This window comes from Mauremys mutica, chromosome 8 (genome assembly GCF_020497125.1).
Source record: "Mauremys mutica isolate MM-2020 ecotype Southern chromosome 8, ASM2049712v1, whole genome shotgun sequence".
Taxonomy (NCBI): domain Eukaryota; kingdom Metazoa; phylum Chordata; order Testudines; family Geoemydidae; genus Mauremys; species Mauremys mutica.
In genome coordinates, this window is record NC_059079.1 from 107,887,812 (window position 1) to 107,947,190 (window position 59,379).

General features: G+C 44.9%; 3 protein-coding genes and 1 pseudogene across 3 annotated transcripts; all 4 read right to left on the reverse strand.

Moving 5' to 3' along the window:
* Positions 1-1,682: 1,682 nt before the first annotated feature.
* LOC123376333 (hepatitis A virus cellular receptor 1 homolog) lies at positions 1,683-5,458 on the reverse strand. The gene is made up of 3 exons (XM_045028253.1): positions 5,401-5,458; positions 1,828-2,172; positions 1,683-1,726 (listed from the first exon to the last, which is right to left on the reverse strand). The coding sequence occupies exons 1-3, from the start codon at positions 5,447-5,449 to the stop codon at positions 1,683-1,685; spliced, it is 438 nt and encodes a 145-aa protein (XP_044884188.1). The 5' UTR covers positions 5,450-5,458.
* An 8,099-nt stretch (positions 5,459-13,557) lies between these two features.
* On the reverse strand, positions 13,558-20,565 carry LOC123376334 (annotated as a pseudogene).
* Positions 20,566-24,641: 4,076 nt separating this feature from the next.
* Positions 24,642-42,434, reverse strand: LOC123376305 (hepatitis A virus cellular receptor 1 homolog). The gene is made up of 5 exons (XM_045028233.1): positions 42,350-42,434; positions 37,156-37,500; positions 31,319-31,437; positions 30,751-30,830; positions 24,642-24,766 (listed from the first exon to the last, which is right to left on the reverse strand). Exons 1-5 carry the CDS (start codon positions 42,396-42,398, stop codon positions 24,763-24,765), a joined length of 597 nt encoding a protein of 198 aa, XP_044884168.1. The 5' UTR covers positions 42,399-42,434; the 3' UTR covers positions 24,642-24,762.
* A 2,303-nt stretch (positions 42,435-44,737) lies between these two features.
* On the reverse strand, positions 44,738-50,512 carry MED7 (mediator complex subunit 7). Its single transcript, XM_045028810.1, has 2 exons — positions 50,403-50,512; positions 44,738-47,780 (listed from the first exon to the last, which is right to left on the reverse strand). Exon 2 carries the CDS (start codon positions 47,760-47,762, stop codon positions 47,070-47,072), a length of 693 nt encoding a protein of 230 aa, XP_044884745.1. The 5' UTR covers positions 47,763-47,780; positions 50,403-50,512; the 3' UTR covers positions 44,738-47,069.
* Between the last annotated feature and the right edge of the window lie 8,867 nt (positions 50,513-59,379).

The following is a 59,379-nucleotide window of genomic DNA, read 5'->3' on the forward strand; positions in this document are numbered from 1 at the left end:
CCCTTTGCTTGGGGCTTATTGTTATTATTATTATTGTTAGATCACAGGGCTTCAGATTTTATAATATACAAGTCCAAGGGAATAATATTTTCAACACCAATGAAAATAGATCTTTAATATTAAAGCAAAGTTTTGCAATTTATGAGCAAAGCGACTGTGTGTGTTTGCAGAATGGGACCTTATTTCATAATTTTCAGTTAGTATTTACAGGCCCGGTTCTGATCTCACTAGCATGTCAGTTCAGCTACTATTTGTTATTTAGTTCCCCTTCTGGGATCCCATTACAAAGAGACTCACACACACCAGAGAGGTGGAATACTTGGCTAACCATTACCTGAGGTGTGTTCAGGTGTGTAAGGGTGAGGGCCTGCAGTGGAGGTCATAGCTGGTGTTAAAAACAAAACAAACAACAGCAGTCAGCAAGATGCGCCCAACAAACTGAAATAAATAAAATGTTTTAACAACAACATATCACCAGCAATAAAACCATATCTCATTATCCATCTCGTCTATTACAAGAAGAAAATTACTTTGTAACTTTTGTTTTCAGGACAATACAGTGCAGCAAAAGGAGAGAGAATGAAAATCACAGTTACACTATCGACATATCTGTCTTGGGGTTTATCTTGCCACCTGTCACCATCGCCTCTGAGCACCTCCCATGTAAAATCAATAATGAAAGGCCTAGCAGATTTTCTGGAGTGTCTGGACTTCTGCCTTTTCTGGGGAAAAAAAAATCAGCTTGGGGTAAAGTTTGAGGTTTTGATTTTGCTTGTTGCCACAACTGGAGTTGTACATTTTAAAATTTGTTATTTGCCAGACAACAGAGCAGTAGGGGAGCCCCTGTTGAGCTTAAACTTCCGTGTATAAAAATCAGTCATTACTTAAGGCTGGATTGTACAAACTTGACCTATGTTGATGAGCACTGGCTCCAACAGAAATACTTTCATGAGTGCTCCCCAAAGGCTGGAATTCACCTATATCTGGAGATCCCTGGCACCACTTTAGCCCTCTCTCTTGGCTGAGGAGGAGTTGATTCATACCCGGAGCAAGAGTACAACTCTGAGATCAATGGAGCTGCACCTGCTGATGCCAGGTCTGAATTTGGCCCCACAAGTTTGAAAGGAAACGCGGCTTGGTAGGGGAAGATACAGAGGTTCTGTGGTATGGCGAACAGACTACTCTAGATTTCTAAGGGCAGGAACAAAAGTCAGGCAGGGTCTGCACCAGGCAGGTTTCCCGGTACCAGGGTGAGGATTTATAACATTCTGATTCCTGGGATTCCAGAGGGCCAGGCTTTCTGAGGAGAACATGTCACCAAGGGCTTGGGAGCCCTGCAGAACTTTGTGATTTCTGTCACAGCAGGCACAATAGTATCATTTTATTTTCATGAATTAAGGTGTGACCCAGAGCCCATTAAGGTTGATGGAAACCTTCCATTCATTTTCATGGGTGCTGGATCTGCCTGAGGAGGAGGAACCTGAACACATGTACCCACAAGAAGGGATTATTGTGCCTAACTAATGAGAGAAGCATACTGTGCTGTCCACTCTCCTGGATGCTACATGCCGTATTGCTAAGACTGCTAGTAAGAGCGGTAAGCCATGGCACAAGGGAACAAAACCACCATTCCCATGCACTGGCTCTGCTGGGGTTACACTGATGGCAGAGGCTGCTTCCTTTCAGCAGTGGTAACAGTACAGCTTCAGCGCCATAATGGGTAACACTGCAGGACATTATTACGTTATTTCTGTCACAAGCTGAGAAAGTCAGCCAGACGGCAGGAGTTTTACCCTTCAAGGACACTCATACAAAAGCTCTGCTCACCTGTCTCAATCACAACTTCCAGATTGTTCAGCAGATCATTGAACCAACCAGGGATCTCCACTTTGCAGCAGTACATCCCTCCGTCTGCTTCTGCCGCATTCACGATGGTGAGGGACACATCCCCCTGAGCGAGATTCCCTTCTAACCGGTATCTGCTGGACTGACGCTCTGTTACCCTCCGTCCATCCGTCTGGAGAATTGTCTGAGAACACTGAGAAGAAGGACAGCTGCCCCGGCCCCAGCACATTGTTGTGATGTCATTTTGGTGATTAACTGGGTATTTACAGGGCAAAGTGACGTTCTGACCCACCACTCCTCTCACTGGAGAGCCTGACACTGTGAGACCTGCAGACAAAGATACAAGAGTAACTGAGACGGCGCTAGGATACAATGCACGGGCTAATGGGACCTGCCTGGCATCTCAGTCACAACACCGACTCTGTAAGCTCGCCACCTATCTCCACTGCAGGTGGGTCCACTTGTGTGTGTGTTTCCCCTCCTCCCCCCAACAGGGGCGGACACACAGCGCGGCTATGGTGCGTTTGCCCATGATGTGGTTCTGTCCAAGCCCAGGAAGCACTCATGTTTCCAGCTGCTGCACCGCCTCACCCTCCTGACCATGGGCAGGACGATGCAGGGAGAACAGTTCTTGAATCCGCCCCACCGACATATGGACAATAAGAGTGAACGAAGGCCACACCTAGTGTAACTCCACTGAAAGCAAGGACTGAGGATGGAAAGTTTGCTTACTTCAATTTTCCTAATATTCCTTTAAAAGCACCTGCGTGTGTGGCTCCCTGACCTTACGGGAGGTCAGTTGTCAGGACCCAGAACAGTTTGGGAATGGTGCAAAGGCACACACATCTGTCTTCATGTTGGTGTCTCTTGTTTTTGAGGGAAGCTATCCTGGCTTATCCTCTTGACAGTGGGTCATGACCCCTATTGTGTCCCTGGATGGTTCCCACAGGTAACTGTTACAGATCCCCTGACAGCGGTGACTATAAACACCTCAGCTATAATTCGGCTTTTGCGCGTATGCAGTTCTCCAGACCCCATCTTGACTCCTCACTCACAGGGGTTCAGGAGAGTATGAGCCTCACCAGGACCTGTGCAAGGCTTGTTCCTGCAGTACCTGGAACTGATAACTCAGACCCGGTAATTCTTAATGGGAGGATCTGGTTGGGTTTTACTCAGTGCACGATCCTCTCCTTCCTTTCCCTGTCCTTTCTGAGCCACAGCCCAGACACAGTGTGAGGTGCAAGCATGTTGCTGCTGCAGGGTCACAAGCCAGATTACTGTGTCTGTCTGCCTCTGGCTGCGGGGGTAATGAGTTTGGTCTAATGAGCCAACATAGGGCAGCTGGAAAGGGCTGGTCTCCTGGTGGAGGTAATACTAGGAGAAACTGGCGAGACAGACTTCAATGGCTGAATTCCACTTGCATGAAGATGCTGTGGTTTGAAAATTCCCTAGTGGGCACATATTCTGGGCTAGACTCTCAAGATAGCCCTTGGGGCATGTGAAATTCACCCCAATGCACAGATGCAGCACAAAGTAGATCTCTACCCCGATATAACGCTATCCTCTGGAGCCCAAAAATCATACCGCGTTATAGGTGAAACCGCGTTATATTGAACTCGCTTTGATCCACCGGAGTGCACAGCCCTTCCCCCTGGAGCACTGCTTTACTGCGTTCTATCCAAATTCATGTTATGTCAGGTCACGTTATATCAGGGTAGAGGTGTATATGCACCACTTGCATCCTGCTCACTTTGAATCACATCTCTCATGGAAGAGCAGACTCGTGTTGGTCCTCTGCACAGGGCCGATCTTCACCCTGGATCTTCAGTTCCACCTTCCTTGAAAAATGCTGGGCAGGTGAACTTGCATGTGCACCTGATATTGTGTTTGCAAGTAGACAGTTAAGTGGCAGAAACCCTTGGAAAATATCCTTTTAGTGAGCTAGCTTTCGCTCTTTTTCCTTGATAGTCTGTGTGTGCATGCACATGTTCAATGGCTCAATAGAATGACAAATAAAATACAGAGCTAACTTTAAAAATGCTGTGGAAATCCACCAAGCACCTTAAAACCCCTGTCTTCTTCGTTGGACACATGGCATCAGGCTGCATTTCCTTTTAGAATTACCATAAATCTAACATCCTCCCCACCAGATTACAAACTTCCCCATTCATATGAATAGGGATTTCAAAACGTTTCTGCCCTGCTTTTCAACTTCTATATTTAACTCACATACTCTGTGTATGAGAAGTTTTGTCTAGTCACATAATTTAGTAGTAAAAATCCCTTTGGTTTCCCTATAAATAGAATGTACTCAAAACCAGCACACAAGAGCTGTAGGAAGCAGCAGTATTTCTGTGCCAGCTAGACTGTTTCTCTCTCTAACAGTTCCAGAATACTGTGTATTTACTGCACCTCCAATGCATTAAATCTTTTGTGTTAAGGGTGTTAATCAAAGTCATTCCTGGTCGGTTGATCCAGATGTCAATCAAAGCCAGCCCTTAACTGAGCACACAAAAGGAGAACTCTGAATACTTATTCTAACTCCTCACATTTCAAAGGAAGCTCTGCTTTTGATAGAACAGGTATTATAAACTTCCTATCAAATGGACAAGTAGGGTACCAATAGCCTTAATTCCTCAATCAAGTAACTCCTAATGCTACCGGCGTAGAATGCTCTGCAGTGGGTCTTAATACTTTCCAATGCAATTTTTCCAAATGGGTCCAATATAAATGAGGGTTTGTATAGGAAAGGAGATCAATATTAGGAAGGGGTTAATTAAGCTAATCCTGACCTTTTCCCAGTGAAAACACAGTTGAACACCTTTAACCTTGATTTAGGTGGGCAAGGTTGATAAGGTTAGTTAATCAACCTCTTTTCTGAAAAAAGACAGACCTTTTCAGTAATAACTCTGCTTCCTACTGCAGCTTTGCCACAGTAACCTGTGAGAAACTCACCTCTGACAACATACTGTATTAGTGCTTAATAAAGAAACATTTTTGAATCCCACCTCTTATTTAAAAAAAAAAGTTTTAAAATAAAAAACGGAAGGAGACAGAGCGTGTAATCCCACTTTACAGCACATGGACCATATCCTGCCATTTTTTATTTTTTAATTTAAAGCAGATCTCCCTGTACTGACGGCATTACGTGGCCCATTATCTTCACAACTGTTTCCATCACAGTATAGAAAGACAAATAAATTTTATGCAAATGTAGTTTGCCAGTAGGTATTTCAGACCCGCTGCTCATGGTTCACATTTGGATGATTATTTCTGCAACCGTAATGCCCAGAAATTTCCTTTTTATAAAACAAAATGGAAGCTAGAGGAGCTCCACACCAGGCTATTGAGCAGCCCTGGCTTATTATTTACATTGCACAAATTGCAGAGTCTGTGGCAAACTACAGCACTGTGACACATCCCCAGCCTTCTTTAGGAGACATCAAGTTTAGCCCATATTTACTCTCTCTCCAGAAAAATTCAGTAACTATTATGCATGAATTGCCTGTCAAAGCCCCATCCACTATCAGTTAATCTCTTATTCACCTTAGTTACCTGTAAATAGGACCATTAGGATCCACTGCAAGATGAAATAAGGAGCCATGGTGATAACTGAAGAGAAGGCAGAGAACGGTCTTCTTTAAACTTCTCAAGCGCTTGAGGGAAAAAAAAATGTTCTTTTCCGACACAATCTTTTATTTTCACTTCCCTAGTGTCACAAATGATGTCATACGTAACACACTGAATATTGCTCATAGGCCTAATCAGGGTTGACTTTTCCTGTGGTTAGCCTTTTGCTCTCTTTCTCCGTGTCCACACTAGCAATTAGCTGTTGCTGCCAATGGGTGCACATGCTTTAACTGCAAGAGCAAACTGCTCAGAAGCATTTCAGAAGCCCTGGTTACAACCTGCGTGACCACAGTTTCTGAAATAGCATTGAGCTCAGATTGTCCTTACTGCCACTTGCAGTTAAACTCTGTTCAGCTGCACCTGTTTCTTACACCCAGACTGTGGTGAAGTACAGAATATTTTGATGTTTCTCCCTGCCCTCCATTGTCCCTCTTTGTGTAGCCACATTGCATAGACATAGCAAAAGAGTTCACATGACTGTGTACTGCAGAGAGACGGATGAAAAGGAGACACAGAGGAGGGAGCTCCTAGGAGAAACATTGGTATTAATGAATTCCCAAGTGTTTACAATTCAGACTACCCTAACACTTCTTCATTCTTTGGAATAATGTATTTCTGACTATTTCCATCTGGCTGGCTGATGTTGCAAAAATAGTCTTGACCATCCAGATTATTAACCACCCAGATAAGACTGTGGGACCCACCAACAAAAAATATTGGAAGACCCACTCTGTCCCACTGCTGTAGCCAACAGCGGATTGCAGCATGTTGTCATTTAAAACACTCCAGTGATGGGAAAAGATGACTGGCCTATTGGACGACTTCTCAGGACCACTGCTTGCCTACTTTGCCCTTCAGCCGGATACAGGGAGTGCACGATTCCCAGAAAACATCTTTAAAAGTGTCTTTGAGGCCAAGACTTTAACAGATTTCCCTTTCTCATTCTTTGGTGGGATCTTGGAGGCAGATGCTGCTTTTTTCTACTCTCTCTCCTCACAGGGTCAGTAATGGCATATAGAGTTGCTGTTACTGGATGATCAGTAGAGAAGCGTTATTGCATGATCTTAATAAAAAATATCTACATCTAGCACCTATTAGCTCCCCTCCCCCAATTTTCCAGTAATCGGTTAGACGACTGCAACAAATTGTGCATAATTAAATTAAACCCCGACCATGGATTTAAATGAACAAAAAACATATTTCTGAACCATCTCCCTCAACATTTCTGTAGCTGAGGTGTGAGAGTGGTGCAAAATTCTGCTATTTACAACCCACTTTGAAACCACTATGCAGGGAGGGGCTGTGAATCCCATCACTGGTATCAGGTATTGTGATAAATGAGCCAGTATGATTAGACACGGGCCATTTGGCTTTGAAGCTTAAATGTCAAAGATCAGGCTCTTGTTAGCTGTGACCACAAACCGTTGCAGATCTCTGTAATGAGGGTTAAAAACAGGGGTGAAAGTAATTTAAATGACTTACCGGTATATGGGACGGCTGGGGTCCTGAGCAAGGTTGGGGGGCGTCACCTCACGGAGAAGGGGCGGGGCTGCAGCCAGACTCCACCAGCCAGCCCTTCGGCGCTGCCCAGCCCGTGCCGCTCAGGACTCAGGCGGTGATTTAAAGGGCCCAGGACTCTGGTTACTGCCGGGAGTCCCGGGCCCTTTTGAATCGCCGGGCCCCGGGGCAGCTGCCTTGCCACCTCCCCCACCCCCCTACTCCCAACAGCAGCCCTGCCAGTACAGTCGGCTGTGTACCGGCAGCCAATTTCTTACCGGTAGACCGGCTCGGACCAGCTTACTTTCACCTATCCAGACATTCGTTTTCTACTAAAAGCACAAGTTAATAGATTCCCCAGTTAAGTGACCTTTATTTAATTCTGTTTGTTACCAGACATTGGCAACACACGAATTAAAACCTTTGTTTCACTTTAGCAGCTATTCACCACATAAAGATCACTATGGCGACTGACCACTCTACCGGCAGTGGCAGCAGAGGTGGGCACCGGCCTAGAAAGACTTAATTCTACAGCAGTCTATCAACCCGGAAGTTTTCTGAACCCACTAGAATTCACTTTAATATTTTAAATTATAAACAATGTCATTGAAATGATCCAAGTCCTTCAGTAAGCCCAAGATACAGTGGGTGACATTTTAAAAAATTGAGCATTGTTAGATTTTTCACAACAATTAAGTATTTAATCAGAGACAGGTCTCAAGGAGTCTTGAAGTCTGATATGTCTTTTCATCTGCTTGCAAATGTAAATTGTTGGATTTTGGAACCTTCCTGCGTCTCTTGGGTGCCTGGTAACGGAGGATAAATTGTTATGAGGTGGGTGGAGCACAGAGCAGAACCATGATGCTGGATGCTTCTCTAGTCTCAGCTGGGTAATAGCACTCAGGGCTGTTTCATTGAGAAGAGCCATAGGGATATTGCACTGAAGTTAATCCCTGAAAAATCTGTGATGCCTCAGAAATGTGAGAAAACTCATAGGGACACATACAGGTTCAAAGGCAGAGTCCAGTGGGTGCGAGGGAGAAAGGGACCCTGGGACATTCTGGGAAATAGCTGCAGAAAGGGTCTGTAGGTTTTGCTCAACAATTGTCACTGTCTGATAGGGTCTGATCCAACTCCCATTTACTTTGACAGGAATTAGATCAGACCCTTAGTCAAGAGAGCATAACAATCTTTGTGCACAAGTGTATTTGTTTTTTGTTGGCGTTGGGACTAATTAGTTAAAGTTCAGATGATGAAAAAGTGTTATGTAAATACTAGGTATTATTGCATTAAAGCCTGCGGTCCTTGCACACAGCTTGATTCTGTATCTAGGGAAAGAGCCATGTTGCCATCGGGAGGGATGCTGGAAACCCAGAGTCACTACGGAGATTCAGAGCTTCTGTGCAGATTGTCTCGACTTCTACAGGGCTCCCCATGGTTCTCTGTGGGGACACATGAGCATTGCGGCTTCCTCTTCTCAGCTTCTCAGTCACTGTGGCACTTGCTCTCAGTCAAAGAAAAGAAGGAAGCGTTTGCATGTGATAATAAAAATACTCTTGTGCTCCATGACTGAATGAACGAATTCTGAGAAAGATGGTTTGGTTTCTTACACTCAGAGCCTGGGCTAGACTGGTGGAGTTTTAGCCTAGAACACATAGTAGCTTGTAGCTTGACTAGAGGGGATACCTGTAACTATTTGGCAGTCAGTCAATTTCCCTAGCACAGGGAGCATCCCTCTTAATTTCGCTGCTTGATAGAACTAAGAATATGTATAAACAATGACTAACAGTGGTCAGTGGAACATACAGTTCAGGGAGCAGCATAAAATATGCTCTCTGTGTTGAGTGGCTAATAGTACAGTTTTTCAGCCAGGATGGCTCTCTGCGCTCACACCCTCTCTAGGGACAGTTTTCAGACTGCTGTGTTGGCCTCAGCCTTTGGATCCTGCACACTTCCATGCCCACTGGGTCTGAGCAGAGTCACGGCACAGTGTCTGGGTTTGGCTCGTCAGGCACCCACATCCTGGGATGTTGGATGCAGCTGTCGTAGGCCCCATGACCTCTGCTGAACCCCCCAAGTGTCCCTGGTAATTTATGCACACTACCGCAAATTCCACCCTTGTGGCACTCCAGTTTATGGTTTAACTCTTCAGAGACCATGTGACAGTTAAATCAAGGAACAATTTGCAAAGGAATTTCATATGTGCGCCTCTTATCCTGCACAAGAGATTTACAGAGCTACAGAAAAAACAAACACCTGCATGCAACGGCCCCACCTCGCAGATGATCTCTTCCTTCCCTTTGGGTCTGAGGTCTGCCTGGTCACGTGAGGTGGAGACTCCCTTGTCCCTCTTGCTGCTGGCGATGGGTGGCTCCCTCTACACAGAAACCCCCCTGTTTATATACACAAACTTGGTCTTGAACCCCAGTGTGACACCTCATGTCCCAGCCATGGTTCGGAGGGGCTGAAGCTGGTAAGAGTCATAAGCAAGTCAATAATTCTTTGCTGACATCCGGGTGATCCATCCTGTGTTAGTTCTGCGTAAGGTGAGAAACACCACCTCCTCGCTGATCACCAGCTCACCCCAGTCCAAACCTGCTCTCTGTCCAGGACACACTGTAGGATAATTCACGAAATGGAGGTTATAACCCAGAATGCAGGTTTACAACCACAAATGATAGTCACAAAACAAAATGAGGAGCATAAACTGACAGACACATTCCCAGAACAGTCACAGGCAGTATCTATCTATCCATCCTGTACTTATTTTCCTCTGCACTGATCCCAGCTTCCAGTGTGCTTCAGCTCCCTCCATGTTTTGTGCCAGAAAAGGAGATTGGGCTGGAGCAAGAGTAATAAACCCAGACCTTTAAACAACAGTGTCTTGGGAGTAACACAACAGGCTGGGTAGCGGAATCAATCAACTGACTAGGAAAATGGGAATCAGAGCCAAACAATACTTATAATTAATACGTGGGTATTTATAAAGAACTCCAAGCCTAAAGCTCTGCTTCTTAATACAATGCAAGGAAAATGACTTATGCTCAGATTTTGTTTACTGGTTAAAAACTAGGGCTGTCAATTAATAGCAGTTAACTCATGCGATTAACCCCAAGAAATTGATTGTGATTAATCGCATTCTTAAACAATAGAATACCAACTGAAATTTATTAAATATTTTGGCTGTTTTTCTTATTTTTAAATATATTGATTTCTATTACAACACAGAATGCAAAGTGTACCGTGAGAGCTTTATAATATTTTTATTAGAAATATTTGCACTGTAAAAATAATAAACAAAAGAAATATTATTTTTCAATTAACCTCATACAAGAAGCAGGCAGCATTATCTCCTGTAAATTCTAACCAAGTTTGCTTGTCTGAGCGATTGGCTGAAGTAGGACTGAGTGGACTTGTAGGATCTAAAGTTTTACATTGTTTTATTTTTCAGTGCAGTTATTTTTTGTACATAATTCTACATTTGTAAATTCAACTTTCACGATAAAGAGTTTGCACTACAATACTTGTATGAGGTGAATAGAAAAATACTATTTCTTTTGGTATTTACAGTGCAAATATTTGTAATAGAAAGTAAATATTAAGTGAGCACTGTACACTTGGTATTCTGTGTTGTAACTGAAATCAATATATTTGAATATGTAGAAAACATCCAAAATATTTAAATAAATGGTATTCTATGATTTTTTAACAACGTGATTAATCGCACGATTATTTGCGATTAATCATGATTAATTTTTTTAATCGCTTGACAGCCCTATTAACAACCAATACCAATGATCATGCCTCATTGAATGAAATTGCAGATGATAATGCAAGAAAGCTTATCTATCCTGATATGAAAAAGTGGGACTATCTGTTCTGAACAACCGTGTCCTAACAAAGGTATAGCAATACTGGCTTCTTATTATAGCTACAGAAGAGACAAAGTGAATAGCACTTACCTGGCCAAATTCTCCAGCTTCTATGTATTGTGCAAATACCCTGAGGATTATCCAAAATAAGGGGGGAAAGCACACAGTTATTAGAACAAAAGTTTTTAAAAAGCAGCAGAGACAAGGAAAAGAGCCAAGTGAGAGAAATTCAATAAGGGAGATTTAAACCCAGGTCTTCAAAGCATAAGGGGACAAATTCACCCAAGAGTGACTCCACTGTACACCCTGATGGGGAGCGACCCAGGGAAGGTAATGTCCGTAGCTACAGAAAGCAGCTGCAGCTCCCCTTATGACTGGGTTGGCCACACAGCACAGTGTGAAAAGTGGGCAGCAGTGACTGGGGAAGGGCCATTTCCGGGGCAGCATGGGGAAGAGCTGATTCAATGCATCCCCCGACAAGTCGCTGTTGGTTGAGTTAGAGAAATAAAACTATTAATGCCCTTGAGTTGGTCTTTCTCTGATTTACTTACATGTGAAGATTAACAGGGACAAAATTAGAAGGACTAGAAGTGACAGAATGACGCTGATTCTAATATACATCCCTGTCCTCCTGGATTCAGCCTCCAGTGGATGGACTGACGTAGGCACATTCAACTGAAACACAGACATGCAGGTATTAGTGGGTAATAATTATATACATGATTCAAAAGCCGTTTGGGCATCTTGGAAAAATCTGGTAGAGACGCACTTGAGGTGATGCACCCAACTGGAGATAATGTTCTACTTCCACTGAGTTGCTATATTAGGTTACATGAACCATGAATCAGAGTTATATATTTATTTTAATTTTAGATTTGAAATCTGAGATTTTTGCCTTTGTAAGGATGGAATAAGAACTGCAAGATTAGTCCCTTAGATTTGTTATTGGATTTGGTTTGTCTTGTGACAATTAAACCATCAGGACTATTTCCCAGGCAGCAAATGTTCAGACTATAGATGTGATTTGCAATGTGTTGTACCTGTGCTGGTCCCAGGATATTGGCGAGACAAGGTGGGTGAGGTAATATCGTTCATTGGACCAAGAGACAAATTTCAAGGTCTGGTGACTTGAAGAATAGCTCTGTGTAGCTCCAACGCCTGTTTCTTTCCCCAACAGAACTTGATCCAATAAAAGTAGGGTGACCAGATGTCCCAATTTTATTGTGACAGTCCTGATATTTGGGTTTTTGTCTTATATAGGTGCCTATTACCCCTCACCCACTGTCCCAATTTTTCACACTTGCTGTCTGATCACCCTAAATAAAAGACTACTTATGAAAATTTCTCTGTTACGATCAAAATAGAGCACTACAGATAGTGGCCCATAGGGAAGATATATGCACTATTTAATTGACAACAGAGACACTTACAGCCCAGGGGGCTTCTGGACTGGAAATCGATAGCCATCTTGGTGTGACAGAAGAGGATACCTGGGTGACATGTTCCGCAACTACACAAATTAAAAAATAAACATCACTCAATACAGAAGACAGTTCTTCCTTTGTTTGCAGTTAGTCATCCTCTACTTCCCTGAGCATCTAAAGCAAATGAACATCTCCTGATGATAAAGAGATTGACAACACAATTTAAATTATTTAAGCCTCATCCAACAACAATCTAAGTCAAAGGGGAGTCTGCCCAATGCCTTCAATGTGTTTTGGGTCAGACCCTTAAAAGAGTAAGCAGTGCAGTACTGTCCAGGGCAAGGGAGGCTGCATAATTTATGCAAGCAGGACGTCATACAGCCCAGAGCACATTTCTGTAACATTTAGGTAGGGCTCAGTGTGAAAAAACTTGCAAAAGTCACAGCTGCAGCATCTTGATCTCCAGTGCCTAGCCCTGGCTCAAGGCACCTCACAACATTTAATCTCTGGGGCTACAAAATGCAGTATCTTTAGTACAATGGTTGAATGGCTCTGCTATTTGATAATTGGATAACCCCACAAGAAATGAAACTAACCCCCTAATCTCAAGATTCAAAATGTGCTGCCCAAAGATCTACAACTAATGAAAATGGAGCCTCCTCCTGTGTAAATTAAGGGGATTCCAGGATCGGGTGCCTCCTCTGTTGCAACTGCGCCAATTTTCACTTCCTCTTCTGAAAGGGAAAGGTGTAAGTTGTGTGCCACGAAAACCACTGCAAGATACGCCCCACAAACTGAAGGAAATAAAATGTTTTAATAGCAGAAATGTATAAAAAGCAGCAAAAAAGTGTCCTATTAACCTGGAATATTTTCAAGTAAAAGAAAAATTCTAACATCTGTGTTTTCAAGAAAATACAATGCAAAGGAACAGAATGAAAATCACAGCTACAATATCTATCCACCCATCCATATTAGGGTTTTATCCTGCCAGAGCATCTGAGCAGCTTCCACAGAAAATCAGGAGCGATAGAAAAGTCTCTGCTGGGCTTCCTGGAGTATCTGGATTTCTGCCTTTTGGGATAAAGAAGCCGGGTGGGGTAGGGTTTTACTTTTCGATTTTACTGATTTCCATACCTGGGGTTGTGCCTTTTAGATCTGCAGCTTGTCAAAGAGAATTTTAAGGATTCTCCTACTGAGATTAAATTTTCAGCATGAAAATGTGTCATTACTTAAGGCCAGGTTGTGCAAATATGACTCCTATTGATGAGCCATGGCTCCAGCGGGACTATTTACACGAGTAAGCCGTCGCCATGGGGCGGAATTCGCCCCTGTGAAGAACCAGCGCCAGGCTCATGCATCACTTAAGTGCTCAGCCAAGACAGGGCTAAATTCAGACTTGGTGAAAGTGAGTGACACCCATCTGAGTTCAGTGGGGCTGCACCTATTTATGCAGGGTCTGAATTTGGCGCAGTGAGTTTGAAAGGAAATTCTGCTCGATAGGAGACGATACAGAGGTTCAGTGGAACAGAGCAGAGACTAAGCGAGGTTTCCAGGTGCCAGCAGGTAAGTCAAGCAGGTTTCCCAGGACCAGGGTAAGGATTTGTTATCTTTGATTCCTGGGATTCCAAGATGGGCAGGTTTTGCAAGGAGGACCTCTCTCTCAAATGGTTTAGGGGGCCAGGAGTCACGTCTTGTGACACGAGGCAGCATCTTTTTCATTTGTATGACTTAGGACCTGATCCAGAACCATTAAAGCCCATGGGAATCCTTCCATTGACTTTAATGGAGACTGGATCAGCCCTAGCGGTGTTACCTGGGATTCCCTAAACCCGAAGCTCTTGCTAACTTTACTCTCTGTGAGGCGGTATCAGGAAATAAACCCAGTGAGATGCAGCACCTTCATCCTGGGCACCAAACAGACAGACTCAATATAAATATTTTTCCTTTCCAACCAAAAGAGAGCATCATGGATAATGATCTGCAGAGACAATATAGTCACCATTCCGATCTGACCACTTACTATTGAAACAGTCTGAACGGCTTCTGAACTGAAAACCAGTGGCCATTGTGGTTACTATGGTGGAAGATGTGTCACTGGCATTCACAGGAGCTGAGCAGCAATAAGATAAACCAACATATCACTTAGCACAGCTAATAATTCTTTCCTTTTTCATAGCTACACAACGCCTACTTCTCTGACTGATATCTCCTGAGAATCGATGGGCTTTCGATGGCACTGTAGAGGGCAAGTGGTGTTGCATACAAGACTTCACAAAGCTGAGAGCACATTTATATAGCATTGAGGCTGGCCACAGCGTGACAAACTTGCAAAAGCCACAGCTAGAGCATCTTGATATGGTGCCTATTTCCCAGCTTAAGGCACCGTACAATGTTTAAAACACAGGGCTACAAAATGCAATATCTTTACTACAATGGTTAATGAATTTGTCATTTGATTACTGAATAACCCCACAAGCAGTAACACCAACCCACCAATCCCAAGACTGAAAAGGTGCTATCTGAGGATCTACAATTAGTGAAAACGGAGTCCCCTCCTGTTTAAATTAAGGGGACCCAGAGTCAACAGCCTCAAAGTGACACAACTGTCTGTCTCTTTTTGAGGCTCCTTCATGGATGTATCCAGTATACAAGTCTCTCTGCAGCTAGAGACACATCACATGCTGAGAAAGTTTCCACTTCCTCTTCTGAGAGGGCAACAGAACTATGTGGAAACATGTTAAGTTGCTGAACTCGCAAAATCCAGATGAATGAAGCTGGCATTTCTGGTTTCAAGTTCAAGCTGAACTCAGAAGTCTCAAAAGCAAAATATAAAGAACAAATATTAAAACAAAAAAACAGTTTTAGTGGACTGCAAGTTGTTTAAAAGACCCTGCAGATCTTCCCATCTTTGCCAGGGGCTTATTGTTAGATCACAGGAGATCAGATTTTATAATATACAAGTCCAAGGGAATAATATTTTCAACACCAATGAAAATAGATCTTTAATATTAAAATAAAGTTTTGCAACTTGTGAGCAAAGCGATGTGTGTGTGTGTGTGTGTGTGTGTGTGCGCGTGCGCACACAAGCGCACAGGATGGGACCTTATTTCATAATTTTCAGTTAGTATTTACAGGCCCAGTTCTGATCTCAGTAGCATGTCAGTTCAGCTACTATTTGTTATCTAGTTCCCCTTCTGGGATCCCATTACAAAGGGACTCACACACACCAGAGAGGTGGAATACTTGGCTAACCATTACCTGAGGTGTGTTCAGGTGTATAAGCGTGAGGGCTTGTAGTGGAGGTTCTAGCTGGTGTTAAAAACAAAACAAAAAACACACATATTACAACAGTCAGCAAGATGTGTCCAACAAACTGAAAGAAATAAAATGTTTTAGCAACATATCACCAGCAATAAAACCATATCCCATTATCCATCTGGTCTATTGCAAGAAGAAAATTACTTTGTAACTTTTATTTGCAAGACAATACAGTGCAGCAAAAGGAGAGAGAATGAAAATCACAGTTACGCTATCAACATATGTGTCTTGGGGTTTATCCTGCTACCTGTCACCATCCCCTCTGAGCACCTTCCATGTAAAATCAATAATGAAGGTCCTAGCAGACTTCCTGGAGTGTCTGGACTTCTACCTTTTCCAGGTAAAATAAATCAGCTTGGGGTAAGGTGTGAGGTTTTGATTTTACTGGTTGCCACAACTCTAGTTGTACATTTTAAATTTGTAATTTCTCAGACAATAGAGCTGTAGGGGAGCTCATGTTGAGATTAAACTTCCATGTATAAAAATCAGTCATTACTTAAGGCTGGATTGTACAAACTTGACCTATGTTGATGAGCACTGGCTCCAACAGAAGTACTTTCATGAGTGCTCCCCAAGGGCTAGAATTCACCTATATCTGGAGAGCCAGCGCCAGGCCTTGGAATCACCTAGCTCCTTCTCAGCCAAGAGAGAGGGCTAGATTCATACTGGGTGCAAGAGTACAACTCTGAGATCAATGGAGCTGCACCTGCTGATGCCAGGTCTGAATTTGGCCCCACAAGTTTGAAAGGAAATGCGGCTTGGAAGGGGAAGATATAGAGGTTCTGTGGTATGGCGAACAGACTACTCTAGGTTTCTAGGGGTAGGAACAAAAGTCAGGCAGGGTCTGCACCAGGCAGGTTTCCCGGTACCCCCAGGGTGAGGATTTATAACATTCTGATTCCTGAGATTCCAGAGGGCCAGGCTTTCTGAGGAGAACATGTCACCAAGGGCTTGGGAGCTCTGCAGAACTTTGTGATTTCTGTCACAGCAGGCACAATAGTATCCTTTTATTTTCATGAATTAAGGTGTGACCCAAAGCCCATTAAGGTTGCTGGAAACCTTCCATTCATTTTCATGGGTGCTGGATCTGCCTGAGAAGGAGGAATGTGAACACATGTACCCACCAGAGGGGATTATTGGGCCTAACTAACGAGAGAAGCATACTGTGCTGTCCACTCTCCTGGATGCTACATGCCGTACTGCTAAGACTGCTAGTAAGAGGGGTCTGCCATGGCACAGGGAACAAAACTACCATTCCCATGCACTGGCTCTGCTGGGGTTACACTGATGGCAGAGCAATGGTAACAGTACAGCTTCAGTGCCATAATGGGTAACACTGCAGGACATTATTACATTGTTTCTGTCACAAGCTGAGAAAGTCAGCCAGATGGCAGGAGTTTTACCCTTCAAGGACACTCATACAAAAGCTCTGCTCACCTGTCTCAATCACAACTTCCAGATTGTTCAGCAGATCATTGAACCAACCAGGGATCTCCACTTTGCAGCAGTACATCCCTCCGTCTGCTTCTGCCGCATTCACGATGGTGAGGGACACATCCCCCTGAGCGAGATTCCCTTCTAACCGGTATCTGCTGGACTGACGCTCTGTCACCCTCCGTCCATCTGTCCAGAGAATTGTCTGAGAACACTGAGAAGGAGGACAGCTGCCCCGGCCCCAGCACATTGTTGTGATGTCATTTTGGTGATTAACTTGGTATTTACAGGGCAAAGTGACGTTCTGACCCACCACTCCTCTCACTGGAGAGCCTGACACTGTGAGACCTGCAGACAAAGATACAACAGTAACTGAGACGGCGCTAGGATACAATGCACGGGCTAATGGGACCTGCCTGGCATCTCAGTCACAACTCCGACTCTGTAAGCTCACCACATATCTCCATTGCAGGTGGGTCCACTTGTGGGTGTGTTTCCCCTCCTCCCCCCAACAGGGGAGGATGACGGCAGGACAAACAGTGCGGCTATGGTGCGTTTGCCCATGATGTGGTTCTGTCCAAGCCCAGGAAGCACTGATGTGTCCAGCTGCTGCACTTCCTCACCCACCTGACCATGGCCAGGATGATGCAGGGAGAACAGTTCTTGGATCCGCCCCACCTACATATGGACAATTCCCTCAGCACCTGTGTGTGCGGCTCCCTGACCTTACGGGAGGTCAGTTGTCAGGACCCAGAACAGTTTGGGACCCGTGCAAAGGCACACAAGTCCGTCTTCATATTGGTGTCACTTGTTTTTGAGGGAAGCTATCCTGGCTTATCCTCTTGACAGTGGGTCATGACCCCTATTGTGTCCCTGGATGGTTCCCACAGGTAACTGTTACAGATCCCCTGGCAGCGGTGACTATAAACACCTCAGCTATAATTCGGCTTTTGCGCGTATGCAGTTCTCCAGATCCCCTCTTGACTCCTCACTCACAGGGGTTCAGGAGAGTATGAGCCTCACCGGGACCTGTGCAAGGCTTGTTCCTGCAGTACCTGGAACTGATAACTCAGACCTGGTAATTCTTAATGGGGGGATCTGGTTGGGTTTTACTCAGTGCACGATCCTCTCCTTCCTTTCCCTGTCCTTTCTGAGCCACAGCCCAGACACAGTGTGAGGTGGGAGCATGTTGCTGCTGCAGGGTCACAAGCCAGATTACTGTGTCTGTCTGCCTCTGGCTGCGGGGGTAACGAGTTTGGTCTAATGAGCCAGCATAGGGCAGCTGGAAAGGGCTGGTCTCCTGGTGGAGGCAATACTAGGAGAAACTGGTGAGACAGACTTCGACGGCTGAATTCCACTTGCACGAAGATGCTGTGGTTTGAAAATTCCCTAGTGGGCACATATTCTGGGCCAGACTCTCAAGATAGCCCTCGGGGCATGTGAAATTCACCCCAATGCACAGATGCAGCACAAAGTAGATCTCTACCCCGATATAACGCTGTCCTCTGGAGCCAAAAAATCATACCGCGTTATAGGTGAAACCGCGTTATATTGAACTCGCTTTGATCCACCGGAGTGCACAGCCCTCCCCCCTGGAGCACTGCTTTACTGCGTTCTATCCAAATTCATGTTATGTCAGGTCACGTTATATCAGGGTAGAGGTGTATATGCACCACTTGCATCCTGCTCACTTGGAATCGCATCTCTCATGGAAGAGCAGACTTGTGTTGGTCCTCTGCACAGGGCCGATCTTCACCCTGGATCTTCAGTTCCACCTTCCTTGAAAAATGCTGGGCAGGTGAACTTGCATGTGCACCTGATATTGTGTTTGCAAGTAGCCAGTTAAGCGGCAGAAACCCTTGGAAAATATCCTTTTAGTGAGCTAGCTTTCGCTCTTTTTCCTTGATAGTCTGTGTGCGCATGCACATGTTCAACGGCTCAATAGAATGACGAATAAAATACAGAGCTACCTTTAAAAATGCTGAGGAAATCCCCCATGCACCTTAAGACCCTGTCTTCCTCGTTGGACACATGGCATCAGGCTGCATTTCCTTTTAGAATTACCATAAATCTAACATCCTCCCCACCAGATTACAAACTTCCCCATTCATATGAATAGGGATTTCAAAACGTTTCTGCCCTGCTTTTCAACTTCTATATTTAATTCACATACTCTGTGTATGAGAAGTTTTGTCTAGTCACATAATTTAGTAGTAAAAATCCCTTTGGTTTCCCTATAAATCGAATGTACTCAAAACCAGCACACAAGAGCTGTAGGAAGCAGCAGTATTTCTGTGCCAGCTAGACTGTTTCTCTCTGTAACAGTTCCAGGATCCTATGTATTTACTGCACCTCCAATGCATTAAATCTTTTGTGTTAAGGGTGTTAATCAAAGTCATTCCTGGTCGGTTGATCCAGATGTCAATCAAAGCCAGCCCTTAACTGAGCACACAAAAGGAGAACTCTGAATACTTATTCTAACTCCTCACATTTCAAAGGAAGCTCTGCTTTTGATAGAACAGGTATTATAAACTTCCTATCAAATGGATAAGTAGGGTACCAATAGCCTTAATTCCTCAATCAAGTAACTCCTAATGCTACCGGGGTAGAATACTCTGCAGTGGGTCTTAATACTTTCCAATTCAATTTTTCCAAATGGGTCCAATATAAATGAGGGTTTGTATAGGAAAGGGGATCAATATTAGGAAGGGGTTAATTAAGCTAATCCTGACCTTTTCCCAGTGAAAACACAGTCGAACACCTTTAACCTTGATTTAGGTGGGCAAGGTTGATAACGTTAGTTAATCAACCTCTTTTCTGAAAAAAGACAGACCTTTTCAGTAATAACTCTGCTTCCTACTGCAGCTTTGCCACAGTAACCTGTGAGAAACTCACCTCTGACAACATACTGTATTAGTGCTTAATAAAGAAACATTTTTGAATCCCACCTCTTATTTTTTAAAAAAAAGTTTTAAAATAAAAAACGGAAGGAGACAGAGCGTGTAATCTCACTTTACAGCACATGGACCATATCCTGCCATTTTTTATTTTTTAATTTAAAGCAGATCTCCCTGTACTGACGGCATTACGTGGCCCATTATCTTCACAACTGTTTCCATCACAGTATAGAAAGACAAATAAATTTTATGCAACTGTAGTTTGCCAGTAGGTATTTCAGACCCGCTGCTCGTGGTTCACATTTGGATGATTATTTCTGCAACCGTAATGCCCAGAAATTTCCTTTTTATAAAACAAAATGGAAGCTAGAGGAGCTCCACAGCAGGCTATTGAGCAGCCCTGGCTTATTATTTACATTGCACAAATTGCAGAGTCTGTGGCAAACTACAGCACTGTGACACATCCCCAGCCTTCTTTAGGAGACACCAAGTTTAGCCCATATTTACTCTCTCTCCAGGAAAATTCAGTAACTATTATGCATGAATTGCCTGTCAAAGCCCCATCCTCTATCAGTTAATTTCTTATTCACCTTAGTTACCTGTAAATAGGACCATTAGGATCCACTGCAAGATGAAATAAGGAGCCATGGTGATAACTGAAGAGAAGGCAGAGAACAGTCTTCTTTAAACTTCTCAAGCACTTGAGGGAAAAAAAAAAGTTCTTTTCCGACACAATCTTTTATTTTCACTTCCCTAATGTCACAAATGATGTCACACTTAACACACTGAATATTGCTCATAGGCCTAATCAGGGTTGACTTTTCCTGTGGTTAGCCTTTTGCTCTCTTTCTCCGTGTCCACACTAGCAATTAGCTGTTGCTGTCAATGGGTGCACATGGTTTAACTGCAAGAGCAAACTGCTCAGAAGCATTTCAGAAGCCCTGGTTACAACCTGCGTGACCACAGTTTCTGAAATAGCATTGAGCTCAGATTGTCCTTACTGCCACTTGCAGTTAAACTCTGTTCAGCTGCACCTGTTTCTTACACCCAGACTGTGGTGAAGTACAGAATATTTTTGATGTTTCTCTCTGCCCCCCATTGTCCCTCTTTGTTTAGACACATTGCATAGACATAGCAAAAGAGTTCACATGAATGTGTACTGCAGAGAGACGGATGAAAAGGAGACACAGAGGAGGGAGCTCCTAGGAGAAACATTGGTATTAATGAATTCCCAAGTGTTTACAATTCAGACTACCCTAACACTTCTTCATTCTTTGGAATAATGTATTTCTGACTATTTCCATCTGGCTGGCTGATGTTGCAAAAATAGTCTTGACCATCCAGATTATTAACCACCCAGATAAGACTGTGGGACCCACCACCAAAAAATATTGGAAGACCCACGCTGTCCCACTGCTGTAGCCTACAGCGGATTGCAGCATGTTGTCATTAAAAACACTCCAGTGATGGGAAAAGATGACTGGCCTATTGGACGACTCCTCAGGACCACTGCTTGCCTACTTTGCCCTTCAGCTGGATACAGGGAGTGCACAATTCCCAGAAAACATCTTTAAAAGTGTCTTTGAGGCCAAGACTTTAACAGATTTCCCTTTCTCATTCTTCGGTGGGATCTTGGAGGCAGATGCTGCTTTTTTCTACTCTCTCTCCTCACAGGGTCAGTAATGGCATATAGAGTTGCTGTTACTGGATGATCAGTAGAGAAGCGTTATTGCATGATCTTAATTAAAAATATCTACATCTAGCACCTATTAGCTCCCCTCCCCCAATTTTCCAGTAATCGGTTAGATGGCTCTGCAACAAATTGCGTATAAGTAAATTAAACCCCGACCATGGATTTAAATGAACAAAAACCCCATATTTCTGAACCATCTCCCTCAACATTTCTGTAGCTGAGGTGTGAGAGTGGTGCAAAATTCTGCTATTTACAACCCACTTTGAAACCACTCTGCAGGGAGGGGCTGTGAATCCCATCACTGGTATCAGGCATTGTGATAAATGAGCCAGTATGATTAGACACGCGCCATTTGGTTTTGAAGCTTAAATGTCAAAGATCAGGCTCTAGTTATTCTTGTTAGCTGTGACCACAAACCGTTGCAGATCTCTGTAATGAGGGTTAAAAACAGGGGTGAAAGTAATTTAAGTGACTTACCGGTACACAGGACGGCTGCGGTCCTGAGCAAGGTTGGGGGGGTGGGATGGGTCTGGGCCCCTGGAAGGGGCGTGGCCTGTGGGAGAAGGGGTGGGGCTGCATCCAGACACCCCCAGCCAGCCCTTCGGCGCTGCCCGGCCCATGCCGCTCGGGACTCCAGCGGTGATTTAAAGGGCCCGGGACTCTGGCCGCTGCCGGGAGCCCCGGGCCCTTTTAAATCGCCGGGCCCTGGGGCAGCTGCCTTGCCACCTCCCTCACCCCCTCCACTCCCAACAGCAGTCCTGCCAGTACGGTCGGCTGTGTACCGGCAGCCAATTTCTTACCGGTACACCGGCTCGGACCAGCTTACTTTCACCTCTGGTTAAAAACCAAATAAAGGGCCTATCCAGACATTCATTTTCTACCAAAAGCGCAAGTTAATAGATTCCCCAGTTAAGTGGCCTTTATTTAATTCTGTTTGCTACCAGACATTGGCAACACACCAATTAAAACCTTTGTTTCACTTTAGCAGCTATTCACCACATAAAAGTCACTATGGCGACTGACCACTCTACCGGTAGTGACAGCAGAGGTGGGCACTGGCCTAGCATGCAACGGCCCCACCTCGCAGATGATCTCTTCCTTCCCTTTGGGTCTGAGGTCTGCCTGGTCACGTGAGGTGGAGATTCCCTTGTCCCTCTTGCTGCTGGCGATGGGTGGCTCCGTCTACACAGAAGCCCCCGTTTATATACACAAACTTGGTCTTGAACCCCAGTGTGACACCTCATGTCCCAGCCATGGTTCGGAGGGACTGAAGCTGGTAAGAGTCATAAGCAAGTCAATAATTCTTTGCTGACATCCGTGTGAGCCATTGTTTTATTTTTCAATCCATCCTGTGTTAGTTCTGCGTAAGGTGAGAAACACCACCTCCTCGCTGATCACCAGCTCACCCCAGTCCAAACCTGCTCTCTGTCCAGGACACACTGTAGGATAATTCACGAAATGGAGGTTATAACCCAGAATGCAGGTTTACAACCACAAATGATAGTCACAAAACAAAATGAGGAGCATAAACTGACAGACACATTCCCAGAACAGTCACAGGCAGTATCTATCTATCCATCCTGTACTTATTTTCCTCTGCACTGATCCCAGCTTCCAGTGTGCTTCAGCTCCCTCCATGTTTTGTGCCAGAAAAGGAGATTGGGCTGGAGCAAGAGTAATAAACCCAGACCTTTAAACAACAGTGTCTTGGGAGTAACACAACAGGCTGGGTAGCGGAATCAATCAACTCACTAGGAAAATGGGAATCAGAGCCAAACAATACTTATAATTAATACGTGGGTATTTATAAAGAACTCCAAGCCTAAAGCTCTGCTTCTTAATACAATGCAAGGAAAAAGTTATGCTCAGATTTTGTTTACTGGTTAACAACACATAGCAATGATCATGCCTCGTTGAATTAAATTTCAGATAACAATGCAAGAAATCTTATCTATCCTGATATGAAAAAGCCACTCAAGTTAAAAGAATGCACGTGTGAGAAGCCATTGTTTTATTTTTCAATGCAGTTATTTTTCATACATAATTCTACATTTGTAAATTCAAGTTTCATGATAAAGAGTTTGTGCTACAGTACTTGTATGGGGTGAATAGAAAAATACTATTTCTTTTGTTTTTTACAGTGCAAATATCTGTAATAAAAATAAATATAAAGTGAGCACTGTACACATTGTATTCTGTGTTGTAATTGAAATTAATATATTTGAAAATGTAGAAAAATCCAAAAATATTTAAATAAATGCTATTCCATGACTATTTAGCAACGCAATTAATCGTGCAATTAATTTTTTTATTCACACGATTAATCACAATTTTTTAATCACTTGACAGCCCTATTAACAACAAATAGCAGTGATTATGCCTCATTGAATGAAATTGCAGATAACAATGCAAGAAAGCTTATCTATCCTGATATGAAAAAGCCACTCAAATTAAACGAATGCACGTGAGAGAAGCCAGCATGCGTGTGGGACTAATTGTTCTGAACAACCGCGTCCTAACAAAGGTATAGCAATATTGGCTTCTTCTTATAGCTACAGAAGAGACAAAGTGAATAGCACTTACCTGGCCAAATTCTCTAGCTTTCATGTATTGTGCAAATACCCTGGCGGGGGGGGGGGAAGCACATGGTTATTAGAACAAAATTTTTAAAAAATCAGCAGGGACAAGGAAAAGAGCCAAGTGAGAGAAATTCAATAAGGGAGATTTAAACCCAGGTCTTCAAAGCATAAGGGGACAAATTCACCCAAGAGTGACTCCACTGTACACCCTGATGGGGAGCGTCCCAGGGAAGGTAGTGTCCGTAGCTACAGAAAGCAGCTGCAGCGCCCCTCATGACTGGGTTGGCCACGCAGCACGTGTGAAAAGTGGACAGCAGTGACCGGGGAAGGGCCATTTCCGGGGCAGCATGGGGAAGAGCTGATTCAATGCATCCCCCGACAAGTCGCTGTTGGTTGAGTTAGAGAAATAAAACTATTAATGCCCTTGAGTTGGTCTCTCTCTGATTTACTTACATGCGAAGATTAACAGGGACAAAATTAGGAGGACTAGAAGTGACAGAATGACGCCAATTTTAATATACATCCCTGTCCCCCTGGATCCAGCCTCCAGCGGATGGACTGATGTAGACACATTCAACTGAAACACAGACATGCGGGTATTAGTGGGTATTAATTATATACATGATTCAAAAGCCATTTGGGCATCTTGGGAAAAATATGGTAGAGACACGCTTGAGGTGATGCACCCAACTGGAGATAATGCTCTATTTCCATTGAGTTGCTATATTAGGTTATATCAACCATGAATCAGAGTTATATATTTATTTTAATCTTAGACTTGAAATCTGAGATTTTTGCCTTTGTAAGGATGGAATAAGAACTGCAGGATTAGTCCCTTAGATTTGTTATTGGAGTTGGTTTGTCTTGTGACAATCAAACTATCAGGACTATTTCCCAGGCAGCAGCTGTTCAGACTAAAGATGTGATTTGCAGCGTGTTGTACCTGTGTTGGTCCCAGGCTATTAGATAGATGAGGTGGGTGAGCTAATATCGTTCACTGGACCAAGAGACAAGCTTTCAAGGTCCGGTGACTTAAAGAACAGCTCTATGTGTTGAGAATATTTTGCTAGCTTGGCAGTTGGTAGTGTGGGAAGCTAAGATGTTTAGGTTTTTAGGATGGGTTAATTAGGCTTTGAGCTTTGTTTTGAGAAGTTGGCCTTGGCTAGTTCTATGAAGTTACAGCTGCGGGTGTGTTAAATTTGTTAACCAATTAGCAACTGCTTGCTTGCCTGCTTTAAGAGTATAAAGAGCATGCTGGAAATGAATAAAGTACTCTCTGCTTATGATCACATGGGTTGTCAGACTCTGTCCCTGCTCCTCTGCGATGCAACAAATGGTGACCCCGACGTGATTGAATGAGGACAGTGTTGGTGGCCTGAACTGAAAGGAGGAAAAGGAGGCGCACCTGAGTCTCAGTGTCGAGCGGCTAGGAGCCGCAGGGCGTCCGAAAAGAGGGGCGCACCTGAGCTCAGTGTTGAGCGGCGGCCGCAGAGCGTCCGAAAAGAAGGGCGCACCTGAGTTCAGTGTCGAGCGGCTAGGAGCCGCAGGGCGTCCGAAAAGAGGGGCGCACCTGAGCTCAGTGTCGAGCGGCAAGCCGCAGGGCGTCTGAAAAGGGAGGCACACCCCAGCCCAGAGGTGAGCAGCTAACATGGGAACCGCTGCATCAGCGGAAGAAAGGACGGTGCATGAATATTTGATGCGCATCGCGGAGCGGCAGGGAGAGAAGCTCCCCTCTGATAAGTTATCCCGTCTGCTGCGGTGGGGACGGAGAAGGGGACTTTCTGTTCAACCAAGTACAATTTTTGATAAAACTGTTTGGGAGCGGCTAGGCTCCGAGCTTTGGAAGTCGGTGGCTCGGGGCGATAAGGAGGCCTTCTCCCTGAGTCCAGTATGGAATAAGGCGAAGGAGATAGTAGAAACTCTCGCGGCCGAGGCAGGAGTGCAGGCGGCCCTTTCTGAGCTTTGCCGCCCAACGCCCGGAATGCCTTCTGTGTTGCCGGTTGGAGCCAGAGAGTTTTTCGGTGGTGAGGACACAGTGATACCTTTGGCTTCCAACCCCTACCCTATGGATGATGTTGCCCCTGCTACGGCCCCACTACCCTCCAATGTGGCTATCGGCCCCGACATGATTGATCCTGCTACGGTCCCGTTACCCCCCGATACGCCCGAGCCTATGGAGACAGCCTTGCCGTATGCACCCCCTCCAAAGCCATGCCGTGTCCACGGGGCCTGGGGGTGCCACGATTGCGGGGGGACAGAGGAGGCTCGGGTGGAACATGTGCCATCGAACCCATATCCCGATTTGACTACGTTTCCTCAGTTTACTCAGTCTGATGCCTTCTATAAGGAGATGGAGCGCCAGGGTCGACAGCTGCAGCATATATGTGACAAGTTGGACCAATTGGAAGGTCTTCCACTTGGATCATCGCGATCGCATCTTCACAAGTGCTTTCATTCAACTCGCCCCCCCGCCCCGCCTGGCCCCGGGGACCCTCCAACTGGAGACCCTCCGGATCCGGTACAGCGCTGGCATGGGGTTTTAAGAGAAGCCATCCTTGAAGGTCTAACACCCGAGGCCTTTCCGGTGATTACGCCAGACCCTCAACACCCTAATCATAGACGGTGGGCCCCTTTGGACTGGAAGTTGATCCGTGAGGCACAGAAATCGATCATGGCTTATGGACTAGATAATCCGTATGTACAGTCTATCATTGAACAGATATTTGTTGGCCAAGCAATGTGTCCGTACGATGCGATTAAGCTAGCTGACATGCTTCTTACACCTACACAGAAACTGTTGTGGAAAGATGATTGGGCTAAGAGAGTTGACTTGGCTCTTGTCCGCAATTTGGATTTACCGGATGATGATCCTCGGCGCCTGGCCACTGCTGATATGTTTTTGGGAGCCGGTCGCTTTGTTGACCCGCACTTGCAAGCTCGCCTTGAGCCCCGGATCCTGCAGCAATCACAGGAACTAGCTTTGGCTGCCTTTAAAGCGGTGCCCCAGATGGGAAAGCCGGTCCCTCCCTATGCTAAAATTACACAAGGCCCATCGGAACCGTATTCCACCTTTTTGGATCGCCTTCGAGAGGCTATTGATAGATCTCCCAATCTGACGCCAGAAGCCAGAACTGCAGTTGGACTTGATCTTGCCACCCAGAATGCAAATCCCACTTGCCGCCGTATATTAGCCACCTTGCCCAAGACTGCGACCCTGATGGAAATGATTGAGGCATGTGGTAGGGCCGCTATGCTTGAGGAGACGGATAAGGCGGCAATTCATGCTAAGGCACAGGCCTCTGCACTGGCCGTGGCGTTACAACCCCTGCTCGGGGGACAGCGGGGGGCTAGAAGACCGACCCGGCCAGCCGGCCCCTGTTTTGGTTGTGGAAAACCCGGGCATTTCCGGCGGGACTGCCCTATGCAAAATGGGCAGCAGGCCTCTGATGTGTCACCTGAAGCTGCAACTGGCGCTTGCACACGATGTGATAAGTTTGGACATCGCGCCGCCGACTGTTGGGCGCGTTACACGAAGGATGGAACACCGCTGCCGGGAAACGGATCACGGAGCGCCCCTTGGAGGAGCGCGACGACACAAGTGCCTCCACCCGCCAACCCGGCTGCCTGGAACACCTCACCGGAGCAACCCGTGGCAGTGCCGGAGTGGACTTGGCCACAGCGACAGATGTAGTTTTAGAGACTGACGAGGTTCAAGTTCTTCCTTCCAACATCGATGGTCCATTAGGATTTGGACTGAGTGCCCTTTTGATTGGCCGTTCGTCGACATCGAAACAAGGTATTTTTGTTTTGCCTGGCCTTATTGATGCCGACTATACGGGGAATATTGGGATAATGGTACGCGCCCTTTGTCCCCCTGTGACTATAACTGCTGGTACACGTCTTGCTCAGTTAATACCTTTCAAGGGATGTGTGCCCCGACCGACCCCGATTGACCGCGGGTCTCGAGGGTTTGGATCCACTGGCCCTCCCCAAACTGCCTTTGCTATGGACATTACTTTGTGCAGGCCCACCCGAACTGCTCGGCTTCAGGGATCCGATGGGCGGCAAATCACTCAGGAAGCTTTTATTGGGGATGCAATGCAGAGTGGGGTAACTGAGGCACCTGGGACGACAGAGGTAGCAGATACTGTGTTTACCTTGGAATCAGAGCACACTGAAGCGGTTGCAGCTGAGGCCCCCATGCAGAATGATGTAGGAGATGCGCCATCTAACCTAGTATCAGAATGCCCAGGGGCAGTTGTAAATGGGGCCCCTCTACAGAGCGACATGTGTCCTCAAGAACTGCCTGTGTGTGGAAAGGGAGACGAAGAGGAGCAAGAGAATTTAGCTGTGCAGCTGGCAGATACTGGCTCACCCATTTTTAGTATTGGAAGCTCTGGGGCTCAAAAAACATTTGTGCCTGTTACAGCTGCAGCAATTGAAGAACAAATCATTGCAGAAACTGTAACATCTATGGAAACCTCAGCTGAAACTTTAAAGCCTTTAGAAGCAGTGCCTGGAAAACTATTTCCTGAACTAGTCCAAGATATTACCACTGCTCATTCGGGATTTGAGGCTGCAAACAGTAGGACTGAAGAAATTGCAACTGTGTTAGTATCAGAGATGTCTGCTGCAGTGGTGGATGGAATGTCTGAAAGAGCCACACGATGTACACAACCTGGGCCCCTGGAGGAAAGTTGCTTGTTTGCTATGCCAGGATTATTTTTGTTTGATCCTCCCTGAATGATTTAATTGATTGAGATAATTTTTGCTTTGCCTGAATGTATAGGATGATGTCCTGATAATTTCCCCCGTAGAACTTGAACCACGATGGTGGTGGAACAGGAGAAAAAACACTTACATTATTGATATTGCCAATGTCTAGAAATTCCTGACTAAAAAGACATTGAGAACTGACCCTGGTAAAGAAGCAAAGAATTGCACACTGGCAGGAAAAAATTTGGGACTCCTGCTAAAAACTGTGGTATTGATTGGATTTTGGGGTTTATTTTGCAGGCTGCGCCCTGTGTTGTGGAATTTTTTTTTTAGCATGTATTGCCCTCCCTAATTGGATTGTAAATGATATTACCCTCCCCAAAACCCTGTTTTTTAGAGCCTATTTGTTTTTTGTTTTTAAAGTTTGGGAAAACTCGGCCTAAAGGTTTGTTTGAGTATTCTTAAAGCGGGGAGTTGTAGGCATAAATCTAGGAAATTTGGGAGAATGGCTTTGAATTTATGTGACCCAAAATACCTTTATGTAAAGTGCTTTGGATCGGGCCCAGGCAGGCACGCAATAGATAGAGAACTTGAGGAGGAAAAAAGGATCGGGCCCAGGTGGCGGGCAACAGACAACAAGCTTGGAATACTGGTTGATAACCTTGAGGGTGTAGTTGATAGAAAAGGTAATTAATTACTAGCGAGTAATGTTAGGCAGAGTACAAAGTTAACTCTGTGGTTGCTGGAGGGAATAGCAGTTGAATTTAGAAGTAAGTTAGGATGCAATTGTATTACTGTAAATGATTTAATTGATGATGTAATTTTCCTTTTTTGCCTGATGGTACTAAGGGTATTTGTATATTGTATGTAATGATTGATTGCCCAGTAGGGGTAGTTTTGTTTTGTTTTTTAGATATTAAGAAAATTGGTGTTAGCTGCATAGCATTTTATGTACCATGCATTTATTTACAGAGTTAAATTTATGTTATGTGTTTTTTGTTTTGTTTTGTGGTGTTTGTTTGTTTGTTTTTTTCTGGCCAGGATTGTTTTTTGTGTTTTATGTGGTTTATGTTGTGTTTTTTCTAGGACCCCCCCCTCCCTCAGTGTCAGTTTGATCGCCTGACATCTGAGGGATAATTTGGTAATAGAAGTTTGCCACAAGTTGGTGTGCTATTGAGTAGGGGGGAATCCTGTAGAATTTACACCATTTATTTGTTGTGCTTTGTTTTTGTTTGGTGTTGTTGGGGTTATGTTAAGAATTGCATGGTTATATAGGTTGGCTTTATAAAGTTTTAATTTTGGTTTGTGATAGATTGTGGTGTTATGTTGTTATAAGTTGGAAATGTTTTGCTAATGTTTTTATCCCTTTTTTTTCCCCTCCTTTTTGATTTTGGGTGGAGGGGGGAGGTGTTGAGAATATTTTGCTAGCTTGGCAGTTGGTAGTGTGGGAAGCTAAGATGTTTAGGTTTTTAGGATGGGTTAATTAGGCTTTGAGCTTTGTTTTGAGAAGTTGGCCTTGGCTAGTTCTATGAAGTTACAGCTGCGGGTGTGTTAAATTTGTTAACCAATTAGCAACTGCTTGCTTGCCTGCTTTAAGAGTATAAAGAGCATGCTGGAAATGAATAAAGTACTCTCTGCTTATGATCACATGGGTTGTCAGACTCTGTCCCTGCTCCTCTGCGATGCAACATCTATGTAGCTCAAAAGCCTGTCTCTTTCCCCAACAGAAGTCGATCCAATGGACTACTTATGAACATTTCTCTGTTCCGATCAAAATAGAGCACTGCGGTTAGTGGCCCGTAGGGAAGATATATGCACTATTTAATTGACAACAGAGACACTTACAGCCCAGGGGGCTTCTGGACTGGAAATCGATAGCCATCTTGGTGTGACAGAAGAGGATACCTGGGTGGCATGTGCAGCAACTACACAAATAAAAAATAAACATCACTCAATACAGAAGACAGTTCTTCCTTTGTTTGCAGCTAGTCATCCGCTACTTCCCTGAGCATCTAAAGCAAATGAACATCTCCTGATGATACACAAAGAGATGGACAACACAATTTAAATAGACTTGAGCCTTATCCAACACCCGTCTAAGTCAAAGGGGAGTCTGCCCAATGCCTTCAATTTGTTTTGGGTCAGACCTTTAAAAGAGTAAGCAGTGCAGTACTGTCCAGGGCAAGGGAGGCTGCATAATTTATGCAAACAGGACGTCATACAGCCCAGATCACATTTATGTGACATTTAGGCAGGACAGCTGCAGCATCTTGATCCAGTGCCTAGCCCTGGCTCAAGGCACCTCACAACATTTAATCTCTGGGGCTACAAAATGCAGTATCTTTAGTACAATGGTTCAATGACTCTGCTATTTGATAATTGGATAACCCCACAAGAAATGAGACTAACTCACTAATCTCAAGCCCAAAGATCTACAACTAATGAAAATGGAGCCTCCTCCTGTATAAATTAAGGGGATTCCAGGATCGGGTGCCTCCTCTGTTGCAACTGCGCCAATTTTCACTTCCTCTTCTGAAAGGGAAAAGTGTAAGTTGTGTGGTTACACTTTAAAGTTACTGAGCTGATGAAATTGAGAGCAATTACAATCTGTAAATGGCATTTCTGGTATTAAGATAAAACCGACAAAGCACTTAAGTCTCCAGAGCTAAATATCAAGAATTAGATTTTATTAAAACATAATCATGTAATTTTTTGAGTGTCGGAAATTGTTTGCAGAGAGATCTGGGAGAACTCTACAGACCTCCCCTCTGTTGCCAGGAGCTTATTCTCAGGTCAGAGGAGATAATTTTCTCCACCGTTTAAAATAAGTTACCTTAACTTGAACACCAATAAAATATATTTTAATCCTGCGATTTGTGAGTAAAGTTACTCGTGTGTATGTGTTTGCAATGTTTATGGTAGGCACGAATTGGACCCAGAAGGTTGAAAGGGAAATTCTGCTTTAGAGCGCAAAAGGTGGAGATTCTGTGACACAGCTCAGAGACTAGTCTAGGTTATGATGTGCAGGCAAGAAAGTCAGGTAGGGGTTGGATGAGGCAGGTTTCCAGATAACAGGGAGAAGATTTTGTAAAAGGGACATTTGGTAAAGTTTAGCTACTGCATTTGTCCCATATCTAATTTTGTTCCCTTTCCATACAAAGAGGCTCACACACACCAGCGAGGCTGAATACTTAGATAAACATTACCTGAGGTTATGTTCAAATGTAGAAGTGTGGGGGGCTGTGGTGGAGATCCTAGCCGGTGTTAAAAACAAAACAAAAACCACATATACTGCAACAGTCTGCAAGATATGCCCCACAAACTGAAGGAAATAAAATGTTTTATTAATAATAGAAAGATATAAAAAGCAGCAAAAAAAGTGTCTTGTTAACCACCTGGAATATTTTCAAGTACAACAAAAATTCTAACATCTGTATTTTCAGGAAAATACAATGCAAAGGACCAGGATGAAAATCACAGCTACAATATCTATCCACCCATCCATATTAGGGTTTTATCCTGCCAGAGCATCTGAGCAGCTTCCACAGAAAATCAGGAGTGATACAAAGTCCCTACTGGGCTTCCTGGAGTCTCTGGATTTCTGCCTTTGGGGATAAAGAACCCAGGTGGGGTAGAGTTTTACTTTTAGATTTTACTGATTTCCACGCCTGGGGTTGTGCCTTTTAGATCTGCAGCTTGCCAAATGTTAAGAGATCCCCTGCTGAGATAAAACTTCCAGCATGAAAATGTGTCATTACTTAAGGCCAGGTTGTGCAAATGTAGCTCCTGTTGATGAGCCATGGCTCCAGCGGGACTATTTGCACGAGTAAGCCGTCGCCATGGGGTGGAATTCGCCCCTGTGAAGAACCAGCGCCAGGCTCATGCACCACTTAAGTGCTTAGCCAAGACAGGGCTAAATTCAGACTTGGTGAAAGTGGGGCTGCACCTATTTATGCTAGGTCTGAATTTGGCGCAGCGAGTTTGAAAGGAAATGATGCTCGATAGGAGACGATACAGAGGTTCAGTGAAATGGAGCAGAGACTAAGCGAGGTTTCTAGGTGCCAGCAGGTAAGTCAAGCAGGTTTTCCAGGACCAGGGTAAGGATTTGTTATCTTTGATCCCTGGGATTCCAAGATGGGCAGATTTAGCAAGGTGGACCTCTCTCTCAAACGGGTTAGGGGGCCAGGAGTCCTGCAGAACTTTGTCACGTCTTGTGACACCAGGCAGCATCTTTTTCATTTGTATGACTTAGGAGCTGATCCAGAACCATTAAAGCCCATGGGAATCCTTCCATTGACTTTAATGGAGACTGGATCAGCCCTAGCGGTGTTACCTGGGATTCCCTAAACCCAAAGCTCCTGCTAACTTTACTCTCTGCGAGGCGGTATCAGGAAATAAACCCAGGGAGATGTAGCACCTCCATTTGCTACATGGTTGGCACAAATTAATCAAGATCAAGTGCTTTTACTTAAAGCCTTCACTTTACTATTTTCCAGCACTCTCACCAGAATGCCTCTACCCAGAGTCTCTGCTTTAGTTAGTCTCAAGCACATACAAACACAAGAGATTATAGATCACCCCCAAACAATAGTTACCCACGGTCTGGAAGGGTCTCGAGTGGTCAAATGACACTGTTCAACTGGCCAGCTATTCGCCTGTCCTGAGGATTCCAAGAGATGTCTAGAAGGTCAAATCCAAATTCCTCAGACCTGTCTACCCCTTTTATGTTAGTAACTGCTACGATTACCTCAACAACGTGTCAATCATAGAAAAACCCTTAAGGAAGCCCGTTTTAATCCATTAGGTAGACAGATGTGTTTTTGTAGAGTCTGCAGTCTCATGGGCCCCAACACATGCGCACCAAAAGTCAAATATAGACAGACTTCCAGTTTTCCCACAGACACTTACCCCAGCATATCAGAGAGGAGACAGAGTCAGGTTTACTCCATGGGGTTGCTGCTAACCCCTGCCCAGCTTGCCTTAGTTAAGTTCTTGCAAAGGCCTGCTACATAGCTACTCTTGGCTAAATAATCGATATTCCAGGACTGGCAGTTGGCAGTGGTTTGGGCACCTGGCTGGTTGCTAAAAATGCCCTGCATCAATGGGAAGATTACTGTGCATAAGCCGTGAAAGAAACATACTCCATGGCCTGCTCTCTTGGATGCTACATGTGAAGCAGCTAAGGGTACGTCTACACTATGAAATTAGGTCGATTTTATAGAAGTTGATTTTTAGAAACCGATTTTATACAGTCGATTGCGTATGTCCACACTAAGTGCATTAAGTCGATGGAGTGTGTCCTCGCTACCGTGGCTAGCATCGACTTATGGAGCGGTGCTCTGTGGGAAGCTATCCCACAGTTCCCGCAGTCTCCACCACCCATTGGAATTCTGGGTTAAGCTCCCAATGTCTGATGGGGCAAAAACATTGTTGCGGGTGGTTTGGGGTACATGTCATCAGTCGCCCCTCCTCCGTGAAAGCAATGGCAGACAATCATTTTGTGTCAGACACCAGGGCGATTAGAAGAGCACAGCAAGATGCACTGTGCATCAAAGAGGCTTTGAAAACCAGTTTCATGACTGGCCAGGCTTCAGTGCGACAGTTGTGTGTGTTTCTCCTTGATGCAAGACTGCCCCCTTTGTTGATTTTAATTCCCTGTAAGCCAACCACCCTCCCCGCTTTGAAATAAAATAACTACTGTTTTGAAACAATGCATTCTTTCTTTATTAATTAAAATTTAAAAAAAAAAAGAGATAATGGACATGGTAGCCCAGGTGGGGTGAGGGAAGGACAAGGCCACATTGCTTATTGTAGCCACACTAAAAATCAGACTGTTTGAATGACAGCCTTCTGCTGCTTGGGCCATCCTCTGGAGTGGAGTGGCTGGGTGCCCAGAGCCTCCCCCCCCCCCACTCCCGGGTTCTTGGGTGTCTGGATGAGGAGGCTATGGAACATGGGGAGGCGGGGAGGTGGTTATACGGTGGATGCAGGCAGGGTCTGTGCTCTTGTTGCCTTTCCTGCAGCTCCAACAGATGCTTCATCGTGTCCGTTTGCTCCCCAATTAGCCTCAGCATTGGGTCCTGCCTCTGCTCTTCACACTCAGAGCCAGCTCTAGGCACCAGCAAAACAAGCAGGTGCTCAGGGCACCACATTTGCAGGGGGCGGCATTCGGGCCATCCTTTTTTTCCTTTTTTAACTCACTTCTTCCCCTCTCACAACCCTGTAGAAGCAGAGCCATGGAGCAGCTGGGATCCAGCATGGGAGCTGAGAACCCACAGGATCCCAGGAGCTGTAGTTCCTTGCTTAGCTCCCTGCCTATAGAGCCAGCCCTGGAGCAGGTAAAGAACTACATTTCCCAGCACTCCCTTGGCAGCTATCAACAGGAAAGGGAGGAGTAGGGAGTGAGGTAGCTGAGCCATGCTGCAGCTTGCTGTGAGTCGAAAGGGGGGGCACTGTGAATGGGGAACAAGTGTGGCCAAGGAGTTGAAGGCTTTGCCCCAGATATTCCCTTCAGAAGACTTCCCCAGACTGGATTAGGGATACTGGTGTGACCTCACCTTGCAGCCCACAAAGAAGGAATTGGGTGGTCTAAATGGACAGTGCCCCTCTCTATCTGAAGCCTAGCAAGGGAGGTACGTGGATCCCACTAGAATTTAAAATGAAAAGTAAGGGAGGGGTGGCTCTGGACCTGGGCAGCTTTAGATACAGTACCAGGCACTTAGGAGGAGTTCCACTTCTGAGCCATGGAAGCAGAAATTGACTTTTCCTTTCCAGATTTAGCTAATATTCAGAAAGGGAATCGAGCACCTGCCTTCCAGATTTGAACACCCTCAAAATTCAGGAGTGCTCAAGCTCAACTTGGGCAGCTGTTACTTCATTTCTCCCAAATCAAATATACTGATCCACTGTAATTTGCTGTAGAAAAAGTAGGATAAAATTGAGCAAGAAATGCTTCCCAGTGGTTTTTAAGACTGGAATTGCTATTTTCAACAGCCATTGCCTTTTTTTAGTTTTATTTGTTTAAAAGGAAGACAGTGATATTGCATTGGCAAATTCCCCATAGAAAGAGTGGAACAAAAGAATAATAAAGGCACCTCAACTTTTCCTCATTTATGTAGGAGTCTTATAATATGCATCCAGATATCCTCCAACCACACAAGCTGAAAATTATTCCACTTTACTGCAGTTCTGTAATCATATGGAAACCAATCCTGTCTGTGTTCTGTGCACATCCAAAATTCCTGCTGAATGACCTGCCCTGAGAGCGAGTTACCGGTGACCCAGGGCTGGGACAGCAGGAGGGTGCAGGTTGGGGGGAGAATCCAGGGCTGGGGTGGCAGAGGGGGTGGGGGGAGGGCACTGGTGCGGGTTGGGGGCAGCCAAAAACTTTTTTTGCTTGGGGCAGCAAAAAACCTAGAGCCAGCCCTGTTCATGCTCACTTAATTCTTTCTTGGCCTCTGCCACTGAATGCCTCCATGCATTAAGCTGTGCCCCATCAGTGCAGGAGGACTGCATGAGTTTGGAAAACATGTCATTGTGAGTGCGTTTTTTTCACCTTCTAATCTGCGAGAACCTCAGGGACAGAGATGATAGGGGGAACATAGAAACATTCTACGCTCTATGATTCTGGGGGGACTGCATGGTCACCTGTGCTGCTGAGTTCGCCAAGCTGACCAAACAGGAAATGGAATTCAAAAGTTCCGAGGGCTTTTCCTGTGTACCTGGCTAGTGCATCGGAGTTCAAAGTGCTGTACAGAGTGGTCACAATGGAGCACTATGGGATAGATCCCGGAGGACAATACCGTCAATTTGCGCCTGCACTACCCCAAATTCGACCCATCAAAGTCAATTTTAATGCTACTCCCTTCACCGGGGAGGATTACAGAAGTTGATTTTAAGAGCCCTTTAGGTCGGAGGAACGAGGTGGGTTGTGTGGACACAGTCATTTTTAAATCAACGTAACACGGCTAAATTCAACCTAACTCCATAGTGTAGACGAGGACTAAGAATGCTGATGAGTCATGTGCCATGGCTCAAAAGACCGAAGTCTCCATTCCCATGCACTGGCTCTGCTGGGGTACCCCGATGGCAGAGGCTGCTTCCTTTCAGCGGTGGTAACAGTACAGCTTCAGCGCCATAATGGGTAACACTGCAGGACATTATTACGTTATTTCTGTTACAAGCTGCAAAAGTCAGCCAGACGGCAGGAGTTTTACCATTCAAGGACACTCATACAAAAGCTCTGCTCACCTTTCTCAATCACAACTTCCAGATTGTTCTTCTGATCATTGAACCAACCACGGATCTCCACACGGCAGCAGTACATCCCTCCGTCTGCTTCTGCCACATTCATGATGGTGAGGGACACATCCCCCTGAGTGAGATTCCCTTCTAACCGGTATCTGCTGGACTGACGCTCTGTCACCCTCCGTCCATCTGTCCAGAGAATTGTCTGAGAACACTGAGAAGAAGGACAGCTGCCCCGGCCCCAGCACATTGTTGTGATGTCATTTTGGTGATTAACTCGGTATTTACAGGGCAAAGTGACGTTCTGACCCACCACTCCTCTCACTGGAGAGCCTGACACTGTGAGACCTGCAGACAAAGATACAAGAGTAACTGAGACGGGGCTAGGATACAATGCACGGGCTAATGGGACCTGCCCGGCATCTCAGTCACAACACCGACTCTGTAAGCTCGCCACATATCTCCACTGCAGGTGGGTCCACTTGTGTGTGTTTCCCCTCCTCCCCCCAACAGGGGAGGATGACAGCAGGACACACAGCGCGGCCATGGTGCGTTTGCCCATGATGTGGTTCTGTCCAAGCCCAGGAAGCACTGATGTGTCCAGCTGCTGCACCGCCTCACCCTCCTGACCCTAACCAGGAAGCTGCAGGGAGAACAGTTCTTTGATCTTCCCAGCCTACAGACGGGTGATTCTCTCAGCAACTCCCTGACCTAATGGGAGTCCTGTTGTCAAAACCCAGGACAGTTTGGGTACCACACAAAGGCACACAGGTCTATGTTGATGTTGGTGTCGCTTGTTTGTGAGGGAAGCTATCCTGACTAATCCTCCTGACAGTGGCTCTCAAACTGCTCCAGGCTAATGGAAGAGATGAGGCACAGTGGCTTACAACACCTGTGGTGTCCCTGGATGGTTCCCACAGACAACTGTTACAGATCACCTGGCAGCAGTGACTATAACCACCACAGCTATAATACGGCTTTTGTGCATATGCAGTTCTCCTGAACCCCTTGTCTCTCCTCACTCACAGGGGTTCAGTGTAGTAACATGGGCCTCACCAGTACCTTTGGAAGACTTGTTCCTGCAGTACCTGGAACTGCAAACTCATACCTTGTAGTTCTTGATGAGTGGCTCTGGTTGGCTTTTACTCAGTCCATGATCCTCCCCTCCCTTTCCCTGTCCTTTCTGAGCCAGAGTCTGGATGCAGTGTGAGGTGGGAGCATGTTACTGCTGCAGGGTCACAAACCAGATTAGTGCCTGTCTGTCTCTGGCTGCAGAAGGTAATACGGCTGGTCTAATGAGCCAGCATAGGGCAGCTGGCATGCGCTGGTCTCCTGATGGAGGTAATACTAGGAGAAACTGGCGAGACAGACTTCGACGGCTGAATTCCACTTGCATGAAGATGCTGTGGTTTGAAAATTCCCTAGTGGGCACATATTCTGGGCTAGACTCTCAAGATAGCCCTTGGGGCATGTGAAATTCACCCCTATGCACAGATCCAGCACAAAGTATATGCACCACTTGCATCCTGCTCAGTTTGAATCTCATCTCTCATTTAAGAGCCGACTTGTGCTGGACCTAAGAAGCACTGAAGGCAGCGGAGAAGCTAAATTAATTCATTAATTAATTCATTCAATTTAAATTAATTGCTCCAGAGGCAATTCTGGCCATTACAGGCTGGTAAGGAGAGAGAAAATAAATATAATGCCACTATATAAATCCATGGTACCCCCACATCTTGAACACTGTGTGCACTTCTGGTCACACCATCTCAAAAAGGTACATTAGAATTGGAAAAGGTACAGAGAAGCGCAACAAAAATGATTAGGGGTATATAACAGCTTCTGTATGAGGAGAGATTAAAAAGACTGGGACTGTTCAGCTTGGAAAAAAGACAACTAAGAGGGGATATGATAGAGGTCTATAAAACCATGACTGGTGTGGAGAAAGTGACTAAGGAAGTGTTATTTACTCCTTCACCCAAAGAAATTAATAGGCAGCAGGTTTAAAAGGAAGTATTTCTTCACACAGTGCACAGTCAACCTGTGGAACTTGTTGCCAAGGGATGTTGTGCAGGCCAAAACTATAACTGAGTTCAAAAAAGCAGAGGGGTAGCCATGTTAGTCTGGATCTGTAAAAGCAGCAAAGAGTCCTGTGGCACCTTATAGACTAACAGACGTATTGGAGCATGAGCTTTCGTGGGTGAATACCCACTTCGTCAGATGCATGTCATCCATGCATCTGACGAAGTGGGTATTCACCCACGAAAGCTCATGCTCCAATACGTCTGTTAGTCTATAAGGTGCCACAGGACTCTTTGCTGGGTTCAAAAAAGAATGAGATGTTCACGGAGGACAGATCCATCACTGGCTATTAACCAGGATGGTCAGGGATGCAACTGCATGCTCTGGGTGTCCCTAGCCTCTGCCAGAAGCTGGAATTGGGAGACAGGGGATGGATCACATGATGATTACATGTTCCATTCATTCCTTCTGAAGCACCTGGCATTGGCCGCTGTTGGAAGACAGGATACTGAGCTAGATGGACCATTGGTCTGACCCAGCATGGCCATTCTTATGTTCCATGTACATGGAGCAGATTCATCCTAGATGTTCAGTTCCAGCTCCACCTTCCTTGAAAAATGCCGGGCAGGTGAACTTGCATGTTAGACAAGTGTTTGCAAGTGGCCAGTTAAGTGGCGTAAACCCTTTGAAAATGTAACAGACCTTTTAGTGAGCCAGCTCTCTCTTGCTTCCTTGATTGAGTATGAACATGTGCGTACCCTCCATGAGACAATAGAACAGTGGAAAAAACACAGAACTCACTTTAAAAATGCTGTGGAAATCCCCAGTGCTCCTTATAACCGTCTTCCTCTTTGAATACATGGCATCAGGCTGCATTTGCTTTTAGAATTACCATGATTATCATTCTGCACTCCCTCCAGATTACACAACTTCCCCATTCACTTCTATATTTAATTCACATTCTGTGTATAAGAAGTTTTGTCCAATCGCCTAATTCAGTAGTAAAAATCCTTTCGGTTTCCCTGCAAGTTTAGTGTACTTACAAATAAAACACACAAGAGCTGTAGGAAGCAGCAGTATTTCTGTGCCAGCTAGACTGTTTCTCTCTGTAATAGTTCCAGGATACTGTGTATTTACTGCACCTCCAATGCATTAAATCTTTTGCCCGAAGAGTGTTAAAGTCATTCTTGGTCACACGATCCAGATGTCAATCAAAGCCAGCCCTTAACCGGGCACACAAAAGGGGAGCTTTGAATACTCATTCTAACTCCTCACATTTCAAAGGAAGCTTCCTATCAAATAAAATAGAAGGCTTTTGATACCCTAAATTCCTCACTGAAGCAACTGCTACAGGAGTAGAATGCTCTGCAGTGGGCGTTAATACTTTCCAATGCAATTTTTCCAAACTGGTCCAATATAAATGAGGGTTTGTATGGGAAAGGAGGTCAATATTAGGTAGGGGTTAGTTACGCTAATCCTGACCTTTTCTCAGTGAAAACAAAGTCTAACATCTTTAACCTTGATTTAGCTGGGCAATATTGATGTGTTAGCTAATCAATCTCTTTTCTTTTTTTCAGGAAAAGACCTTTTCAGTAATAAATCTGTTTCCTACTACAACTTTGCCACAGTAACCTGTGAGAAATTCAGCTCTGACAACATACTGTATTTCAGTTAATGAAGAAACATTTTTGAATCCAACCTCTTATTTAGCAAAAAGAAATGCTTCGAAACAAAATCTCACTTTACAGCATATGGACCACATCCTGCCATTTTTATTTGTAAATTTAAAGCAGATCTCCCTGGACTGATGGCATTATGTGGCTCACTATCTTCACAACTGATGTCATCACTATTTCCCTACTATTAAGACAAGGTGGCTGAGATAGTATCTTTTATTGGACCAAGTTCTGTTGGTGAGAAGGACAAGCTTTTCATCTACCGAGAGCTCGTCCACCATGACTCCACCACCACTTATGTCGGCGAAACTCATATCGCTCAGGGGTGTGAAAAAACCACCCCGCCGAGCGACATAAGCTTCACCGACATAAGTGCTCGTGTGCACAGCGCTATGTTGGCAGGAGAGCTTCTCCCGCTGACACAGCTACCGTTGCTCGTTGAGGTGGGTTTACTATTTCAATGGGCGAGCTCTCTCCCATTGGCATAGAGCGGCTACACGAGCGATCTTATAGTGGCGGAATTGCTTTGCTACAGCTGTGCTGCCTAAGTTTGCGAGTGTAGACCTGGCCAGGAGACATTTTTGTCCGCTGACTATTCAGTGTTAACAGGCCACTTCACCTTGAATAGTCCCCTAGAATATGTGCTAACTACTGATGCTAATTGTAAGCATCTTTCCCAGACCTGAGGAAGAGCACTGTGTAGCTCAAAAACTTGTCTCCCACATGAACACAAAGTGGTCTAATAAAAGCTATTACCTCAGCCACCTTGTCTCTCTAATATCCTGGGACCAACACAGCTACACCAGCACCCCCCTGAGTAAGGCTCATTGTTTACTGTAGAGTAGAATTGCAGAAATCGTAGCTGATCCATCCCCTGTATCCCAATTCCATGACAGACACAGAAAACGTCACTATTTTGGCTCCCCAGGCAAAGTTGCAGTGCACATTTTTTCCTTAACATATTAAGTGTACCTTTTTAAAAGGCACTCAAATGTTAAAGTCATTCCAATAGGAATAATGCATAATGCAGACAGAATATTGATGAAACCTTTACAAAAGTGAAATCAGGTCTCTAAATACATTTCTAAATGACATGGCTATACAGATCTCAGAACCCAGTCTAAACAGTATATAAAGAAAAAATTTCTGTGCAGATGCAGTTTGTCAGTTGGACTTTCAGACCCTGCTGCTCATGGTTCACATTTGGATGATTATTTCTGCAATCATAATGCCCAGAAATTTATTTTTTATAAAACAAAATGGAAGCTAGAGGAGCTCCACAGAAGGCTTTTGAGCATCTCTGGCTTATTATTTACACTGCAGAAGATTGCAGAGTCTGTGGCAAACTACAACACTGTGACACATCACCAGCCTTATTTAGGAGACACCAAGTTTAGTCCATATTTAGTTCTCTACAGGAAAATTCAGTAACTATTATGCAGTAGTTGCCTATCGAAGCCCCATCCACTAGCAGTTATTCTCTTATTCACCTTAGTTACCTGTAAATAGGACCACTAGGATCCTCTTCAGGATGAAGCAAGGAGCCATGGTGATAGCTGAAAAAGTGGCAGAGAACGCTCTACTTCAAACTTTTCAAGGGCTTGAAGAAAAAAAATATTCATTTCTGAAAAAAAACTTAGGATTTTCACTTCCCAAATGAAGTCAGTTACACTTACCATACTGAATACTTTCGCATAGTCCTAATGAGGGTTGGCTTTTCCTGTAGTTAGCCCTCTGCTCATTTCTCCTTGTCCACATTAGCAATGGCTGCAGCCGAAATGGGTTAGCTTCAAAAGCAAACTGTTCAGCAGTATTTCAGAAACCCTAGTTAAAACCTGCTTGACCGCAGGAGATTTTAACCCAGGTCCTCAAAGCCTCAGGGGACAAATTCACCCAAGAGTTACTAAAGCATATATCTTGATGGGGAACTTTCAACCGAAAGTAGCATCTGTAACTGCAGAAGGCAACTATAGCTTCCCTTATGATTGGGTAAGTACATTGATAACAAAAATAACATCACAACAACGTGGTATTTACAGGGCAAAAAGACATTCTGACCCACCACTCCTCTCAGTGGAGATCCTGATACTGCAGGACCTGCAGACAAAGATACAACAGTAATTGAAACGAGCATACTATAACTGCTGTAGGAGACTCCACTTCAAACTTATTACCATTCTTTATACAGAAGATTTAATAAGTCATTGGTGGTCAGATGATCCAAAGCCACCCTTCACTGGACACCATCAGCATACGGGGAGCTCTGGATACTCATTAACGCCTTATATTTCAAAGGAAACTACTTTTGGCATAATTGGTACTATAAACATCCTATGAAATGAAATATCTTTCAATTGCTTAAACTCCTCACTCAAGCACCTACTGATGCCACAGAGGCAGAATGCTCTGTAGTGCACTTTCCAATAAAAATTTTTCCCAACCATTTTCAGTATAAATTAGGGTTTGTCTAACCTGGAAAAGGAGATCAAGGTTAAGTAAAAGGCTAACATAGATTGGGTAATCCTGACCTAACCATGACCTCTCTTCCTAAAATAGACAAACCTCACACCCAATAACAACAATGGACAATTTTGCAAAATTAAGAAAAGGCAACAGTTTGTTACATTAAGTGAGGGCATGAAAATTTTGTCCAGCAGGAGAAATTCCTTTTTCCAACTCTGTCATCCCAACAAATGACTATTTTTAATTTCCCATTCTGACAAATAAGAAGGAAACTGAATTCACAAGAAAACATAACTACATTACATCAAATAATATGAAGGAGACAGCACTGGCTCCAAAACAATGGCAGATGGTAAAATATTGATAGTTCTCTGCCCATTTTCCTTTTGCTTAGCTGCACTGCATAGATATCAAAAAAGTGATTATCCTAATATGTTCTGCAGAATGGAAGAGGGAAAGAAGATAGGAGAAAAATCAGTATTTGTTAATCGATTCCCTAGGGTTTATAATTTAAATTACCCCCAAACATACCTCAAATTATTAATTTTTTGATCAAATGTAATTTTGGCTACTTCCACGTGGTAGAACATAGATTGGTCACAGTATTTTTGCAGCAGATTATTAATCATCCAGGTAAGTCTATAGGTCACCAGAAAATACTGGAAAACTCCACCTGCTAAACCGCTGTCGCCTAAAGGGAGATGCAGTATGTTATTACAAAACACTCAAGTAATGGGTAAGGTGACTGGCCTACTGGACAACTTCACAGGACCATTGCTAGTGCACCTTTCCCTTCAGCAGAGTACAAGGAGTCCAGTATTTCCAGAATGCATTTTTAAATGTATTTGAGCCCAAGACTTTAAATGTTTTTTTTTTTAAATCAAGAATGGGCGGGGGCAGTAACCAATGCAAACCATCCCATAAATCTGTTGACTCTAACCATCAATACTGTTCGATGCCCATATAAAGATCTGATAGTGTATTATGTGATCATAGGAGTGGTGTTATATTTTTAGAAATGTTAGGACTCAGGCAGAGTAACCGGAAATGTTTCCCATTAGCACTTAGAAGGCACATCATTAAAAAGGTTAAATTACACAGCATAAGCTGAAAGCCATCTTGACCTCAGATAAGAACAGTAGTTTTCAGTTATTGCTCAATTGTTTCATTTTGTACAGCCAAATGTGGCTAGGGGGCCAGATTTTTCAACAGGACTTAAACATGTATCCTGCTTAGGAGGTGCTTTTGAAATTCCTACTAGCTGCCTGTCTGGATCTTTATGCACCTGAATACCTTTGTAAAGCTGGCCCAAGGTTTACTTTTTTCATTCTTCTGGTGGAATCTTGATGGGAAATGCTGCTTTCTGCTAATCTCTCTTCAAAGGGTCAGTAGTGGCCATATAAAATTTCTGTTACTAGATGAGAAGCTTTATTGTATGATCTTAAAATTACACACATCACTTTTTATCCCCCCAACATTTCAGTAATCATGTTACATGACTGCGTACTAGATTTCTTAGAATTAAATTAAACCTTGACCATAGATTTAAAACAACAAAACATATTTCTTAACCACCCATCTTAACGTTTTCTTAGCTAAGGAGTTAGAGTAGTGCAAAATTGTTATTTACAGCTTCCTTGAAACCACAAAGCATAGACCACCTCTGAAACCCAAAAGAGATAATGGGCACTTTAATAAATGAGCAAGTATGATTAGACATACGCCATTTGGTTTTGAACCTTAAATGTCAAAGTTCAGGATCTAGTCATTCTTGTTAGCTATGACCAAACACTTCCAGACCTCTCTAATCAGGGTTAAGAAGTAAATAAAGAGCTTACCCAGACATTCATTTTATACAGAAAGCACAGGTTAATAGATTCTTCAGTTGAATGACCTTTATTTCAACACTATCTGCTACAAACTTATTAAAAGCATTGTTTAATTTCAGCAACTGTCCACAAGATAAAGATCGCCATGGTGACTGGCAGAGGCGGGCATGGGCCTCAACTCACTACAGCAATTGAAGCACTTCATCATTGCTAGCAGTGTACTTTTGCGATTGAAGTGTGTGATCCTGCTCCTACTGAACTTGGTGTCAACATTTCTCAATGACTCCAATGGGAGGAGGATCATAGTTGAAGGTCTTCATTTTATAACAGTCTGTCAACTAGGAAGTTTTTGCATCCACTAGAATTTGCATGAAAAATATTTTATGACTTGAATCCGTCATTAAGCCCAAGATAAGGTGGGTGAAATATTTAAAAACAGAGCATTTAATCAGAGACAAGTCTCAAGGGGTTTTGAAATCTGAAAAGTCTTTTAATCTGTTTGCAAATGTAAGTTTTGATTTTAGAACCTTCCTGTTTTTCCTACCTGCATGTTATTAGAGGATAGGTGGGTAGGAGTAACATGTATGTTTCTCTAGTTTCAGTTGGGAAATAGTACTCAATGATGTTTCATTTCAAAGGGCATGGATATTGTACTGACATTACTCCCTGAAAGTCTATGATGTTTCTAAAAGGAACAAGGAAAAAAAATTGGTCATGGATATACTGGTGCACACACAGAATCTAGCTTGAGAGAGGGATAAAGAGAGGCTGCAACATTCTGAAAAATAGCTGCCCAAAGAGGTTTTTTTTGTTGTTGAACAATTGTACTGTACCAGGGCCTGACTCACCTCTTAGTCACTGAAAGGAATTAGATTAGGTTTCATTCAAAACAGGCTGTAAAGTCTTTGTACAAAATGGAATTTTTGCTGGGATTAATTTGTTAGTGTTCTCAAGATGAAAATAATGAATACTAAAAAATATTGGTTAAATCCTCCTGTCTTTACACAGGGCTTGATTCTGTGTCTTGTTCCTGGCTAAGAGGGAAGTGGCAAGTACTCTCACTTCAGGTATTTTCAGTGAACGTGCACATTTAATAAAAAGAGTTTGCATTTAAAGAATATTTCCTGTTATGTTTAAAGGAGTAAGTATCTAGGTATCTGCTGTTTTTAAAGAATTACTGCTCATTAGTCCTTGGAAAACGTAAATCTATTTTGTTACCAAGATTGTCTCCTGCACAGAGTTTATTGTAGAGTTACTTATGAGTGTTAGGTACCAACACTGAATTTTTAAGCCACTAAAGTGAGCATTCCTTTAGACAATTACATTGACTTTACAAAACTAAAAAGGAGAGAATTAAATTTTGACCTACCAACATTGTCAGTAATAATAATAAACCCATCTTTTATATCAGAATATAGTTTTATAGTTATTTACCATAACATTTGTACAAGGTACCTTTAACTTATTTGAAATTGTCAACTCCAGATTCCCTGCAGAGATTGATCTTTTCTCAATCCCATATTTCATGGAAATTAATAAAATAAGTGCATCTATAAAACCAGCAAATGAGTGACTGAAAATATAATAAAGCCATGGAATAAAGCTTACTTCAACTGACGTGATGCACTTGTTTCAACAAAATAGTATAAGACTTATTCTTTTCTGTTCTGAACAGCACACCATACAAATTGCATCTACAAAATATCAAGCAATGCTTCTGTTTGATCACCTGCAAATCCTTACCTAGGACTACAAAAATAAGACTTCTGGGTTATTTATATACACTAAATTCCGTGATTGTTTATTTCCATAGACGCCAAAAGGAGAAGGAAAAAAAAATCACCAAAAAAATCCCACACCATATGACCTCTAGCATCAAGTCCACTTCTTGCCCCCAAGAACTTTATACAATTACAAAAGTGTCTTTTCATGTCATTTCATCAATAATGCTACACATAGCAGCATCTTTGTCTAAAACCTGATCTTTCTTGCAACCAGAGCTCTCTCTCTGCTGTTCATTCTGTCCAATACAATTGTTGCGGTCATCAATATCCATGGGCTCAGTTTTTAATCTCATCCCTCCCTCTGAATGAGGCAAATCGTCAGGTAAGGAGGCCAGGCAGTTCTGGATCATTTCTACAACTCGCTCTAAATGCTTCTGAAACCTCTCAGCAGTCTCCAAACGCTGACGTTTCTGCACCTCCATCATAACCCTTAGCGTCTCCCTGGCTTGGTGGGGTCGATATTCATTTATAAGATGATGGACATGGACAAAAAGCAGCTTTAAGTCTTCCAGTTTCTCCTCCCGTTTTATGCTGCCTGGGCTCCTTATCAAGATATCCAAGAGGTCCAAAAAGTTTATCAGGATAGACATATTGAGTTTCCTTAGTTCCTTCTTGTGATCAAACTGCATGGGATGCAATCGTTCAATGCCTTGGCTTTCCAAGGGTCGAATAATGAGCTCATCACACTGGAACTGGTTACCAAACATCATGTAGCTGTCTTTCACAGGTGGTGGAGGCTTAGGGGCTAGACCTTTCCGAATATTTTCATCTGTATATTCCTTTATATACTGCATTGGAGGTGGAGGGAGAGCACTCACTTGCTGAGGTTCCCCCATTGTGGCGGATGAAAGTATCTGTGGAATAACCCATAAAAATGTAGGATTAGGTTAGTTATAAATTAGTTTTACAGCATATCTAAATATAGTGCGCTACCCCTTTCAGCAAATGTGATGTAAGGTCACTGCTAGAAAGATACCACCTACCCCATCAAGATCTCTTGGCTTTCAATACTAACAGTGATTTCTTTAATAACTTCTTATGCTGGCAACTACAGGAAAATGGACTACTATAAATGCTACAAGACATATTTTTAAAACAAGGGATGTTCTTTAGATCCAAATTTAGTATTTACCAATCATGGTAGGGACTGGTCTATCAAAATTACAATCTGAAGTTCTCTGTTTATCCACAGAACAGGTATAGCAACATTAGAAACTGAGCAAGCTTTTCTCCCACTAGTTAATATACCCAGGTCTCAAAGGGCTTCTTGAGATGAAAGTAGGGTTGAGGCTTGACGCTCATTCAGTGCTTGGGATCTCTGCTCGGACTGTAGATGAGGGTGTTTATGTTTGGTGTTTTTTTGAGAGTCAGACACTTGTCCACTACAAACGAGGCAGAAACCTTCCTAAATTTCACACAGGCCAGTAAGCAGCTATCAGATGTAGGCGCTTTCCATCCCTGCCACCTTAAGCCACATCAGACTGGTCACTAAGATAAAAGGCTCCATCATGTTCATTACCATCCCCCTGACCACACAGCCCCCAGTTTTGGAGGAATCACTCCAAGGATCAATTTAAAAAAAAAAATCAGACTTAAATACACAAACTTTAAACACTCTCCTTTATAAGGACCCTAAATAAGGGAGTCAAGTATCAGAGAGGTAGCCGTGTTAGTCTGGATCTGTAAAAGCAGCAAAGAGTCTTGTGGCACCTTAGAATAACAGACGTTTTGGAGCATGAGCTTTCGTGGGCACCCACAAAAGCTCATGCTCCAAAACGCCTGTTAGTCTATAAGGTGCCACAAGACTCTTTGCTGCTAAATAAGGGAGTATCCCCAACTCTCATCCTTGTGAGAGAGGCTGGGGCACTGAGTCGACAACACACCACCCTGAAATGGTCACACCTGGGCAGTGACAGGCCGCACCCATCCCCAAAGAGCATCCTCCAGTCCTTGTCAGCAGGGAGCAAGGCCCGGGCCCAGGGGAAGGGTGGTGCAGGGGTTAGGGCACTCGCCTGGCACCAAGAACACCCGGGTGTAATCGCCCACCTCTCCACTCATTTCCTGCCTGACCTGAGGCAAGTCACTGCCCCCTGCTCTGTGCCCCCGGCTGCATGCGGGGGAGTGAGGAGGAACCACTAGGGGCTGCGAGCTGCACAGTGCTTCAGGTGCCAGGCCCTGTACATCTTAGGTGGGCCCCAGACACAACTGCCAGGTACCTGCCTGGGGCCAGGGGTGGGCGGGGGCGGCTGGGCTCTGTGGTGCAGAGGGGAGGGGGCGGGCTCTGTGGTGCCCGGCGGGGGGTGTGTGGGGGGGAGTGAGAAGGCAGCTGGGTTCTGTGGTGCCGGGGGCAGGCTCCAAGGTGCCCATGGGGAGCGGGGGGGGGAGGGGAAGAAGGCAGCTGGGCTCTGTAGTGCCCGGCGGGGGGGGCTCTGTGGTGCCCGGCGGGGGGGGGCTCTGTGGTGCCCGGCGGGGGGGTTGGGGTCTGCGGTGGAGGGGGCGGGGGGAGAAGGCGGCTGGGCTCTGCGGTGCCGGGTGGGGGGGGGCTCTGCGGTGCACGGGGAGAGCCGGGGGGGGGGCGGGCTCCATGGGGAGCGGGGGGGGGGAGAAGGCGGCTGGGCTCTGTGGTGCTGGGGGGGTTGGGTTCTGCGGTGGAGGGGGGAGCCGGGGAGGGGGGGGCTCTGTGATGCACGGGGAGAGCCGGGGGGGGGGGCGGGCTCCAGGGTGCCCATGGGGAGCAGGGGGTGGGAGAAGGCGGCTGGGCTCTGCGGTGCCCGGCGGGGTGGGGGGGCTCTGCGGTGGAGGGGGGAGCCGGGGGGGCGGGCTCCAGGGTGCCCATGGGATGCGGGGGGGGGGGAGAAGGCGGCTGGGCTCTGCGGTGGAGGGGGGAGCCGGGGGTGGAGGGGGCGGGCTCCAGGGGGTGCGGGGGGGGGAGAAGGCGGCGGGGCTCTGCGGTGCCGGGTGGGGGGGGGCTCTGTGGTGCACGGGGAGAGCCGGGGGGGGGGGCGGGCACACTGGGGAGCGGCGGGGGGAGAAGGCGGCTGGGCTCTGTGGTGCCGGGGGGGGGTTGGGTTCTGCGGTGGAGGGGGGAGCCGGGGAGGGGGGGGCTCTGCGGTGCACGGGGAGAGCCGGGGGGGGGCGGGCTCCAGGGTGCCCATGGGGAGCGGGGGGGGGGGGGAGAAGGCGGCTGGGCTCTGCGGTGCCCGGCGGGGTGGGGGGGCTCTGCGGTGCCCGGCGGGGTGGGGGGGCTCTGCGGTGCCCGGCGGGGGGGGGGGGCTCTGCGGTGGAGGGGGGAGCCGGGGGTGGAGGGGGAAGAAGGCGGCAGGGCTCTGCGGTGCCGGGCGGGCGGGGGGGCTCTGCGGTGGAGCGGGGAGCCGGGGGTGGAGGGGGCGGGCTCCATGGGGTGCGGGGGGGGGGAGAAGGCGGCGGGGCTCTGCGGTGCCCTCTCCATGCGCAGGCCCCTCGGACGCAGCGCTCACCTGGTGCCTCGGCGACGGCTGCTCCCCTGCCCGGCCCGGCCGCAGAGACGAGCGCAGCCTCCCGCCGGCCCCCACCGCTCCGTCCCGCCCTCACTTCCGGCGACCGCGGCGCCCTCCCTGCTCCCATTGGCTCGCAGGGACCAACGTGGGGCGGAGACGTCGCCGTTTGACTGGCTCGTCCCAACGCCAGTAATAGACCTGCCCCGCCCCTTGGCCGTGGCAGGTAGCGCGGAGCATGCTGGGAGTGGAGGCCAACGGGGGAGGGAGCTGTGCTTGGCGCGCATGCGCACGGGGTCTATGGCTCAGTATCCCCCTCTGGGGCCATCTCCACAGGGCCAAGGGCAGGGTCACATGGGGGGAGGGGCTAATCCTCCCTCCAGCCCCGCCCCCCATTGCCCCCCAGTTGCACTTGCACCTCAGGAGCCCTAGCAGCTTCCTACAGCTGGGCAGCTCCTGCTCCTGGCCGGCGGGGCCGGGAGCTCCCACCTCCGGCCGAAGCAGGTCCCCCCACTTGTGTTCATCTCTGCTCCAGAGTGCGCGGGAGGAGCAGCGGCTCTTTGCCCAGAGATCGTTTGGTCTGACCCCATGTGAGACCTGCTCCCAAAGAATTCCTAGGCCAGATCTTGTAGGAAAACATCCCGTTTTGATTGTAAAATGGTCAGTGATGGAGAACCCACCTCGACCCCCCGTGAATTGTTCCACTGGTTAATTGTTCACCTAGGGTTGCCAATTTTGGTTGGCTGAAACCTGGAGGTTTCATCACATGACATAATCTTTAATTAAAGGTTAATCTTTAGTTCCTGGAGACTCCAGGACAATCCTGGAGGCTTGGCAACCCTACTCTCACCATTAAAAATTTACACCTTATATCCAGTCTGAATTTGGCTAGCTTCAACTCCCAGCCATTGGATTGTTAGACCTTTCTCTGCCAGATGGAAGAGCCCATTATTAAATATTTGTTCCCAATGCAGATACTTATAGAGCATAATCAAGCCACCCCTAAACCTTCATGGGTTCCATTCCATTGTGGTAGAATCTGTTCTGCAGGACCGCTATGGGTATGTCTACACTGCAATGACACACCCCTGGCTGGCTCGTGTTGGGCTCACAGGGCTCAGGCCTCAGGGCGATAAAATAGTAATATAGCTATTTGGGCCCAGGCTCTGGGACCATCCCCCTCATCGTGTTCCAGAGCCCAGGCTCCAGCCCAAGCCTGAACATCTACTGTGCAGTTTTATAGCCCCACAGCCCAAGCCCCAGGAGCCTGAATCAGCTGACAAGGGCCAGCCACAGGTCAGCTGTTTTATTGTGGTGTAGACATACCCTATGAAATGATTTTTGGTTCACTGATATTCGTGCTATGTTCCCTTTGTGGCAGCAGAGGGCAGCAATGTTACTGGAATGACAGGAGTGAACCCTCCTATGTTTGTGACTTGCAGTTTTGTAGCTGTGTTGAGCCCAGGATATTAGAGAGACAAGGTGGGTGAGGTAATAGCTTCTATTGGACCAACTTTTGCTGGTGAAAGAGAAGTTGGTCTAATAAAATATATTACCTCATCCGCCTCTAATACATTTGTGGCATCATTTAGTGACAGTCCCTTTTCAGGATTAGTCATATTGAAAACAATTCAGTAAGACCATTTCTTTTGTTAATGTAGCAGCACCACCATCTCCAGAGCACCCCTTCATAACATGGGGTTACCCTACAGCACCCCCTTCAATTCCCTCCTGCGTGTTCCACTAAATTTCCACTATCCAAAGTGTTTAGAACAAGATTCCCTTTCTGGGGTATAATTGATTCAGTCTTTACAGTTTCTAGTGGCCTTCCAGGCTCAGACCCTTCCCCCTTTCTTACAGGCTTGTGCTGTGCTTCTCCCTCACCTCTTTAAACTACCCTCCATCCGTTCCACCCCTCCCCACTTGGTAACAAAGGGTAGGGATACGCTCCAATGAAAGACCTGCGGCATGGCGGTGGCTGGCCTGGCTCAGCTAAGTCAGGCTCTCAGGGGTGATGCTGAGGGGCTAAAAATTGCAGTGTAGCTGTTCAGACTCAGGCTGGAGCCCAAGCTCTGAAACCCCGGGAGGGGATGGGTCTCAGAGCCCAGGACCCAGCCTGAGTGTCTACACTTCTGGTTTTAGCTCTGCCACCTGAGTCAACTGACCCTGGGCTCTGAGGTTTGGTGTCGTGTATTTTTTATTGCACTGTAGAAGTACCCAAAGGCTTTCAAGAAACAAAACCCTCCTAACAATAGTCCTTCCTCTGAGGTAGCTGTGGTGAGGGGCCGTCTGCCAGCTTTTTTCTATGGCTTGGAGACCAGGTCCCACCAACAAGCAAGCAGACTCTCCTGCTAGAGTCTCCCCTGCCATCTCAGGGGCTTCTGCAGACTCCATTCCCATTTCTCTGACTCAGGGCTTGTCTACACTTACAAAGCTCTAACGCTTCAGTGAAGACAATACCTACACCAACAGGAACAGTTCTCCCATTGGCACAGGTAATCCACCTCCCCAAGAGGCAGCAACTAGATCAACGGGAGAATTTTCCTGTCAACCTAGCGCTGTTTACACCCGGGGTTTAGTTGGTTTAACTGCGTCATTCAGGGATGTGGATTTTTCACACCTCTGAGAGATGTAGTTATACTGACCTAATTTCCTACTTTAAATCAGGCTGTAGATTTCTGATTAATCCCCTCCGCCTCTCACCCCACATCTCCCTTATCTACCCCAGAAGCATGACTTGGTCACATAAGCCACCTGTCAAACAACATTAATTTTCCCCACCTAGGGAGGAGAGTTGGCTGTGTCACAGGTGGGGCTGAGACCCATCTTCCCTTAAAGGGCCAGCCACTCTGGGGCACTTAATTATCTCAATTATATTGTTATTGCCCAGAAATAATGCAGTATTTGTGACATCAGTCTCAATGACTAGACAAATTCATTTGAATGGAAACCTGCAGAAAATTTGTTTTACCCATGACATTGCATTATGTTTAATGCTTATATACGCCAGATCAAACAATTTCAATTTGAGACAAGGTCAGTGGTGACTGTGACTCTGTGGCAGCACCATAAACGTTGACCTTTTTCCTTTTGTATGGTGGGAACATTTTAAAATCTTATCTTGATGCCCTCCATGACTTCAGGTGCTCAGTTAATACAACAGGCACAATAAAATAACCAAGGTAGCTCCCCAGTAAGAGGGTTATAGCCCTTAACTGTAGGAAAGTTGCCAAGGAGTTGACTCCTCATGCTTTTTAAAGAAGCACGGTCACACTTAAACATTTCAAACAATGTCAGCGACGGCTCAATATACAACTGTAATGAGAATAATTTTCTGTAGTTCCTGTCCCATCAGTGCTTGTTTCAAGACGTTTATTGTCAAAACAGAGGCTTGTGCTGCCAGTGCTACCTTTTCGTGCTGCTTGATTTAGTCGATTATAAGCTCTTTTTGTTCTCTGTTTGTACCACACCTAGCACAATGGGGCCCAGTCCATGACTAGGGATTCTAGGAACTGCAATAAAATAAAATAAAATAATAATAAATAATAATAGATGCTATTGTAACCCACACACCTCCTGGGTGTGGGGTTCTGTCCCATCTAGTGGCACCGCGACCACTTAGAGAGAGAGAGTTAAATGAGTCTGCCCTACAGCCTTAGCAAACAGCCAGTTGGCTTTTAGCTCATGCGGTAGAGGCTCATACACTAAGCTCCAGATGTCCCCCGTTCGATCCCGCCCGCTGACGACCGGGGTCTGTCGGCGTTGCACTATCAAATGTAGATAGACTACAGGGTTTCCTTTTCTGGTACAATACCAAGCACCAGTTTGCACATTATTTTCTCTCAAAGCAGGTTTCTTTGCCATTTGGTAGTGATTGGTTACTTCGGATTCAAGGGCTGCTGGTGGGCAGTTTACTTCAGCACAGTCTTTCTATGGTAATTTTCACATTTTCTTCTTCTGGTGCCAATACCTCTACTGACAAAACTGGACAAAGGGCCTGACATTCTGGATCTGGTAAGTCCACAAGTGTGAATTAATCCAGTGTTTCTGACATCAGAAACACTTCCATGGCAATACTGATGTCACAAACACGGGATTGTATAATTACTGAATGGATTATTCAGGCAAATGAGAGTGGGTGTAGAAAGTTCCTATTCTTTGCACACAGAGAGCTTGATGAGCAGCCAAGGTGGGCAAGGCAGTGCAGAAAAAGCACATGACAGGATAATGGTGGTTTGATGATGGTTTTGTAAGCATTTCCCCACCCCCACCTTCCCTTGGTTGCATGTATGAATGTTGTTAACTATTTACCATGGCTTGGGGCAAATAGTCACACTGTGTTGGTGTGGAGGAGTGATTTTTAACTGTAAGAAGTCCATGAGACATTAAAAACAGTTTTCAGATGTGTTAATTTTGATACGACTAGAACACACAAGGAGTAAGTGAACTCCAGTAAACAATACATCCTTTAACTTGCCCAACAATCAAAATGTTTTAAAAATTGAAAGAAATAACAACCGCATTTAAAAGTTTCTGACATTTCCCCCTATCCTACATTTGTATACCAAAAGCTTGGGGCTTCAGTTCATTGGAGGATGATCTTGGAGTTGTGGCACTGGGCTAGACACAGGACATCCGGGTTCAATGTCCAGCTCTCCCACAGATTCACGGCCTGACCTTGGGTAAATAATTTAATCTCTCTGGATTCAATTCAAGGACCAATAGGGTCAATGAAGAGATTCCCATGGCTCTTGTGTCTCAGTTCTCCATCTGTGAAATGAGCAGAATAATACCTCCTTTCTTCAACTAGAGTTGGACTGTAAACTTTTGTGACAGGAATAGCTGTTTGCTACGTTCATATAATGATGGTGTCCCAGGTGGCCTATCACAATGGTGCCCTGATTGCTGCGGGTGGTGGAGGGGTCTCTACACCGCAAACAAACACCCGCAGCTGGCCAGGGTTAGGTGACTGAGGCTCATGGGGCTCAGGCTGTGGGGATAAAAATAGCTGTTTAGACATTCAGGCTTCGTCTAGAGCCTGAGCTCTGGAACCCTGCAAGGGGGCAGGGTCCCAGAGCCCAGACTCCAGCCTGAGCATAAACATCTAGACAGCTTTATTCAGCCCCACTGCCCAAGCCCCTGAGCCTGAGTCAGCTGATCCAGGCCAGCCACAGCCATCCTGCGGGTCTTTTTTTCCAGTGTAGAGGTACCCTAAATGCTACTGTAACACAAGTAAATAATAATTTCAGAAAGGAAATAATTGGTCTACTGTAACATACTCCTCCATAGAAGAACACATCCCATCAGTACATACAGGAATAAGAAGACAATTTGTAAGTCACAAACTGAAAGAAAGATGGAAAATGGAATTAAAAATACCCCTTGGCATGATGAATGGGAAAACATCTGTCAGGGAATGCTAACTGTATCAGGCAAGCTTTTTGGATTTAGTGGTTTTATATTCCTGTAACAAAAACTGGGCTTAATTATCACTGCCTTGTATTCTGTGTGGTCATTTACAAAGAGGAAGCAAACTGCAAAATGTAGAAGTCGGTGGAAAATCAAGCCTTGTTCTCCTTTTGAATGCTCAACTTGGTCTTCTTGAGTCACTCCCCCAGTTTGCGTGTATTGGTCAAGATAGATGAGATAAAGCTGTCAAGTAATGAGTTAAAAAGTGTTTCAGTCTCATTCCTGGAAGCCAGATGGGTGATTTTCATAAGGTAGGAAGGGGAATCCACTCAGCATATACTGAATGTCCAATGGATCTTTCTACCATGGTTCTAAAGGAGAAACTAACATCAGCTAAAAGCAATCGGGTAAACTACGGCTGTCAAGCAATCAGAACAATTAATCATGATTAATCACACTGTTAAACAATAATAGAATACCATTTATTTAAATATTTTTGGATGTTTTCTACATTTTCAAATATATTGGATTTCAATTACAGCACAGAATACGAAGTGTACAGTGCTCACTTTCTATTTATTTTTAATACAAATACTTGCACTGTAAAAACCAAAAGAAATAGTATATTTCAATTCACCTCATACAAGTACTGTCATGCAATCTCTTTATCATGAAAGTTGAACTTACAAATGTCGAATTATATGCCAAAAAAACCTGCATTCAAAAATAAAACATTGTAAAACTTTAGAGCCTTCAAGTCCACTCAGTCCTACTTCAGCCAATTGCTCAGACAAACAAGTTTGGTTACATTTGCAGGAGATAATGGTGCCTGCTTCTTGTTTACAGTGTCACCTGAAAGTGAGAATGGGTGTTCACATGGCACTGTTGTAGCTGGCATCGCAAGATATTTACATGCCAGATGTGCTAAAGATTCATATGTCCTCTCATGCTTCAACCACCATTCCAGAGGATGTGCATCCATACTGACGATGGGTTCTGCTCAATAACAATCCACCAAAAATAACAATTTTTGGTGGTTCGGGTTCTGTAGTTTCCACATCTGAGTGTTGCTCTTTTAAGACTTCTGAAAGCATGTTCCACACCTCGTCCCTCTCAGATTTTGGATGATACTTCAGCTTCTTAAACCTTGGGTCCAGTGCTGTAGCTATTTTTAGAAATCTCACATTGGTGCCTTCTTTGCATTTTGTCAAATCTGCAGTGACAGTGTTCGTAAATCAAACAACATGTGCTGGATCATCATCTGAGACAGCTATAACATGAAATATATGGCAGAATGCAGGTAAAACAGAGCAGTTCTCCCCCAAGGAGTTCACTCACAAATTTAATTAACACACTTTTTTTAATGAGCGTCATCAGCGTGGAAGCATGCCCTCTGGAATGGTGGCTGAAGCATGAAGGGGCATACAACTAGCATATCTGGCACATAAATACTTTGTAACGCTGGCTACAAAAGTGCCTTGCGAACGCCTTTTCTCACTTTCAGGTGACATTGTAAATAAGAAGCAGGCTGCAGTATGTCTCGTAAATGTAAACAAACTTGTTTGTCTTATGGTATGTCTATACTACCCCACCGAAACGGCAGGCAGCGATCGATCCAGCGGGGGTCGATTTATCGCGTCTAGTCTAGATATAATAAATCGACCCCCGAGTGCTCTCCCGTCGACTCCTGTACTCCAGCGCCACGAGAGGTGCAGGCAGAGTCGACAGGGGAGCGGCAGCAGTCGACTCACTGCAGTAAAGACACCACGGTGAGTAGATCTAAGTACATCGACTTTAGCTGAAGTTGCATTACTTAGATCGAAACCCCCGCCCCCAGTGTAGACCAGGCCTTAGTGACTGGCTGAACAAGAAGTAGGGCTGAGTGGACTTGTAGGCTCTAAAGTTTTACATTGTTTTGGTTTTGAGTGCAGTTATGTAACAAACAAAAATCTACATTTGTTAGTTACTTTCACAATAGAGATCTCACTACAGTACTTGTATGAGGTGAACTGAAAAATACTATTTCTTTTGTTTATCATTTTTACAGTGCAAATATTTGTAATAAAAATAATATAAAGTGAGCACTGTACACTTTGTATTCTGTGTTGTAATAGAAATCAATATATTTGAAAATGTAGAAATACCTCCAAAAATATGTAATAAATTTCAATTGATATTCTATTGTTTAACAGTGTGGTTAATTGTGATTAATTTTTTAATCGCAGTTAATTTTTTTGAGTTAATTGCGTGAGTTAACTGCAATTAATCGACAGCCTTAGGGTAAACATAATATTTGAGGCCAGATGAAGAAATCTCACTCTCCCCTACATTCTAGCCCCCTTGTTTTCCAGATTCTCTGAGTTCCCTTCAGAAATATGCATTGTGTGGGTTGCTTGCAAGAGGTCCCTTAAAGCCAGGTCCTTAATTTACCTCTTTGGTTACACTTATTCAGTTATTCTACATCACTGGATGCCTGCACAGTTTTGTATATTTCACTGTCTTGCACTTGAACAGGATCAGGCTGTCTATTTTTATTAATCCCATATATACTGTACACTCATTATATCTATTGCAGTAGTTCATAGGGTCCCCAATTCAGGGATCAGGTCCCCATTGTGCTAGTCACAGTACAAACACATGTGCGCATCCCAATTTTTTCCAGCTATGGCAATAACTGTGCCATCTTCCGTTTTGGAACATACTTCTCACGTTTTGAGTGTTACCACAATCTAAATCATTAAGAATAGTAAGAAGCTTCTACTCAAGTTGTCTGAAGAACAACAAAAATACGAAGCCCAAGCGAAGACTCTTGGATGAGTTTGCCCAAGGTGGTATGTAGTTGCAGCTTAAAGCTATGGGCTCAGGAAGTTTTGGTGATCACCAAAGCCTATATTCTCGGAAGGTGTTTAGCTGCCTACATACTTATTGGGGGTTCTGGGTTTGTGTCATAAGTTTTTCCACAAGGCCCATAAGCACTTCCATATACTTTTACAACACACTCTTTTCACATTATTGTGCCACAAAGGTGGTTTGTTTTTCCCCTCATTTGGTCATGTGCTGACACTGCTTGGATTCATAGGCAATTATAGGTAGAATTCTTCAGCTTAGTTTTCTCATGCTGATGGTTTTAAGGCTGCTTCTGGACCCAACAGCCCTTCTTTAGCAGCAAGCAGGAGGTCAATGTCAATATTTACATGATAATGAATGGAGGGTAAATTACCCACTCTAACTTTCTAATAAAAAAATTATTTGGAAAAAATGATAAAGATAAACCTTAAGCACTCACATTTTTTTCACAGCACTGAAGTCTTAACGGAATTACATTAAGGAGGAATGCTAATCCGCTTTACCTCTTTACCTCGGATTTGTCTGCACTATGGGTTTTCTTTAAATTCAGTCACTGATAGCCAGCAACCAGTCCTAGCTGCACAGGCATAAACCCCTACTGTAGTCAGGGTAAACTACCATAAGAAGTGGTTTGCAGCAGTTCAGTTTACCTGGGTTGCTCCACCAGTGCAAATAGTGGCTTTGCCTGTCTACATTAAGGGTGCAGCTATACTGGTGACTGGGA

Bases quoted from the DNA above. Each gene is read 5' to 3' on its own strand.
- LOC123376333 (XM_045028253.1), bottom strand. From the start codon at position 5,449: ATGGCTCCTTATTTCATCTTGCAGTGGATCCTAATGGTCCTATTTACA. The intron at 2,173-5,400 runs GTAACTAAGGTG...CTTTGTCTGCAG, and splicing joins CCTAATGGTCCTATTTACAG to GTCTCACAGTGTCAGGCTCT. The intron at 1,727-1,827 runs GTGAGCAGAGCT...AATGTCCTGCAG, and splicing joins GGAAGTTGTGATTGAGACAG to TGTTACCCATTATGGCGCTG.
- LOC123376305 (XM_045028233.1), bottom strand. From the start codon at position 42,398: ATGGCTCCTTGCTTCATCCTGAAGAGGATCCTAGTGGTCCTATTTACA. The intron at 37,501-42,349 runs GTAACTAAGGTG...CTTTGTCTGCAG, and splicing joins CCTAGTGGTCCTATTTACAG to GTCTCACAGTGTCAGGCTCT. The intron at 31,438-37,155 runs GTGAGCAGAGCT...TTTCCCTTTCAG, and splicing joins GGAAGTTGTGATTGAGAAAG to AAGAGGAAGTGAAAATTGGC.
- MED7 (XM_045028810.1), bottom strand. From the start codon at position 47,762: ATGGGGGAACCTCAGCAAGTGAGTGCTCTCCCTCCACCTCCAATGCAG.